Here is a 72,089-nt window from a genome sequence, read left to right on the forward strand (position 1 = left end):
TCCAGGAAACGGAGAGACACTGCTCCTTCAACTTATCATGCAGGCAGAAATGTGTGGCAAGAGGTAAAAAACATGGACTCAAAATCAATAGCAAAAAAAAGGGAAGGGGCCTCCAAATTCTCCCTAAAGCTAAGTCAATGTACACATGGAGGATCCTCTGTGGGCAAATGGTTTGATTTCACAGAAGCTAGCTTTCATTTACTTGGTTTCATTGGAGGGGGGCACATCTCTAAATAGCCACCAAATTCTGCCCAAATCAAAATTTTGGAAGTTACTACTCTGTCACAGAGGGAAGTAATAGCCATTGGTTTGCACAGTGAAGGTCCCAGGTTCAATCCCTGGTATCACACACGGACACACACACACACACACTGGATCTCGGTCAGGGGGAGATCTAGTTTTTGGAATTTCAGACTGGAACTTCCAGCATAATTTTAAACTTCAACGAACAGCCATGGAAGGCTCAATTTGGTTTGGGGCAATGCTTCAGAAGGAGGGGTCTGGCCCTTCCCCCTGAGCCATGCTCCTGACTCAGATCACTCTGCTGTGTAGTGAGGGGGAGGCGTGGCTCAGTGGTAGAGCTCATGTTTTGCATGCAGAATGTCCCAAGTCTGATCCCCGGCATCTCCAGGAAGGTCTGGCTGCCTCTTGTGTTGAGCAGTCAGCCAGCTTGCTGGTCCCAGTACACACACGGTCCCTACCACGCTGTGCCAGTTCCAGAAACAAGCATTTCTTCTCGTTTCTGGGCTTGTCCCCAGAAGCGCCACACTGTGGCCTCCAGCAGTGGGGGCTGCATGCATGCTGGGCCTGGCAGGCCTGGCTGCCCATGCAAGGGCATGGTTGGATCCAGCCACTTCCTGTCCATTTCAACAAAAATGGGCTAAATGGACCAATGGTCTGACTCAGTACAAGGCAACTTCCTATGTTCCTAACTCTTGTTAATCTCAGAAGCACCTACAATATGATTTCCCCTCTGTGACTAAACAGCTTTAGGGTGTGTGACTTGGATTGGACACCCTCCCTGAAAGGAAAAGTGTTGACCCTCCCCCCAATTCCTCCATGTTGTGACTTTGATCTAACCCCCAGCACATGATTGCTTTTTGAAGAACATTGTGTTGGAAGTACTTCCAGAACACTAATGTAAAATAGCATTTGGCTCTCAGGGATCAAGGATGGGAAACAACTCTGCATAAGAATGGGGGAAGTACTACCAGTCGGAAATGAGAATAATGAGTAAGTTGGATTGTTGGTCTGACTGAAGCAGGTGTGAGGGTACCTGTGGTCTTCCAGATGTTGTTGGAGTACAACCATCATCCCTGACCACTGGCCATGCTGGTTGGGGTTGGTGGGAGTTGCAGTCCAACAACATCTGGAGGGCCACAGGTTCCTCACCCCTGGATTAAAGTATAATGAAGGAAGCTAGTTGATTACTTTACATCAGGGGTGAGCAGATTCCAGGGCCTATGAAGAGCCTATGACCTACAGGAAAAGGCAGTCGGGGTCCGCAGCCAGTGGTGTGTGGAGCCAGAGCCAAATGTGGGCAGCAGAGTCTGCAGTGTTGCAGTACTGCACAGTTCTTTCTCTTCCTGTGTCACCCCTCCCATTCCTTCTCTACCTCTTCTCCCCCACCCTGTTTCTCACACACACATACATGCATAGGAACTGGAAGAGAAAGTGATTTCCAGACAGGCAGTCTGGAGAGCAAAAGTGGGTCCACAGCATCCAAAGAGTCAGATGATGCTGAGAGCCACAGGACCTTAGATGTTTGGCCCATGGCATGCAGGTTCCCCACTCCAGCCTTACATTACACTTACAGCCTTATGCCCTTATCTGGACAGAGATAGCCTAGCTACAGTGATCCATGCTCTGATAATTTCTCATCTGGATTACTGCCATGCGTTATGCGTGGGGCTGCCTTTGAAAATGGTCCGGAAACTTCAGCTGGTCCAAAATAGGGCAGCAAGATTGTTAACAGGGACTGGCCTGCGAGCTCATATTACGCCAGTACTTTTCCAGCTGCACTGGCTGCCAGTCCATTTCCGGGCCCGATTCAAAGTGCTGGTGTTAACATTCAAAGCCCTTAACGGCTTGGGGCCAGGTTACCTGAAGGATCGTCTCCTCCCATATGTGCCTGCCCGGACCTTAAGATCATCGTCAGCGGCCCTCCTCCATGAGCCCCTGCCAAAGGAAGTGAGGCGGGTGGCTACTAGGAGGAGGGCTTTTTCTGCTGTAGCACCCCGGCTCTGGAATGAGCTTCCTAGCGAGGTTCACCTGGCACCTACATTGTATTCCTTTCGGCACCAGGTGAAGACCTTTTTATTCTCCCAGGCATTTTAGCATTTTAGCTTTCTGAACTTTTATCTTTGCTGTTTTAAATCTGTATTTTAAACTCCTGCACTGCTGCTAGGTTTTACTGTGGCTGCATTGTTATATTGTGGTTTTAATGTTCTATATATTTTAAATAGTGATGTACGAAAGGGACTTACCTGGTCCCGCAGCTTGCTTCGTGGTGGGGGGGAGGTGCTTCAGTTCTCCTCCCGAAGTTCAGACTGGGGGGGGAGGCGCCCCGCCTCGCCCGGCTGAAATTCAGGCCGGGGAGAAGCGCCCCATCTCCCCGGCTGCAAAAGAAAAAGTGAAAAAAACAAAACACACCCGTGATAGGCTACGTAACGATTTACGCAGCCTATTACGGCTAGATTTCCAAAGTCAGCCGTGATAGGCTACGTTAATCGTTACGTAGCCTATCACGGGTGACTTTGAAAAAAAAAAAGCGCGTACACAAATGGCGGCGCCCATGGGCACCGCCATTTGGGTTCCTTCCGGCTGAACATCAGGAAAAGCTTCCTGACTGTTAGAGCAATGTGACAATGGAACCAATTACCTCGGGAGGTGGTGGGCTCTCCCACACTGGAGGCATTCAAGATGAGGCTGGACAGCCATCTGTCGGGGATGCTCTGACCTGGATTCCTGCACTGAGCAGGGGGTTGGACTCGATGGCCTTGTGGGCCCCTTCCAGCCCTACTGTTCTATGATTCTATGACTCATAGGATGTGTCGTGCTGGCATTTCCTCCTTTCCCGCCCTAGAACACACACACACACACACACAAAACGCCCTGCATTGGCTGCTCCATACTCTTCTTCTGAGCACGGCACACGGGGCCATGCTGTGCTGCCTGTGAGGCAGCATGGAAGGGGGGAAGGTCAGATCTCAGGGAATCGACCTTGGAGCGCGGGCTCTGAGGTCGGTTCCCAGAAACCCACATATCCTATGGCCATCTAGCTGCTGACTAGCAGCCATAGGATTTCTCCCTTAGATGGAGTTAGGGGTGCATGAAAGTCACTTACCTGGTCTCGCAGCTTTTTGCGGTGGGGGGGAGGTGCTTCGCTGCTCTCCACGTGAAGTTCAGGCTGGGGGGGTGAGGCTTCCCACCTCGCCCGGCTGAAATTCAGGCCGGGGGGGAGGCTTCCCGCCTCGCCCGGCCGAAATCCAGGCCGGGGAGGAGGCGCCTCGCCTCGCCTGGCCGCGAAATAAAAAGTTAAAAAAAAAACGCCCCCGTGATAGGCTACGTGACGATTAACGTAGCCTATCACAGCTAGATCTGCAAAGTCAGCCGTGATAGGCTACGTAAATCGTCACGTAGCCTATCACGGGTGACTTAAAAAAAAAAAGCGTGTACACAAATGTATAAATGTATAAGGAATTCACATTCCTTATTTGGTCGCTGTAGTCTATGTAAATCTTTACGTAGACTACAGCGAAAAATAAGGGCAACGCAAATAGCGTTGCCCTTATTTTCACCGTAGTCTACGTAATCTTAACGTAGACTACAGCGACCAAATAAGGAACGTGAATGGCGGCTCCCTATGGGGGCTGCCATTATCCGTACGTGCTTTTTTTTTTTTTAAAGTCACCCGTGATAGGCTATGTGACGATTTACGTAGCCTATCACAGCTGACTTTGCAAATCTAGCCATGATAGGCTACGTTAATCATCACGTAGCCTATCACGGGGACGTTTGTTTTTTTTTCTTTTATTGGAATGGCGGTGGCATTAGACCAGGGATTAGTGGAATTATCTTGTTAATAAATGTGTTGTTGATCAGCAACATAAAACACCAAAAAAAATCACGTTGCAAAAGAATGTTGGAATCCTGGAACATTACAATCAAAGTAACAGGACATATATTATTCCCTTTAATCTTCCTGGCATGAAAAGGTTCAAATTTGTTCCATTAAGTTGGATCAATATTGTATGAGAAGAATTTTTTAAATTATGCAAAATTAACTCCCAAATTCTCTTTTTTTTTTTCCCCTGCTTCCAAAAGTACATGCATATTTGTTTTCTAATTGGGAAAGTATATAAAACAGGGGGCTTAAGAGTGTTGTGTGCAGGCACAATGCGCACAGGCAGAGATGTTCTGCTGGACTCAGTCGCATCCTCCCTCTCAGGCATATGTGCAGATCCCCACCCAGCCCTCACTTCACCATACAAGTTTATTTATTTAAGGATTTGTATCCCATCTGTCACCGTTTCCGTGCTCAGGGAAGCTCACTATTTAGTGCTAGGTTGAAATTTTTGGCCCAGCGTTTTCTTTTTGGCGATCACAGAGGCAGAGGGTGGAGAGTGAAAAATGTTCCACAGACTGGGCTGGTAGGTATCCCCTGCACCCCACAAATTATGAAATTTGTGGGGTGCAGGGGTAGTTGTCTCCTTTCCTTAATTAATATCATGAGGCAGGTGAGCATTCCTCACCTTTTTTCTTCACATAAAGAAGTGTTGCAGCTCTCTGAAGCAGGGCTAGTGTCAAGGGTAGGCATGGTTGGGCACCTGCTGAGGGCCCTCAACTAAGCAGGGGCCTTGGATTTTCTCCTCCTCTTCACTATTGCAACCTGCTTGTATACCTGCCACATGATCTGGCCCAGATGATGGTGGTGGTGAAGGGAAGCAACAGATGCCACTGCCCACCGGCTCTTTACTTGTCAAGAAAGCATGTGGTTCCAATGCTGAGAACAAGGTTGAGGAGCACTAGCAGCTGATGTAAATGCTGGTGAGAAGCTAGACTCACTGAGGGATGGTGTCCACTGAGGATATCTTGCCCAAGGGCCCTCAAGAACCTGGAGCCACTCTGAAGCTTTCCAGCCCTGCCGCATTCCCTCTCTCCTTAACAATAATATTAATATTATTAACAATAATATTAAAGTACCAATAAGATAAACAGTAAGGCCAGCATTTCAATAACAACAAATAAATATATTTAAACAACAGAACGATGAGAGAGAGAGAGAGAGAGAGAGAGATTTTATTATTCAGGGCGCCATCCTATGCATGTTTAGACAGAAAAAAGAAAGGAAAAAAGCATGCTGGGAGTTGTAGGACTTGTTTCTCTCTAAGCATGCATAGGATGGCACCCTTAAAGTATTTTTATCCCACTCCTCTATCCAAAGGTTCGCAGAGCAGTTTACATGCACACAGTAAACATGACTGTCCCTGCTCACCAGTACAATCCTACAATGTAAAACGACACAAGGAAAGGGGAATGGGAAGAGAAGAAGGGAGAGCATTAAGCAGTCTTTGGGCTGGTGGAATAGAGAGATATGATATCTATATCCATATCTATATCTATATCTATATCTAAAGTGATAGATAGATGATAGATAGATAGAGCTGTGAGTGTTGAAAACCAAATTTGTGGAGGCCGGGGATTACACTATGTTGCAGTGGCAATCCATTTGTATATAGCTGTTCCCTAAATGATCTAGCAGTTTAAACATGTCACTGCTACTACTAACCACATTTTTGGTGATTTGCTGTGAGGTAGAGGACCCCATGTGGCAAATAATAGTTAAATTATCCATGTGACTAGGAATGGTTGTGGAATTCTGTCTTTCTGAATTCTGACATTAACTGATCTGCTTCATACTTCCTAGACTAATCTAGGGATCAGAACATAGTTATCCCCCTGGCTTTCAAACTTCCCATATGTTGTGATGAAATTTGTGGCTCAAAATACATTAAAAACATGAATTTTGAAACAAGATACATTTTAAAAATATGTAAAACAACAGCTTCTGTTATGGTATTTTAAATCCTTACAGTGCTGCTAGGTTTTATTTAGGTTTTTATTTTTATGTTACATTAACATAAAAAAAGTAGTTTTGCACTTTTATATTATATTTTAACATGCTGCATTTTATGGCTTGGAGAGAGCAATCTTGTGGCTGCTAGACAGTGTCTAGAAGGCCATAAGATTGTTTGGGTTCTGGGAATGGATCTCGGAGCCAGGGCTCCGAGCTCAGTTCACAGAAACCGCACTCCCTGCCCCTCCCTGCAGCGCAGTTCCTTCCAGTCTCCACACTCATAACCTCAGCATGGAGCAGGTAAAAAGGGGGAGTTCCTGCGGGTGGGGAGGGCGGAGACCACGGAAGCATCATTACAATGTTTCCTATGCGCTGTCTGACCTCTCCCCCGCCCCTGCTCCAAGATCCCCAGCCAAAATGGTCTGCCTAGCTGCAAAGGATCTGTGCTCCACCCACCCTCTGTGCTCCACCCACCCTGCATTTGTTAGTCATCCATCTCCATGTTTGGAGGTATCTGACTATCCCAATAGGATTTCACCCTAATTGTTGTAAACCACCAGGATAGCTTTGGCTATTGGGCAGTATAGAAATGTAATAATTAAATAAATAGAAGTGTTTGGAACAATACATTTAGGGTGAAGTCCTATGCATATTTGCGCAGAAATAAGTCCTACACCCCCCCCCCCGCATCCCCCAGCCAGGATTGCACCCTTAAAAATGTTTATTTACAGAGAGAGAGAGAGAAACTTTTAAATGTATTTAGATATGTTTTTTCATGCATTTTTTAAAACTGCAGATGAAAGTGAAAATGAGATGGAATCCATGTACGAGTGAACACAAGAAAAAGTGACACCAGGAGTGTTGTTATAAGCAGGCTCACCTGGGCATGGGCCCTGGATCTTTTTGAGCTGTGCTCCGGTTCTTTCGAGTTGTCCTAATTGCCATTTTTTTTTTTTTTTTTACATATTCCCCTTTGGCTTGCATTGGAAAACAAAAAAGGCCATAACATTTTTACTTTGTAAGATAAATTCATGAAATATGGAGGCTTGGAAGCCCCCATGGAGATGATTGAATTTGCCAAATTTCAGGCAGTTAAGTCCAGTGGCTTTTGTGCTAGTCACAGGTAAAATTTGCTATTTTCAAGAAAATCTGTCAATGCAAAGAGCTATAATTTTTTTGTGATTCCACATAAGTGTATGGAATTGGGAAAACTGGCAGCCCCCATGGAGCTAATGGAGCCTGCTAAATTTCAGACAGTTATGTCCAGTGACTTTTGTGCTAGTCACAAGTAAAATTTGCTTTTTCCAAGAAAATTTGTCAAAGTAAAGAGCTATATTTTTTTGTGTGCGTCCACATAAATTCATAGAATTTGGGGACCTAGCAGGCCCTGTGGAGCTGACTGAACCTACCAAATTTCAGACAGTTAAGTCCAGTGGTTTTTGCGCTAGCCATGCATAAAGTTTCCTTTTCTCAAAGTCTAAAACAAAAAGTAAAAACTGTCAAGTCACCCAGGGGATTAGAGATCCTAATCAGAAGGTGTTTAAGGTGACCATTAGGAGGTCACTATCCCTAATCTTGGGTATAGGGTTTTGTGTTTTTTTTTGAAGTGCAAAAAACCCTCTCTCCCCCTACTTTTCTTTTCTGTTCTTACATGTCCACTGTTAGGAGCTTGCCTGCAATGAAATTTTGAAGAGGAAGAAGGAAGGGAAGAAAGAGCTCCATTTGAAATACTGGTATTTCACACAGCATCTGATTTTACTGCCCCAAACGGGAACCTTTGGATTCTGCAGAAGTTTAGTACCTTCAGCAGAGCAAAGGATCCAATCAGCCTCTACAAATTTCTTTCTCCCCCTCCACTTCAATTTATCCTAAATAGCTGTAGGACTCAAATAATCCCATAGTTAGGACGATGTGGCATCATGATCAAGAAACTGCTGGGGCTTTTAAATAAGTTTTGAAAAAGCTAGAAAAAGCCCTCAGCCACCTCACCTCATAAAGCTCATTTAAGTACGTGCAATCATTGCAAACCCTGCACAGCCTCCTAAATTCCTCTGAAGTACCACCTATCTGAAAGGAGCCACTTGGCTTAGGGAATTCTCTCTACCTCCCACCCCCATGCACATTTCCAATCACCATTCTTCTTTTCTTCTTCCCTCCGGTCCTGGATCTGCATGGTCATTTTAAAAGGTTTTTGATTTCTTTAAAACAGCATTGCTTTAAACAAATCGTTTATCGCTCAGGCACACCTAAGACAGCCTTCTTTTGGGAAGCCCCTAGGAAGAGGAAGTGTTTTGGCTGAAAGTAATTGGAGATGGAGGATTTCAATTTTTTTTTTTAAAAAAAAAAACGTAAATATTTACAAAAAATAGTGATTCTTATAGAAGTTATGCAGACTCACAGAGACAAATTACAGTTGTCAGTACGGATTTATCTTGGTAATTTTCAGAGTGGAAAAAAAGAGGAGAATTCCAGGGGCTTGTGAACGGCGGAATGGAGCACTGGCCGCAAACTGCGGAAGTCAAGCGGCATGGAAGGTATATAATCCATACATCCCTAGGGTTCACATGGTTGCAGAGAAACAAATCTAGTGCTGTTTTGTTTGTCAGTTGCCATTATCCAGCAATAGGAAGGGCTGCAGCTCAGTGGTAGAGCACATGCTTGGCATGCAGAATGTCCCAGGTTCGATCCTCAGCATCTCCAGGTAGGGCTAGGAAGGAATCCTGCCTGAACCCCTGGAGAGCTGCTGCTGCTAGTAAGTGTCAACAATACTGGGCTAGATGGACCCAGGGTCTGACTCAGCATAAGGCAGCTTCCTATGTTCCTATGAACAGAAAGCTTTAATTAAAAAAAATAGGAGCTTTGGGTTTGTTTTTTAAGTGGAGGGGAGATAAATATTGCTAATTTATGCAATCCTATGTATGTCTACTGAGAAGTTCCATTATATTTAATGAGGCTTACCCTCAAGAAAGTGTGCATAGGATTCCAGCACAGGTTAATTTTGCAGGGAGGTTTGCACCTTGATGTTCTGCATGTTAACTCAGAAATAAGTCCTGAGCTGTGAGCATGGTACTGCAAGCTTAATACTTGCAGTATTATACAGTACTGCAATGCCTACCCAATTCTGTCTACTGAATTCCGCCTACTGAATTCCGTCTATCTTTTCAGCTCAATCCTAGGGATGTCAGAGAATTCCGTGACGGATCTGGGTGAGGCCGAATGCCAGTGCATTCGGCACCCCAAAATCCATCGCGGAACGAAGCTCCCACCACCCCCAACCCACAAAAGGCACACGAAACGGAGCACTTACCTGCTGCCGTTTGCGCTGCTTTGCAAATGGCGGCCGTCCTGCAGCCGCCATTTGCGTCCCTGTGGAGGCTGTGATAGGCTACGTAAGTATTTACATAGCCTATCATGACAGGGAAGGTCCGTGGTGGCTTAGTGGTTAAGACGCTGAACTGCAGACTGGAAGGTCAGCAGGTCAGCAGTTCGAGACCCGAGTGCTGCATGACGGAGTGAGCTCCCGTCTTCAGTCCCAGCTTCTGCCAACCTAGCAGTTCGAAAGCAAGAAATTGCAAGTAGATAAATAGGTACCGCTTCGGCGGGAAAGGTAACAGCATTCCGTGCACCTTGGTGTTCAGTCATGCCGGCCACATGACCACGGAAGCATCTTTGGACAGTGCTGGCTCTTCGGCTTAGAAACGGGGATGAGCACCGCACCCTAGAGTCGGACACGACTGGTTGGGGACACCTTTACCTTATCATGACAGGGGGGGGGCAAAAAACCAGCGTACGCAAATGGCGGTGGCTACTGCCATTTGTGTACGCTGGGTTTTTTTCCCCCTGCCATGATAGGCTACGTAAATATTTACATAGCCTATCATGGCTAAATACAGGGATGCAAATGGCGGCGGCTACGACAGCCGCCATTTGCATCCCTGCAGGGCTGCCCAGAGGCTGGATGTCTGGCTGCGGGTGGCCAGAGCCAGCTGGTGGCTCCACAGCTTGGCTGTGGAGCGGAGCCGGCCAGGCAGGATTCTGGGGGGGAGGACCGGATCGCCTCCCCCGCGTCAAGGATTCTGTGGGGAGGGACAGAGCACCTCCCCCCCCCAGCGGAAACAGAACGGAACGGAAGGTAAGTGTTCCATCCATCCATACTCAACCCTATGCATGCTTTGTCATTTGTGGGTTTGTTTGGGTTTGGGGTTTTTTTTTGCATGAACTCTAGCTTCAGTGGTGAGGGAAAGGCACTTAGTACATGCTCAGAGTTTCTCCATAACTTAGCCCTAGTTTTGAAAACTGACTCATTGGCTGAATCCTGGTGAAGTCTTGGCACAAATGAAGTTATGGGGAGGAAGATATAATGAGAGCTTGTGCATAACAAGGAGGAGGTAGAGAGGAATTGCACAAAACAAGGTATCTGTTTTTATGAAGGGTTGCTGGAGGTGGTAGGATGAGGAGGGATGGTTGCATGGAGGGGGATAGAATTGGTAGGGGGAGAATGTAAGTGCTCAGTGGTGAAAGAAAAACATTCTACACATACTCAGAGGCACTCTATATTTAAGAACATTCATATTTAAGTCCAGCATTCTGTTCACACAGTGGCCAATCAGATGCCCATTAGAAACCCACAAGCAGGACATGAGTGCAATAGCATCTTCCCACCCATGTTCTCCTGCTGCTAACACTGCTGAAATGTAAATAAACTCTACTAATTCTAAATTTGCATGCATGTATATCCTTCAGAAACTTTGCAGGTATCTTGCCTGGGAGACACCTCTAATGACCTTTGCATTTTCATACAAATTTAACCAAAAACTATTGGGGAAGGTGTGAATGGAAGGGAAGGCAAATCACTCCCTCCCCCAAATTGGAGAAGTCCCCTTCCACATTAACTGCTGCACCTATCCTTCTGAAACTTTGCTGGTTTCTTACTTAGGGACAACTCTAGGCTGTCTGTAATTTCCAGAACAATGGTCCACAAGGAACATAGGGAGATAAGTATGTCCTCTTTTGTAGACATCATAATGTCAAGGCCACCCTTGCACAAAACCCCTTGTGGCTAGCATTCTGAAATTTGGCAGACAAATCTTCTGATGGGGCAATGAATCCTGACATTTTAATCAAATTCTTCCAAGGAGTTAAATGTTATTGGCAGTTCCCTTTAAAAGAAGATCAAAATATAAACCCTGCACCTATTTTTCTGACATGTGGCAAGTGTAATCCCCTTAGAGGGGGCTACTATGCCTGAAATTATGATCCATTTCTGACCAAGAGAAAAAAGTTACAGGTTTTTTTTTCTAATTTCCTATCGTAGTCAACAAGAAGCATAAAGACTCATTTTTCCAAACATTGACTCAGGTTTGGTGCTGAGCTGAAGTGGTCCGACTACAAATTGTCCAGAGTTAGGGATGTCAGAGAATTCCGCCATGGATCTCAGTGAGGCCGAATGCCAGTGCATTCGGCCCCCCGAAATCTGTGGTGGAACAGCCTGCCACCCCCCCGCCCCCCCGCGGATCCCCCCAGGACAAGACTTACCTGGGGCGGATCTTCTGGGCGGCGGCGGATCCGGCGGCGGGTGGTCTTCCGACCAGTTGCCGCCGCCACCATTTTCAGGCTTGTGAAAAAAAAAAAGACATGATAGGCTACATAAAGATTTATGTAGCCTATCATGGCTAGGTTTTAAAAAAAAGACAAAAAAGACGTGATAGGCTACATAAATCTTTATGTAGCCTATCATGGTTGGGAGTGGGTTTAAAAAAAAGAAACCTGTACGCAAATGGCGGTGGCTACGGCTGCTGCCATTTGTGTTCCTTCTTTTTACCATCTTAATCTACATAAATATTTACGTAGACTATGACGGTGAAAATCAAGAGGAATGCAAATAGCATAGCGGGCACTATTTGCGTCCCCTTTTGATTTGCCGTTTTAGCCTATGTAAAGATTTACGTAGGCTAAAACGGTGAATGAAAAAGGGACGCAAATAGTGCCCACTATGCTATTTGCATTCCCCTTGATTTTCACCATCATAGTCTAAGTAAATATTTACGTAGATTAAGACGGCCAAAAAGAAGGAATGCAAATGGCGGCGGCCATAGCCACTGCCATTTGCATACGCGGTTGTTTGTTTTTGTTTTTTTGTGTGTGTTTTTTTACCCAGAGCCCTCTGCGGCTGGAAATCCGGCTGCGGACGGCTCTGGCCTGGCCGGACCGGGCCTGGCCGGTTGCTCCGCGGAGCTGCCGTGGAGCACAGCTGGCCTTTCGAGGATTCCAGGGGGAGGAACAGAGCACCTCCCCCCCCAGCCAGGATTCTGGGGGGAGGGACGGAACACCTCCCCCCCCACCATCAACATAATCTGTGAAAGGTAAGTCACTTTCGTACATCCCTAGCCAGAGCAGAAGCGGGATGTTTTCCAAAATGCTGAATTGGGGTATGAATTAAAGTGGGGTAGGGGGTCAATATGCACACTTCATATGTCTGTCTTTCTGTCTGTCTGTCTGTACACACACGCAAGCACACTGCATGTACACCATACACACACACACACACACACACACACACACACATATATATATATTAGACATGTGCTTAGATTTGTATATGCAAATTTGTGTTAAGGCCTGTGCCCCAGATCTTTTAAGAACCTAGCAACGCCCCTGAATGACACAGACCAGAAATAGAGTGATCATAGGATTGGGGCAAGTGTTCTGCTCAGCTGAACCTCGGAGGTTTGGGGGAAGGGGGGAATCAAATACCTCCTGTTCTTCAAGAGGGTAGGGCCGTGGGGGCGAACATTCTGGTGGAGTGAACCTTTGGGTGAGGGAGTGTTTGCTGATACCTACAAGTTATGAGGTGAGTAAGAGTTTATTCTTTCTCCATTCTTTGACCAAGCCAAGAAGCATGCCACTCCAAGTGGTGACAAAGAGTGTCTGGCAGCCCCACTGCTGCAGATGCATGCTATGAATCTGACTTTCAAATTTCAAAATTTCACTCTCCGACAATATCCAATATTCACCCTCATCTTCATCACAGATGAAAGTCTGATGAAAGTAGAATGGGAAGACTTTCATCCATCCTTAACTGATATGGTCATCCCTACATGGGACAGATAAATGTTTCATCAGGTGCCACAGTTCCCATTTCTACTGGCTATCTTTCAGCTAATTGTTTCCCTTACTAATTCTGGGCTGGCTCAAAGTATTCAGCCCAGGCTTCTTCTTTCTTTTGGAAGGGTGTGTGTGTGTGTGTTAGTGGTGGGCAAAAATGTCTCCCGAAGATTGGAGTAATCTTTGGGGATGAAATCTCAGAACTTTCTGTGGATTTATCTTTGGGGATGAAATCTAAGATCTTTTTGTGGATTGATCTTGGGGGATGAAATCTAAGAACTTTCTGGTGGGGGTGGGGTTACCGTTATAGACAAGGTGGCCAAAAGTTTCTTTTCTTATTCTTTTGTACATAAAAATGAAACACTTTGCTGCTGCTTCACCTCTTCAAGTGGCAGTTTGGCTGCCCTCAGCAGCCTGGTAGCAGTGCCTTTGTAGTTTAGGACAGAATGCCTCAAGGGAAGGCTAAAGTGTCATGCCCATGAGGGCAGTCATCTTCCCACCACCACCACCCCAAGAATGCCCCTGTCAGGGCCAAAATAGACAGTGCTTTAAATATGTGTCTAGTAGCTATGTCTATCCCTGTTGTTGTTGTTGTTGTTGTTGTTGATGATGATGACTCTAGAGTAGGTGCAGGGCCTCCAAATCAGTTTGGGGTCTTCCTACCCCCATGCTAGGGTCCTGATTGATATTGGAGGCCCATGTCTAGTCTAGAGGAAAAATGGGGCAGGGGGTGGGGGGACACATAGCTGCTAGACACCTATTCAAAGTAATGTCTGTTTTGGCCCTGAATTATGCTACATTGATTAAGGGAATGCCTCCAGGCTGCTGAGGGCAGCCAAACTGCTTCTTGAAGTGACAGCAAAATGAAACCAAACAAAACCACACAAAAAACGTTGGCTGCTGCCTAACTTGCACCTGAAACCTAATTCCCACCTGGAAGTTATTTAAATTTGCCTGCCTTTCAAAGTGGCCAATATTTTCCCCAACACATACTGTAATGGAAATGAGTAATCCCACAAAGGTATGTGGGGAGAGGAAGATTTATTTAACCCAGTCATATGCTTTACTCAGCCCTTTGACACTTCCGTTTAAGGTGCTAGCTATTCTCCATCAGTTACCAAGGAAATAAGCAAAATATACCAAAAGCACATCTATAAATGAATGAGATCCCCTGTTTAAAAGACAATGGTCCCTAAAAAGAAAGGAAGGCTAATTACAAGTAACCATACAAATTAGACAACAAAAAGAACTGAATTAAAAGCAAGTTTTACCACACAGAACTGAAGGCCATTAAAATAAATGGATAACTGGTAACACTGATCTTTTGAAGTCCATGCTATAAAGGGTTCTCTGCCTTTATGAAAACATTGAGGATCTTCTGTGTGGGCGAAACCTAATGCCACTCAAGCAGACTTCAGTTCATGCAACAGGACTTTTCATCCCACTCTTCCTCTCATGGCCCTGCTCGTCCCTCAACTTTCTAGAGCAGATTTTGGGATGCTCAAGTGGCTGCAGAGGAAATATGTTCCACTAATGCTGTCTGATCCATTGGTGGACAGATTCCATTGGATTTCACCTCTATTAATCATGTTCATGTTTTCCTCCCCCTCCCTTTTTCACCTGTTATTGGTTTGATGGTCTAGATATCTTCCCTACAAGTGAATAATGGGAGTAATAATAAAAAGGTTACAGCATGGACAAGTTGATGTGGGGGAACAAGCTGCTGTGGAAAGAGGTGACCCCAGATTCAGGGGGTGTGGGGGACCGTGCTCTCTTCATATCCTGTGAACTGCTCCCAATGCCTCCCTTCCAGCATGCCCCAGACACTAAGTTTACCTTTAGGGTAGCGGAAAGCGGTCAGCACTCCCCAGTCAAATGCTCGGAAAAGATCAACCTCTTTCAGGGTGAGAAGACTCATGCATCTGTCATCCTACAGCTACTTTTCCTGCATATGTCTATGTGTAAAATATTTGTTTTATTTGTCCTGTCCTATGTTTGTTCTACATACCAGTTCATTGCCATTGGCTGTTTTAAGAAAAGCATAACTGAGCATGAAGAAACAACATTCAGTATACAATTGCTAATGAACTATCCTTGGAAAATGGATGATAAACACTTGGCTAAAGTCTTGTGACAGCTTTAAATAAACCCAGACATTTATTATGAGCTGAAAATATAAGGCAAAGGATATATCAATGGTACTTTATGTTCATACTTACTGACCATATAAATAAGATGCAAATACTTCACGCTTAATTTTCTACAGTGTACTTCATTACAGCCATCACTTATAACAACAGGGTGCTCTACATTTTAATGTTTTGCTGATCTTATAATCTTTGTTTCACAGATTATAAGTTAAGACCTGTATCCAGATAAGACCTGTATCCGGCTTGCCTGGCCATGGGTGTGGGTGTGTTGTGGGCGGGAGTGGGGTGAGGAGACGTGGGTAGCCACCATTGGTGGATGCCAGTGGCACCACCAGGGGTGGGAGGGGACCAAGAGGCACTTTTAGCTCTCCGGTGCCCCTCCTCAATGCCTCTTTACAGCGCGGCTCCCTCCCTTCCTCCCTGTATGCAGTGTGGGTTCTGCTGGTTGCCATTTTGGGGGCCGAGTAGGAATTTTTGGCTCACAGTCTGGCCAGGGCTGTGGGTCTTTTTGCCTACTTCACACTGTAAGTGGGGAGGATGTGTCCACTAGGTTCAGTTTGGCCTTATTTGCTGGTCAGGTTATCCAGTCACATTTTCAGGTCGGCTGCCATGGATGGGCAATGGGAGGAGAACAGGGATGGTGAGCATTCAGGGGCACTGTTTTGTGACAGGTGATGCCTGAGGCCTCCCGCTCTGGGTTTTGTGGCCCATTGGCAGGATAAGGGTTACCTGTGAGGCCACCCTGCCTCACCCTCCCGGTGTTTTGTGGCCCAGGAGGGGGTGACGGGGGAAGGCCTACCTCCCCCAAAAGGGGTAGTCCTGGGGGTGGTGATCTTTTTGATGCCACTCAGCAGGCTTTGAATGTTTTGCCCGATATAGTGCCTAGCTAGTGGCTGGTACAGATTAGTTGCCCATCCTGGTCTCCCCCTTTGCAGATGGATCAATAAATGTGGCCCAGTTTGATGCCAATCACTTGTGTCTCATCTCTTCATTTCCACCTTTGTGCTCGCAATGGGATTAACCGAAATGAATCACAATCTTGGGGATTAGTAGGAAAATCGACGCAGAGGCTACCACCTTCTGCAAAGTATACCTATAACTTGGGAATTTTTACATTTAAATCAAAGATCCTGAGTTCAAGGCCAGCTGGGGTAATTTAAGGACTGTGGAATATGTCACTTGTTTTCAGTGGTGGATTTATGGATCTCAGAAATTCTGGACTTTGTACCTAGTAGAATCTGGTGCTGGTATACACTCATTATGCCAGAGTCTCTAACTCAGAAGAATAATTATGATCTGGTAATGTTCTTTTCTCTGCTACAGCATTACAACCTAGATCAGTACATGACGTACTAGATCAGTACTGCAGACTATCTAGATTCAAAACATTCATCAGCACTGATTTCACTCCAGTTCCCTGTGGTTATTATTGTTAGAAAAAAACCCAGTTTTAAATTCCCTTTCTTTTAATAAAACAGGGTGCAGTGAGGAAGAAGTTTAAATGTATGTGTGGCTTACCTTGCTCAATTAAGCCATTATTATTATTATTATTATTATTATTATTATTATTGCCAAGTATTATTAAACCAATTATAGCCTTAATCACAGTTAATCAGTTATTTAATCAGAACCATTTTTCCTCTATTTCATCTGAATGCTGAGCCCCCCACCCCCAAACAAACCTATTACTCATTCAGCAATGTGCTCCAAGATGAAAAACACCACACAGAGATGGAATTTCAGTGTTTTGTTTGTTTGTTTTTAAATATCTCTAATTTGATGAAACAGCATGAAAATGTTAAGGAGCAAAACAGTCAGGATCTTAGGTTGAATCTTGCCTGAATTGTAGAGCAAGTTCACTCAGCTGAATCATATTCATTAGTTCTTGCAGCAGGTGTTTTAGAGGTGACCAACCCACTGACTTCATACCACTTTGATTATGGTGGCTTGAAATTTGGCGTGGTTACAGCTCAAGATGGCAGGTTTGTAGATCACAAGAATTTGAAGCAGAGCTGTGTGAATGAATAAGCTGTGTGAACAATTTTTGCCCACATTTCCGTTTCACAAAGGGAAAGTGGCTTGTCCTCATGCTGAAGTCAATTAATTGGCTCTACACAGGGGAGCAGTTTAAAATGCCTTTGGGGGTCACTTGCACAGTCTTATGTATAAGGTCAGGTTGAGGCAGTTTAAATACCCATACAAGTACTATTTTCAAACACAGTTAACAGACTTTCCTCATGCACTTACATTCCTTGTGATATAATCCATTGCCACTGCCAGGACTTCCGAAGTTCATATGTTAGTAAAACAGAGATTATGAAGAGAGTTGCTTCATTTACAATGAGTTGGATCCAGATTTATGTGTATGCAACTGTGCTGGCTGGACTTCCTAGCCCCATAAACATGCTACACAGGGTACCCCACTAAGTAGGATGAGCTGTGGTGAAGGGGGAGGGAGGAATTTAGGGATGGGGGAGAATTTCTCCCCGAAACTTTGGGGGGCCGAGTGCCAACGCATTCGGCCCTCCAAAATCAGCGGTGAAATTCTCCACCACCCCCCCCCCCCGGGATGGGACTTACCTTTCATGAATGTCCCTCCCGGCAGCGGGTCCCAGCGGCGGTTTGTCGGGTCTTCGTCAGGGGCGGGGGCGGCAGCCAGTCTTTTGACCGGCTGCTGCCGCCGCCATTACAAGTGCAGTAAAAAAAAAAAAAACCACCCCCGTGATAGGCTACGTAACGATTAACGTAGCCTATCACGGCTAGATCTCCAAAGTCAGCCGTGATAGGCTACGTTAATCGTCACGTAGCCTATCACGGGTGACTTTGGAAATCTAGCCGTGATAGGCTACGTTAATCGTTACATAGCCTATCACGGGGGTGGTTTTGTTTTTTGTTTTTTTTCCACGGCCAGGTAGACGGGGCGCTTCTACCCAGCCTGAATTTCGCCAGCGAGGGATGGGGCACCTCCCGCCCGGCCTGAATTTCAGCCAGGCGAGGCGGGGCGCCTCCCCCCCTCACATGAACTTCAGGGGGAGAAGCGAAGCGCCTTCCCCCCACCGCGAAGCAAGCTTCGAGGACAGGTAAGGGACTTTCATCCATCCCTAGTCGTGAGTGCAGTTTGGGGTTCGGGACTTCGTCGAGCAACCCCCACCCATAACCCCCGAACTGTGCCCACCACGACAATGTCCTTGTTCGCCCCCCACTCGCACCCGCTCGTGCTCCAAACTACTCACGGCGAACCCATTCGGTGAGCTCCGCCATTTTTGCGCCTTTGCTTTCTAGGAAAAACAGGATGTTTAAAAAATGTGCATATTTAAATATGCGCAGTTTGGAGCTGGGAAAGCTAAATAAGCGCAATGTTAGAGGTATAATCCATGGAATGGATGGTGGGGAATCCATACATCCCTACCCTGCAATAGCTCCTGTGATGATTAAATGGCATAGTTCTTGGTCTGTTTCTTCATGACACTTCGCCCTTGCATGAAACTTTATGTTTTTCTTTTTAACATTTTTCTTTTTCTTTTTTACTTTCCACTTATTGGCGCAAGAGACTACACAGTGTTCTGATGTGTGCTTTCCATAAAATCAAAGGAAATAAGGAAATACTTGGGACTTAAGTTCTCATTTTGATTGTTGTTGTTGTTGTTCAGGCTGTCAAATGCTCGCAGTCTTCTATTTGCATGGAAGTCAAAATCCACCTACTAGTGAATCATCCTGGAAACTTAGTAGAGTTTTAATTAGGGATGTATGAAATCCCTTACGTCCAGTCCACCCTGGGTCCGCGGGGGGGGGGAGGCGATCTGTTCTTCCCCCCGGAATCCTCGATGGGGGGGAGGTGATCCATTCCCCCCCCCCCGGAATCTATCCAGGCCAGCTCCACTTCGAAGCCCTACAGAGCTGGCCGCTACGCCATTTGCGTCCCTGTTTTTGGCCGTGATAGGCTACGCAAATATTTTTGTGTCCAGTATGCCATTTGTGTCCCTGTTCACGCGATAGGCTACGCAAATAATATCGTGTGATAGGCTATCCCTAGTTTGAATGGAACACACATCCCTTACACATACTACTAGTTCTAGCCACCCACCCCCTCCAATTGTCCAATTAATATGAACTGGATCTCAAACAGGTTCAAAATGGGAGAACCTTTCCTCCCAATTCTATTTACATTAGGAAGATTTTTGTTGGGTTCACACTGTTGGGAGGGGGGATTAAATCGCCTTTCCCTGCCCACTATGGTTCCAAACCCCTTGTATCCTGCTTGTGAGCATCCAGACACACATCCGGCTGGTGACAGAAGCAGAATGCTGAACTAGATGGATTCGGTCTGTTCTTAGGTAGTGTGTAGCCCTTTTCACATATTCCTCCTTGTGTACAGTAAATGTGTATCCATTTGTAGAGCAGGGCAGAGATTACACCTTATAGCCCTACCCTTAACAACTGCAGCCACTGCCACTGTGTTGAGCAATACATCTGAAAAGCAGTGCCTGTGCATCTACAGTTTATTATCAAAATTCAGCTTTCTAAATTACCCAGGTACTGAAGAGAATATAATTCATTCATTCATATAGGTATTTAATACTACCCCCCATTCATGTTCCCAGGGCTGTTTACATAAGAAAAAATATAATAAAACAATTAAAATACTAAGACAAGATCTCAAGGCAGCAAGATCTCAAAATCTCCAGAACAGCAATCATCAAGATTAACAGTGCGTCTTAAAAGCTTGGCTAAAAATGGTGGTTGCCTGAAAAGACAAGGTAGACACCATGCAAACTTCTTTGCAGAGAGTATTCCACAGTTTGGGTGCCACCACTGAGAAGGCTGGTAGCCTGCCCACCCCTTTACCTTATGTTGTGGGTGTACCTGCAAAAGGCCCTGTGTCTAAGTGTTAATGTACGGGCAGGTGCATATGGAAGCAGTCAGTCTTTCAAGTATCCTGATGTATTGGTGTTGGCCACTAGGGTAGGAGCTGAACGAGCACAGTGCCCCCTTTTGGATGCCCTGCTCAATGAGTGGATATTAGGAGATGGGGCAGCAGGTCATTGCCAGGTCAGGGGCAGAGCCAACAGGGCACAGTCCTGCCCCCCTGCATTTGGAATACACATGGAAGAAAGTGAGAAAAAAGGCTCATGTCTGTTTGAAACCTTATATTGTGCTTTTGTGCAGGGCTTGGTACACTATTACTTGAGAGCTGATTGCCCAACGCAGAACTTCTTCTTGTTCTGGGTCCTATGTAAGTCCCCTTCATGCATCAGCCCAATTGTATCAGCCCTATACAAGCAGCTGCTCATGCATAGGGGCTCCTCTTCAGTTCCCTGTGCTCGAAGCACGGATGTCATAGGATAGAACTAGTCCAGCTACATGAGGCCCCACTCCCTGGTCATGACATGCCCCCCTCCTAGGACTGGCTTAAAGGGTCAGCATGGTCAGACACATTCTGAGGGCCCACACTCCAGCAGGGGGCCCACTGACAAAAGCCCCTCCTCTTCGCCATTGCACCCTACTTGTTCACCTGCCTGTCACTCTGGGCCAGACAACGGTGGTGGTGAGAAGGAGGAACAGTAATGTGTCACTGCCTGCTTGCTCAGGGGCTCTCTGTCTGGCAAGCAAGCAGATGATACCTTAGGGACTGGCTCACTCCTTATGTCCCTGCCCAATCTCTGTGATCATCGGAGGGAGCGCTTCTGAGGGTGCCATGTGCTCCGGGGGTTCGCCTTAGTAGCACTTGCAGTAGAGCATTTCGTTTTGCAGGCTCCACCCTCTGGCACACTTTGCCAATTGATATGAAACAGGCCCACACAGTTCTGATGTTCAGACGTCTTCTTCAAACTCATCTCTACAGAGGCTTTCCCTGAAGTGTGACCCAGCCCGCTGTGGTTTGTAGCACACAGTTGTGCATGCCATTTTATGGCTGATTAATTGTACTGTGTTGAATTTATTATTATATTTATGGCTGTTTTTATGCCATGGTATTTTATGTTTGCTATTTTGATACTTCTGCAGAAAGCAGTATATACATCTGAGAAATAAAATAAAAATAAACAATGCTGAGGAAAAGAAGAAGGAGAAGCAACATTTGGTGACAATGGCAGTGAAAGGGTGGACTCTCTAAGGGATGGGGCCATTAAATGTGTCTTGCCAAATGACCCCCAAAACCTGGATCCAGCACTGCCCCCTTCACTTGTGTAATGCATGAAAGGGGCAGTAGATATATCCTTATGTAATGGAGAAAAATGAGAAGAGTGGGGGGGAAGATGAGTTAAGTTTGGTAGCTATGCTATAGTCATTTTGTTACAGCACCATCTTTTAAAACTTCACATGCTACATTAAATCCCAGACTCCTGTATTTCATACAGTGTTACTGGAAAAGAATCAACCCTTGGCTTTAATGATATATTAGGGGTTTAATTATTGATAAAAGCATTGGGATAAAGGAAGCATTTTTCTTTGCCTTAAGTATCATTACAGGAAATACCAAGATATATTTTTAAAAGAAATTACAAGGAAAGGACTATTCCACCATGGATTTGGTACCTTTCAAGACATATTTGATAAATACGAACATAAAAACAACTGGCAGAGATTTGTGAATAAGGAAGCAGCATTGTACAGAAACTGAGACAGATGGTTCTCTCCACTCCACATCTTACCACTAGTCTTGTTTGATTTTCTCATTTTCCTAGCAACACTTTGGCAATGTTCACTCCATGCTGGAAAGAATTAAATATTAGAGGAGTTATGTCCTGTAATAAGAATATTCTTCTTTCTAAAGGTTCTTTGATCTGCCTTAGTTGTTGTTGTTGTTCAGTCGTTCAGTCGTGTCCGACTCTTCGTGACCCCATGGACCATAGCACGCCAGGCCTTCCTGTCCTGCGCTCTCTCCCGGAGTGTGCTCAAGTTCATATTCATTGCATCCGTGATGCTATCTAGCCATCTCATCCTCTGCCGTCCCCTTCTCCTTTTGCCTTCAGTCTTTCCCAGCATCAGGGTCTTTTCCAGGGAGTTTTCTCTTCGCATTAGGTGGCCAAAATATTGGAGCTTCAGCTTCATTATCTGTCCTTCCAATGAGCAGTCAGGGTTGATTTCCTTTAGGATGGACTGATTTGACCTCCTTGCAGTCCAGGGGACTCGTAAGAGTCTTCTCCAGCACCACAGTTCGAAAGCATCAATTCTTCGGCGCTCAGCCTTCCTTATAGTCCAGCTCTCACAGCCATACATTACTACTGGGAAAACCATAGCTTTGATTATACGAACCTTTGTCGGCAAGGTGATGTCTCTGCTTCTTACTATGCTGTCTAGGTTTGCCATAGCTTTCCTCCCAAGGAGCAAGCGTCTTTTAATTTCATGGCTACAGTCACCATCTGCCGTGATCTTGGAGCCCAAGAAAGTAAAATCTGTCACTGCTTCCATTTCTTCCCCTTCTATATGCCAGGAAGTGATAGGGCCAGATGACATGATCTTAGTTTTTTTAATGTTGAGTTTCAAACCAGCTTTTGCACTCTCCTCTTTCACCCTCAACAAGAGGCTCTTGAGATCCTCTTCGCTTTCTGCCATTAGGGTGGTATCGTCTGCATATCGGAGGTTGTTGATAATTCTCCCGGCAATCTTAATTCCGACCTCTGATTCATCCAATCCGGCATTTCTCATGATGTACTCTGCATATAAGTTAAATAAGCAGGGTGACAATATGCAGCCTTGTCGTACTCCTTTCCCAATTTTGAACCAATCGGTTGTTCCATGTCTGGTTCTTACTGTTGCTTCTTGACCCTCGTACAGGTTTCTCAGGAGACAGGTAAGGTGGTCTGGTACTCCCATCACTTTAAGAATTTGCCACAGTTTGTTGTGATCCACACAATCAAAGGCTTTAGCGTAGTCAATGAAGCAGAAATAGACGTTTTTCTGGAATTCTCTTGCTTTCTCCATGATGCAGCGAATGTTGGCGATTTGATCTCTAGTTCCTCTGCCTCTTCGAAACCCAGCTTGTACTTCCGGTAGTTCTCGGTTCGCATACTGCTGAAGCCTAGCTTGTAGGATTTTGAGCATCACCTTGCTGGCATGTGAAATGAGCGCAATTGTGCGGTAGTTTGAACACTCTTTGGCGTTGCCCTTCTTTGGAATTGGAATGTAAACTGACCTTTTCCAGTCTTGTGGCCACTGTTGAGTGTTCCAGATTTGTTGGCATATTGAATGCAGCACTTTAACAGCATCATCTTTTAGGATTTTAAATAGCTCAGCTGGGAGACTGTCATCTCCGCTAGCTTTGTTGTTACTAATGCTTCCTAAGGCCCACTTGACTTCACTCTCGAGGATGTCCGGCTCAAGTTCAGTGACCGCACTATCATGGCTATCAGGGACATTCAGATCTTTCCTGTATAGTTCTTCTGTGTATTCTTGCCACCTCTTCTTAATCTCATCTGCTTCTGTTAGGTCCCTGCCTTCTTTGTCCTTTATCATGCCCGTCTTTGCACAAAACGTTCCCTTGAGATCTCCAATTTTCTTGAAGAGATCTCTAGTCTTTCCCATTCTGTTGTTTTCCTCGATTTCTTTGCATTGTTCATTTAAGAAGGCCTTCTTGTCTCTCCTTGCTATTCTCTGGAACTCTGCATTCAGTTGGGTATATCTTCCCCTTTCTCCCTTGCTTTTCGCTTCCCTTCTTTCGTGAGCTACTTGTAAAGCCTCATCAGACAGCCACTTGGCTTTCTTGCATTTCTTTTTCTTTGGGACGGATTTTGTTGCTGCCTCCTGAACAATGTTACGGACCTCCGTCCATAGTTCCTCAGGCACTCTGTCTATCAGGTCTAATCCCTGAAATCTATTCCTCACCTCCACTGTATATTCATCAGGGATATGATTTAGGTCATACCTGAACGGTTTAGTGGTTTTCCCGACGTTCTTCAATTTAAGCCGAAATTTTGCAAGAAGCAGCTCATGATCTGAGCCACAGTCAGCTCCAGGTCTTGTTTTTACTGACTGTATGGAGCTTCTCCATCTTTGGCTGCAAAGGACATAATCAATCTGATTTCGATATTGACCATCTGGTGACGTCCATGTGTAGAGTCGCCTCTTGTGCTGTTGGAAAAGAGTGTTTGCTATGATCAGCGTGTTCTCTTGGCAAAACTCTATTAGCTTTTGTCCTGCTTCATTTTGTACACCAAGGCCATGCCTGCCTGTTATCCCAGTGATTTCTTGACTTCCTACTTTAGCATTCCAATCCCCTATGATGAAGAGGACATCTTTTTTTGGTGTTAGTTCTAGAAGGTGTTGTAGGTCTTCATAGAACCGATCAACCTCAGCTTCTTCGGCCTCAGTGGTTGGGGCATAGACTTGAATTACTGTGATGTTGAATGGTTTGCCTTGGATTCGTACTGAGATCATTCTATCATTTTTAAGATTGTACCCCAGTACTGCTTTTCCCACCCTTTTGTTGACTATGAGTGCTACTCCATTTCTTCTAAGGGATTCTTGCCCACAATAGTAGATATGATGGTCACCTGAATTAAATTCGCCCATGCCTGTCCATTTTAGTTCGCTGATTCCCAAGATGTCGATGTTCAATCTTGCCATCTCATGTTTGACCACCTCCAGCTTACCTTGATTCATTGATCTGACATTCCAGGTTCCTAAACAATATTGTTCTTTACAGCATCGGATTTTCTTTTCACCGCCAGACACATCCACAGCTGAGTGTCCTTTCGGGTTTGGCCCAGCCGCTTCACTCTTTCTGGCGCTACTTGGAAATACCCTCTGCTCTTCCCCAGTAGCATATTGGACACCTTCCGACCTGAGGGGCTCATCTTCCGGCGTCATCTCTTTTAGCCTTGTGATACGTTCCATGGGGTTTTCTTGGCAAGAATACTGGAGTGGGTTGCCATTTCCTTCTCCAGTGGACCACATTTTGTCAGAACTCTCTGCCATGACCTGTCCGTCTTGGGTGGCCCTGCACGGCATAGCTTATGGCTTCACTGAGTTATGCAAGCCCCTTCGCCACAACAAGGCAGTGATCCATGAAGGGGTAAGTAGCCTCTAGCTAATGCAGCATCTCAAGATAACTTTCCCCCAGCAATGATTTTCCTCATTGGAAAGCAAATGTATGATGTACTCCAGAGATAATGAAATAAATCAGGCCTCTATTGCTGTAGGGGTGTAGATTTTCCTTCGGGGAGGTGAGTTTGGAGGAGAAGCAGAGTTCTGAGCCTAGTTCTCTTCCTAGGGCCTGGAAACACAAAGTCTAATTTGCCTATGCATCATCAGAATTATCCAACACGTATATTGGATGTAACAAAGTTGCCCACCTAACTCTGTACCAATAACAATAACAGTTACTTACAGCCCAGTTCTATGCATGCTTACATGGAAGTAAGTTCCACTGAGCTCAATGAGACTTACTTTCAGGTAAGTGCACTGAAGATTACAAGAAACCATGCAGCCTGGTCCTATGCATACTTGGAATTGTCCCACTGATTTTAATGGGGCTTACTCCCAAGTAAATGTGCATGAGACTGCAGCTAGGTAGCCTAATCCTGTGTGTGTGAACTTGGAAGTAAATTCTAGTGTGCTTAATGAGGACAACCAGTGGAGAGCCAGTGTGACACAGAGTGCTGGACCAGGACTGGGGAGATCCAGATTCAAATCCCCACTCAGCCATGAAGCTCACTGGGTGACTTTGACCCAGTCACTGATTTGCTGCCTAACCTACCTCATAGGGTTGCTGTGAGGATAAAATGGGAAGGTGGAGGATCATATACACTGCCTTGGGTTCTTTGGAGGAAAGAGTGGGATATAAATGTAGCTAATACATAAATAATGGGGCTTGCTATTACTGAATGTTTCTATAAAAGCCCTGTTTAGTTGTTCCCCTTGTGCAAGTAACAACCACATGGAAGGAGACTGGGATACACCTATTGGTCCGACCTCCACCATTATGTTCCCAGTGGCCACACTCCAATCATCCATGTGTTTGGGAGCATGTGTGTAAAAGGGACTTGCTGAACACTCATAGGTTCGCTCTGTGATTGGAATCCATATTCCCCAGCTACCTCATATGCGCCTCCAGCAAGCCCCCCCTCCCCCAGACATGCCCCTCAACATGTGGATGGCAGATGTGGGAGCCAGTGGGGATGCAATGGGTGGGGCGGGGCCAGGGGGTGTGACTGAACTCTCCCCATCATTCTTAATTGTGTGAGGGGAACAGCTGAATAGGGCTAAAGAATACAAAGTAGTTGATTTTCTATCTAATACTTTTAGAATATATTGGTTTGAGTCACCATTTCTTTTTCCATGTCATCTATAAGATCTAAAGGTACCATTAATTACAATGCTAGCACAAACATGAAACTAATGTGAAAACTGCACTAAAAAAGCAATGTTACAATAATTACAATTCTCCAAAGGCTTGCTTTATGTAACATTTCTTGTGTAGCGATTTCTAAAAAGATAATAGTGTTGAGCTGATGTTTGGGAAAATAATAAGACTACTTCTCTCCATGATTTAGGGCACAATCCTATGCAAGTTTAGGCAGAAATAAGTCCTACAACTCTCAGCATTCCCAGCCAGCAAGGCTGGCTGGGGAATGCTGGGAATTGTAGGCCTTTTAAACGTCGGGTTAAACGCTCTTGCATTAAATGCTCTTGCATTATCACGTGTGGATAATCACACTCACCTTCACAGCTTCACAGCTTTGAATCTTCGAAGATCATGCCTGAATTAGAAAAAAAAAGAAATTGCAGAGAAGCCATGATTCTTCGAAGATAATGCTTAATTAAAAACAAAAATCTGGAGTGGGGGATAGGAGGGGGTAAAACCTAGTCTCATTTGAAGGCATAGAACAACCCCCTGCTCAATGCAGGAAGCCTGATTCCCAGGCGGACGCCCATCCAACTCTTGACCGGGGCTGACCCTGCTTAGCTTCCGAGATCAGACAAGCACGCACACATCCAGCCCTTTGCTTGTTGCTGAGGAAACATTGAGTGCTGAGGAAGCTATGTGTTCAGGAGCCAGAAGACGACATGGGCTGTCGAGAGCTGTGAGTGTGGTGGGCATGGAATCAGCAGAAACAGGAAGAGTTTCTGATCCTCCAGTGAGATCCTCCGTCTTTAATAGCAGGAAAACAGCACAGTGCTCAAGTGTGAACTCAGCTCGCGCATTCGATGAAGCATCACAACAGGGAAAATAGGTGAGTGTGGATAATCATCTTTTAATGTGAGAGCATTTAACCCAACAGGACACTGAATTCATTGTGATGGCGGGCACAATGTAGATCAGCCCTAGATAAGTGATGCAGGCCAGTATTGATCCTGCTGGTATTCAGTCTAGCAGCAACCTTAGGCCAGAGGTTGGGATATGGGCTAGCTTTAATTCACTGTGAATAGTTTAGGTATGGCGGAGAATTCCGCCATGGATTCCAGTGAGGCCGAATGCACTGACATTCAGCCCTCCGGAATCCATCCTGGAATGGCCTCCTGCCCCCCCACCCCATGGAACCCCCCAGGACAGCACTTACCTGGGGCAGATGCAACGGCTGCGGCTACGGCAGCTGCGATAGCAGCTGCAGTGGTGGCGGCTGCGGCAGCAGCTGTGGCGGTGGCAGAAGGTGCAGCAGTGGCGGGGGTGGCAGGAGGTGTGGCGGTGGCAGGTGAGGCAGGTGCGGTGGTGGCGGGGGCGGCGGTGGGTGGGGCGGCGGGGGTGGCAGTTGCGCCGGCAGCTGGGGTGGCGGAAGGTGCGGGGGCAGTGGAAAGTGCGGCAGCGGGGGCGGCGGAAGGTGCGGTGGCAGGGGCAGTGGGGGTGGCGGCGGAGGGGGCCGCAGTTGCGGCAGCGGGGGCGGCTGCTCTCCTGGCTGGCCACAGCTGGACGCAGCGTATGCAAATGGTGGCAGCTATGGCAGCCGCCATTTGCGTTCGCTATTTTTAGCCATTCTAGCCTACGTAAAGGCAAAATAGGGATGGCGGAGAATTTCTCCCCGAAACTTCGGGGGGCCGAGCGCCAACATGTTCGGCCCCCCGAACAAGTTTCGGGGAGAAATCCTCCGCACCCCCCCTGCCCCCTGCACCCCCCGGGACAGGACTTACCTTCGCCGAATGTCCCTCCCGGCGGCGGGTCCAGCTGGCGGTTCGGCGGGTGTTCGAGCAGGGCAGGAGCAGCAGCCGGTCTTTCAACCGGCTGCCGCCGCCGCCATTGCAATAAAAGAAAAAAAAAAAAGTCCCCTGATAGGCCCCTAGATTTGCAAAGTCAGCCGTGATAGGCTACGTCAATCGTCACGTAGCCTATCACGGGTGACTTAAAAAAAAAAAAAAGTGTGTACGGATAATGGCGGCCCCCATAGGGAGCCGCCATTCGCGTTCCTTATTTGATCGCTGTAGTCTACGTAAATGTTTACGTAGACTACGGCGAAAATAAGGGCAACGCTATGCGCCTCTTCCCCGGCCTGAATTTCAGCCGGGCGAGGCGGGAAGCCTCCCCCCCTGGCCTGAACTTCGCGGGGGGAGCAACGAAGCGCCTCCCCCCCACCGCGAACAAGCTTCGAGAAAAGGTAAGTGACTTTCGTCCACCCCTAAGGCAAAAAATAGCGAACGCAAATGGCGGCCGCCGTAGCCGCCACCATTTGCGTACACTTTTTTTTTACTTTGCCATGATAGGCTAAGTAAATATTTACATAGCCTATCACGTTTAAGTACAGGGATGCAAATGGCGGCGGCTATGGCCGCCGCCATTTACGTCCCTGCTGCTCAGTGGCTGGATGTTCAGCTGCTGGCGGAGCCAGCCGGCAGCTCCGCAGAATCCTCATGGAGCGGATCCGGCCGGGCAGGATTCTGGGGGGAGGGATGGAGCACCTCCCCTCCGTCGAGGATTCCGGGGGGAGGGATGGAGTGCCTCCCCCCCACTGCGAAGCAGATCCATGACACGGTAAGTGACCTTCATACATCCCTAGAATAGTTCCACAGGTTTTACACTGTCTGGCCTTGATTGTGTTGTTTGCATTGGAATCCAGAAACAAATTGAGGATTTGACCTAGGTGCCACCTGTCTGCTGCTTTGTAGACTCCCTGTCTAAGCTGGCAGAGATGAGTTGGGCATAATGTTGGAGATACCCCAGATTTATTTTCCTGGACAACTTCAGCAGTCAGACAGAGAGTTACCTTGTCTTGCACAACTTATGAGTGCCTGGTTTCTATTTAGCAATGAGGCTGAATATCGTTGTATTGACACATATTAAAAACACACCATCTAGATTTACTGTTCTGCACTGTGGTGGTTTAGAGTTAGTCTTCCTTGCATTCTACTAAGGGAAAACTGGGCTGTGCAAAGGCTCCTCCTACAGGTGTGTGTGTGTGTGTGTGTGTGTGTGTGTAATTGGCAAAATCCATGGGTGCGTGCGGAGCTGGAATGGCTTTTATGGGGAACAAGACAACTTACATTTAAAAAGCAGTCTACACATACATCATCTTCTTTTCACCATTTGTTTTATAGTTAAGAGCCACTCAAAGTGGCTAGAGGAAGCATAGTTACTACCACACATTCTCCAAATGTGGGCAGAAATGTTGCTGGGAATGATGCTACATGATGACCTGACATCATTTCCTGGAGCATTGGGGTGGGGGTGGGGAGGTTGAGTCCAGCAAAGTTTATTTCATTGGGACACGAGTCCAGCAGAGTACACAGTGGGAGCTGTTTTTCACAGCTATTTGGAGTTGCTCTTACTGGTAAAAAAATTGGGGAGGGGGGAGAAGAAGCAAAAAAAGATCATGAAACCACCATCTCATAAGCATAAACAGTGAATTGTATCCCCCTGAAACCTCTCCCTCTACTAGGGATGTCAGAGAATTTTGCCACGACTCTCAGGGAGGATGAATGCCAGCGCATTCGGCCCCCCAAATCGGTGGTGAAACGGTCTGCCACCCCCCCGCCCCCCCTGGGACAGGACTTACCTTGGGCAAATCTTCCTGGCGGCGGCGGCTCTTCCGACCGGCTGCCGCCACCGCCATTTCCAGTAAAAAACAAAACAAAACAACATGATATGCTACGTAAAGATTTACGTAGCCTATCACGGCTAGATTTTTAAAAAATACCGTGATAGGCTACGTAAATGTTTACGTAGCCTATCATGGATGAGTAAAACAAAAAACAAAAAAACGCGCATACGCAAATGGCGGCGCCCATGGGCGCTGCCATTTGTGTATGGGCGTTTTTTTGTTTTTTGTTTTACTCAGCCATGATAGGCTACGTAAACATTTACGTAACCTATCACGGCTGACTGCAGGGACGCAAACGGCAGTGGCTATAGCCGCCGCCATTTGCGGACCCAGCCGGCCAGGATTTGGGTGGGAGGGATGGAGCGCCTCCCCCCCCAGCCAGAATTTCGGGGGGAGGCACGGAGTGCCTCCCCCCCACCTCGAATCAAATTTCGTTAAAAGGTAAGTGACTTTCGTACATCCCTACGGCCTCTACCTGAATGTTTGCCCCCCTCAGCCCAACATTTACAACAGTTTTTACCATCTCCTAAGCCCTTCCAAATGTGATGGAAAAGGTTCTGAACAAAACTTTGGATCAGCCCTCGTGAAAAGCACCTGCTTGTTGTTATTGTTTGGATCAGTTCAGCCTGGTCTTCCTTGAGGGTGTTGTTTTGGCCTTGTGTACTGTAGTCATAAGGATTCTTGGCAGTTCCACATTAGAGCCCTTTAGCACTGCTGAAGCTTTGGTTTTCCATACTTTGGTTTGTTGTTTATTTGTTCAGTTGCTTCCGAGTCTTTTTGACTTCATGGACCAGCCCATGCCAGAGCTTCCTGTCAGCTGTCGCAACCCTCAGCTCCCCCAAGGTTGAGTCCGTCACCTCCAGAATATCATCCATCCATCTTGCCCTTGGTTGGCCCCTCTTCCTTTTGCCTTCCACTTTCTCTAGCATCAGCATCTTCTCCAGGGTATCCTGTCTTCTCATTATGTGGCCAAAACGTACTTCAGTTTTGCCTTTAATATCATCCCTTCAAGTGAACAGTTTGGTTATATTTCCTGGAGTATGGACTGGTTTCTCCATTATCCAGCAGATATTGGAAATTTGGTCTCTACTTCCTTTGCCTTTTCTAAACCCAGCTTGTACATCTGGCAATTCTCATTCCATGAATTGCTCAAGTCTACCTTGCAAGATCTTGAGCATTACCTTACTGGCATGTGAAATAAGTGCCACTGTTCTATAGTTTGAACATTCTTTAGTGTTTCCCTTATTTGGTATTGGGATATAAGTTGATTTTTTCCAGTCTGGTGGCCTTGTGTTTTCCAAATTTTCTGGCATATGGCATGCATCACCTTGACATCTTGCAAGATTTTAAATAGTTCAGCTGGGATACTGTCATCTCCTGCTGCCTTGTTATTAGCAATGCTTCTTAAGGCCCATTCAACCTCACTCTTCAGGATGTCAGGCTCTAACTCACTGAAGACACCATCAAATCTATCCCTGATATTATCCTTCCTATACAGATCTTCCGTATATTCTTGCCACCTTTTCTTGATCTCTTCTACGTCTGTTAGGTCCTTGCCATCTTTGTTTTTGATCATACCCGTTTTTGCCTGGAATTTACCTCCGAAGTTTCTAATTTTCTGGAAGAGGTCTCTCGTCCTTCCTGTTCTATTATCTACTTCCACTTCTGTGTATTGCTTGTTTAAAAATAATTCCTTATTTCTTCTGGCTAACCTCTGGAATTTTGCATTTAATTGGGCATATCTCCCCCTATCACTGTTGCCTTTTGCTTTCCTTCTTTCTTGGGCTGCTTCCAGTGTCTCAGCAGACAGCCATCTTGCCTTCTTGGTTTTCTTTTTCTCTAGGATGTTTTCTGTTGCCGCTTCCTGAACAATGTTGTGAACTTCTGTCCATAGTTCTTCTGGGACCATATCTACTAAATCTTGTCCCTTAAATCTATTCTTTACCTCCACTGTATATTCATTAGGAATATTAGTGAGCTCATATCTAGCTGAGCTGTGGGTCTTCCCTGTTCTCTTTAGTCTGATTCTAAATTGTGCAATAAGAAGTTCGTGATCTAAACTACAGTCAGCTCCAGGTCTTGTTTTTACCAAATGTATAGATGTCCACCACCTTTGACTACAAAGGATGTAGTCAATCTGATTTCGGTGTTGACCGTCTGGTGAAGTCCATGTATAAAGTCATCTCTTGTGTTGTTGGAAGAGAGTGTTTGTTATGCACAGTGAGTTGTCTTGACAAAATTCTATCAGCCTATGTCCCACTTCATTTTGTTCTCCCAGGCCATGCTTGCCTGTAATTCCAGGTGTCGTTTGACACCTTAGCATTCCAGTCTCCTGTAATGAAAATAGCATCTCTTTTTGACGTATTATCCAGTAGGTGCTGCAGACCCTCATAGAACTGATCTAGTTCTGCTTCTTCAGCATCTGTGGTTGGGGAGTATATTTGGAAACACTGTGATGTTAAATGGCTTACCCTGAATTCGAATTGGGTTCATTCTATCATTTTTTTGATTGTATCCAAGCACTGCTTTGGCCACTTTATTATTATGAAGGCTACTCCATTTCTTCTGTGGTCCTCTTGTCCACAGTAGTAGATCTGGTGGTCATTTGATGTGAAGTGGCCCATTCCAGTCCATTTCAGTTCACTGACACCCAAAATGTCTATATTTAATTAGTGATGTACGAAAGTCACTTACCTGGTCCCGCAGCTTGCTTCGCGGTGGGGGGGAGGCGCTTCGGTGCTCCCCCCGAAGTTCAGGCCGGGGGGGAGGCGCCTCACCTTGCCCGGCCGAAATTCAGGCCAGGGGGGAGGCGCCTCACCTTGCCCGGCCGAAATTCATGCCGGGGGGGAGGCGCCCCACCTCGCCCGGCCGAAATTCAGGCCGGGGAGAAGCGCCCCGTCTCCCCGGCCACGAAATAAAAAGTGAATGGGGGGAGGAAACACCCGTGATAGGCTATGTAACGATTAACGTAGCCTATCATGGCTAGATTTCCAAAGTCAGCCATGATAGGCTACGTTAATTGTTACGTAGCCTATCACGGGTGACTTTGGAAAAAAAAAAGCGCGTACGCAAATGGCGGCACCCATGGGCGCCGCCATTTGCGTTCCTTATTTGGTCCCAGGTAGTCTACGTAAAGATTTACATAGACTACAGCGAAAATAAGGGCAACGCTTCTGAGTTGCAACGCAGCCGGTCGGAAGACGAAACTTACCCCCTACCCCCGACGAAACGCCGATGAAACGCCGCCGGGACCCGCCGCCGAGAGGGACATTCGCATGAGGTAGGTCCCATCCCGGGGGGGGGGCGGGGGGGCAGAGAATTTCACCAACAATTTCGGGGGGCCGAATACGAATGAAATTTTTTTTCCCCCAAAGTCATCCGTGGTAGGCTACGTAAATCAGCCATGTAAATGTCAGCCATGTAAATGTTTATGTAGCCTATCATGGTGTTTTTTGAAAATCTAGCCGTGATAGGCTATGTAAATCTTTACGTAGCCTATCACGTTTGTTGTTTTGTTTTTTACTTGGAAATGGTGGTGGTGGCAGCCAGATGGAAGACCGGCCGCCGCCGCAGCACCATTGCCGAACCGCCGCTGGGAGCCTCCAGGAGCTGCCGCCGCCAGGGACATTCGACAAAGGTAAGTCCCATCCTGGGGGGGGTGGGGGGCGTACCATTTCTCCACCAATTTCAGGGGGCCGAATGCATTGGCATTCAGCCTCCCGGAGATTCGTGGAGAAATTCTCCGACATCCCTACAGCTTCCTTGTGGAGAAGAGAAGCTTACTAAGGGGCAATTCAGGGGTAATTCATCAATAATGCTTCCTCTGATGCACTGAACAGGAAGCAATAAAATGGGCAGAACCTGAAAACTGTACATTTTTAATTCAGAGCACAGTAACAAATTAGCCTTACCAACAGGCTGCTTCTTGCAATTGTGTTTGATAGGAAAAGAATTACCACAAATTATGTCTGAAAAAGTCAGGAGGACAACACATTACAACGACTGGCAATGTGGATTTTCTGTAAAATGTGAGTAAACAAAGGATGACAATTCCAGAGAAAACACCTATGGTGGAAGTAACCCCTTCTCCATATTTGCAGGATTCGGGATTATAGCCCTGCAGCCTGATCCAGAGAGGATCCACATGTAGAAGCAGGCTTCTTCTAACATGTCACTTGCTGAACCAGGAACTGTAATTATAAATTAGGGATGGCGGAGAATTTCTCCATGAATCTTCCAGAGGCCGAGTGCCGATGCACTCGGCCCCCCGAAAGTGTTGGGAAAATTCTCTGCTGGCCCCCCGCCCCCCCCAGGATGGGACTTACCTTCGGCGAATGTCCCTCTCGGCAGCGGGTCCCGGCGGCGTTTCGGCGGTGTTTCAGCGGGGGCGGATGTGGCGGCCGGTCTCCCGACCGGCTGCCGCTGCCGCCATTACAAAATAAAAAAGTACAGTAAAAAACACACACACACACCCGTGATAGGCTACGTGACAATTTACGTAGCCTATCACAGCTAGATTTCCAAAGTCAGCCGTGATAGGCTATGTAAATCGTCACGTAGCCTATCACGGGTGACTTTGGGAGAAAAAAAAAAGTGCATACGCAAATGGCGGCGCCCCATGGGCGCCGCCATTTGTGTTCCTTATTTGGACAGGGGTAGTCTACATAAAGATTTACGTAGACTACAGCGAAAATAAGGGAACGCTATTTGTGTTGCCCTTATTTTCGCCGTAGTCTACATAAATCTTTATGTAGACTAGACGTGCCAAAATAAGGAACACAAATGGCGGCGCCCATGGGGCACCGTCGTTTGTGTACGCACTTTTTTTTCCCCCCAAAGTCACCTGTGATAGGCTACGTGACGATTGACGTAGTCTATCATGGCTGACTTTGGAAATCTAGCCGTGATAGGCTACGCAAATCGTTACGTAGCCTATCATGGGTGTGTTTTTTGTTTTACTTTATTTTTTCGTGGCCAGAGAGACGGGGCGCTCCTCCCCGGCCTGAATTTCACCGGCAAGGGATGGGGCGCCTACCCCCCAGCTTGAATTTCGGCCGGGCGAGGCGGGGCGCCTCCCCCCCTCACCTGAACTTCGGGGGGAGAACCGAAGCACCTCCCCCCCACCGCGAAGCAAGCTGTGGGACAAGTTAAGTCCCTTTCGTCCATCCCTAGAATGGATATCAGAATGTTTGTCTGATGTTCTCTGTCCACACTGCTTTTTTTCAACAGGATGTGTGTTCATCCCTATTTCCATTGTCCTACAACTTACTGATCATAAATAAATACCTGGTTTACAAGCAACTGGGGCTAGATTGAGGTCCTGGTGTTTTTCAACCGAAATATCAGTTATTATGTATACTCAACCATTGCCCAAGCAGAAAACTCTTTTCTCTTAGGCAGGTTCTTTAAAGTCTTCCAATGCAGGTTTTCCAAGCAACTTTACCCGTAATTAAAGGCTCCTGGTTTAGCTGAATAAGTTTTACCAGTATCTTGGGAGGATGCTTAAGATGTCGGAATGCTAACCTTTTAAGAAAATGTATAGAGAACTTAAAATAAAACATCTCTTGTCTTCAGAGAGTGCTGCTGCTATAAACACCATTTTATCTTTCTCCCTTAAGGAAAACAACAACAACAACAACAACAACAACAAGAACTTCAATTGCTTCATTAATAGATATTCTCAGCTTTCACTATACTACCTCCTGGGCTTCTTAGAGAACTTCACTTTGTAGGTGTGTGAGTGTGTGTTTGTCTGCTGCTTTCTATGATCTTGTCTCTCAGGGTATTGCATAGCATAGTATATTCAAATTTTTGTTGTTGCTGTTGGATCTTTCTGCTTGTTTCATGCTAAAGGCTTTCATGCTACTTGAAATGATTTTGTCCCATTTAAACCTTAGAATCATAGGGTTGGATCCAGTCATGCTTAGTGCAGACCTATTGAAATCAATGGGACATAATCATGACTAAATTAATTCTCTTTGACTTTAGTGGGTCTACTCTAATCATGACAAAGTCTGCATCCAACCCATAGACTTCTAGAATCTGAAGAAATCTTGGAGGTAATTTAATCCAGCTCCCTGCTCAATTCAGGATCTACCATGTTCTTGTAAGCTTTTCAAGAACTCCCTTATATATTCTAGGGATGGTGGAGAAATCGCCATGGACTCCAGTGAGTCCATGGCAGAACAGACTACCCCCCCACACCCCGTGGAATCCCCCCCCCCGATCAGACCCTACCTGGTTGTTGGCCATCCGGTCCATCCTCAGTTGCCTCATCTGCAGATGCAAATGGCGGCCGGCGTAGCGGCCGTCATTTGTGTCCCTGCCTTAGGCCATGATAGGCTACGTAAGTATTTACGTAGCCTATCACAGCAAAGGGCAGGGATGCAAATGGTGCCTGCTATGCCATTTGCATCCCTTCTCTCTTCCTATCACAAAAACAGCAGGGATGCAAATGGCGTAGCAGGCGCCATTTGTGTTCCTGCTTTTTGCCATGATAGGCTATGTAAATACTTATGAAGCCTATCACAGCCTAAGGCAAGGATGCAAATGGTGGCCGCTACGCTAGCCACCATTTGCAGCCACAGCCCAGCAGCAGCCAGAAGTCCGGCTGCGGCCAGCCCCAGCCAGCAGCTCCGCGGCCTTGCCGCAGAGCAGAGCCAGCTGGGGAGGATTCTGGGGGGGGGTGACGGATCATCTCCCCCCCAAGCAGACGCCCCCAGTGGATTGGTGAGCAGGGTTCGTAAACCCTTAATATATTCTATCTTGAATTAATTTCTATCATCTTTGCAAAATGTGGGAGTAACTTAAGTTTTTCTGCTTTTATTTTCCAAAGTGGTGTGTGTTCAAATAATTATGAAATCCAGAGGTTTACGGCAAGTGTTTTAGAAAGCGCATTTGTGAAATATGGATTTCAATTTACCAAGGAACTCTCAATTGATTAGGCTGAGAGGTTTGGGATCTTATGAGGAGGAGGAGAACATGCACACAACCAATATAGATGAAAGAAAAAAGAGATTTATTGAAAATAAAGGAAATAAGCAAAAGTAGAACCTCCCCAGAGAGTTCCCCAGAGAGCTCTCTGAGGCTGAAGAGGTTACACACCTCTCAGGCACGAACTTGATTACAAATAAATCTCAGAGTTTCAGGTTCTCTGAAGCTCAAGACTGAAGAGGTTACATGCCTCTTAGGTACAAACTTAATTACAAAGAAACCTCAAAGAGTTTCAAGCCCTCTGAATCTCAAGAGGTTGCATGCCTCTTACATAAGAGCCCCAAACCAACAATCCTCAAGAAGCTGCATCCTTCTCTGAGGGTTTAAGAGGTTGCACGCCTCTTAAGGTAGAAACTTAGTTACCCAAATGTAGTGCATTAAATGACTAAATATACAGTTAGCTCCTGTTTGTTGCTCAACTCCAGATCAGTCCAACTGCCGCAAATGGCCCACTGAGGCAACGGTGATAACAGTGTCAGCCAGGCCCAAGCAAGCCTAAGCCTACTGTCTAATATCCAAACCAAAGAGTGAGTATGACAGAACAAAGATATCTGCGCCCATATGTAAGCCCAGAACAGTAAAATCCTTTCCCCGAGTTTTACCCAACACTTACTCACCATAACGCTATCAATTACTTGGCCAGAGCACTCAATGTGTGTCCCGTGGATCGAGGGTACTGTTGGTATGTGCACATACGAATGATCCAGATGCAACTACTCCCCTCTTGAACAATGGTAGATTCAGGGGTTTTATACCCTTTTCCCTCGTTGGGGCTCATGAGATCAAAGAGTGGTTCAGTATGTTCTCTGTTGATAATACATCATGTTCCCAATTCCCATGATTGACATTTGTTGTAGACAGCCAGGCACCTCCTTCTGACTCCCCAAGATCTCCATAATCATAAAGTGCCTTGTTATCAGAACATCTGCAGATACCCATCTTTTATTGGCCCATGTCCATCTTCTGTAACTGATACTTTTGCAATCTTCAGCACATACCAGAGCATCCTCATCTGGCCTTTGTGCAATAAAGCCATTCATTCTCCATTCACACCACCCCCTTCCTGATCTGAGCTATTCACATGACATGGACCAGTTTAGAATGTTGACATTTTCACATTTCATAGTGTTCTAATTCACACTCAGATATGATGGGCCACAGATTACATTTCAGGATGTTTACAATTCAGGCTTGTATCCTGGGTCAAACTTTGCATTCTGTCTCTTTTCGCACCACATTTTGGTGCCTGCAGTCTACAAGATTATCCATTATGAGTGGGGGGGGGGGCTTAAAGTGGGAAACAATTTTTTATTGACAAACTTCAAGTAAAGTTGAATTTGAGAAATGAGAGAAATTAATACAAGTGATAGAAGTAAATGTTTAAGGGAAATAGAAGTGTAAAAGGATAACTTGAATAAAAATAGGAAAAATAAAATCACACCGTGTCACATTCCTACGGGTTCCCCTCGGCCAAGATTCTGCGCATCCAGGGTGAAGAACCTCCAGCCCCCAGGCCTAATGTGGTCCATGGGGCATCACAATCCAGCCTGTGCAGCCTCTTGGGACTCCTCCAGGGATCAGGGCTTAGCTTCCAAGCCCCACCCCCTGGAGCAATCCCTTCAGAGGGCATCCCTCCATTGCTATCCCTGATCTGAAACAACAGTGGGGATGTCCCTGCTGATACGCACCAGCAGCAGAACCTCCGGTTTATCTCCGATCTCAGATTGGAGATAGCAGCAGGAGAGGGAGATGGTGAGTAGTGGGATTTGCCCAGGTCAGGTAGAGCAACTGCACTTTCCGGGTAGAGCAACAATAGTGGGGATGCGGTGTGGCCTGGCCCTGACTTGCCTGCATTGGGTAGAGCAGCCATTCTACCCTGTGCAAGCAAGTCACAGTGCCCCTCATTCCCCTCATGCAGGGTGGCCTTTAAGTCAGCATGGAGCTATTGCACTTGAAAGCAGCTGTAGCACAAGAGGTGAGAGTTGGAGCTCTGGAAGCTTCATCTGCCAAAGCCCAGATCTCCTCCACACCCACCAGCCTGACCTGGCTGCACTGCTCCCTTCCCAACCTCCTCCTCCTTGGATTCCTGTTCCAGTATTCCCTCAGAGTGCCACCCACCAGTGGTCTAAAGTAAAGTAAAGAATTTAGGGACCAATGCTATGCATGTTTAGACAGGGAAAAGTCCTACAACTCCCAGCATTCCCCAGCAAGCTATGTTGGCTGGGGAATGCTGGGATGTGTAGGACTTTTCTCCTTCTAAATGTGCATAGGATTACTCCTTTAGATGATTAATTATGCAGACTGTGCAGGCACTTGTAAATAATGTCAGTTAGGGATGGAAATACCCATCTCCATCTGGGTGGGGAGCTCAATAAGCTGCCCCCCCCCCCAGCTTGTGCAGACCGGATCTACAGGGCAAGATTCCCTGCTTGCCCCACCCGCCTTTCCTCTCTGTGCCAAAGACTCCATCAAGCACTTTTGCTTTATGTGCACAAGGGCTTGACTGCCGAGTCCTTGGCATGGCCAGCCCCCAGTGCCCTCACCCTGGCAACCTCAGGAGGATGACAGGGTGAGAGTGCTTGGGTGCCGCCGAGGCCCTTCTTCCCCATGCTGGCTGGTAAGGAAGCCCTTGACAGCAGGTAGAGACAGGATAGGTCCTTGACAGCAGGTAGAGACAGGATAGGTCCTGAAGCGGGCAGCCCCCAGCGCTCTCACCCTTGCCTTCTCCAGGGGAGGCCAGGGTGAGAGCACTGTGGTGCCGCCAAGGCCCTTCCTCTCTGCACTGGCTGTCAAGGGCTTCCATACCAGCCAGCATGGGGAGGTTGGGTCCTGGCACTGCCAGCCCCCAGCTGATGAGGAGTCAGGGCAGCACTCCCAGCCACCTGTCAAACTCCAGGACACTCAGAGGCCAGGTCCATCAGTGTCCAGGCCTCAGCAAGTGGGTCTGGGAGGCCAGATTGGTGGGGGGGGGTCTGTTTGACTCTACACCCTTTTCAGACTCCCGTGCCATTCCTAATCTCAGTATGAATAACAAAACTTCTTTAGTTCATTAGATAGCCAACCAAGACTGTTAGACATACAGCCATAACAAACATAATGTTGTTGTTCAGTCGTTCAGTTGTGTCTGACTCTTCATGACCCCATGGACCATAGCACGCCAGGCCTTCCTGTCCTGCACTCTATCTAGCCATCTCATCCTCTGCTGTCCCCTTCTCCTTTTGCCTTCAATCTTTCCCAGCATCAGGGTCTTTTCTAGGGAGTTTTCTCTTCGCATTTGGTGACCAAAATATTTGAGCTTCAGCTTAAGTATCTGACCTTCCAATGCGCACTTAGGCACTCAGGGTTGATTTCCTTTAGGATGGACTGATTTGACCTCCTTGCAGTCCAGGGGACTCGTATGAGTCTTCTCCAGCACCACAGTTTGAAGTCATCGATTCTTCAGCGCTCAGCCTTCCTTATAGTCCAGATCTCACAGCCATACATTGCTACTGGGAAAACCATAGCTTTGATTATACGAACCTATGTCGGCAAGGTGATGTCTCTGCTTCTTACTATGCTGTCTAGGTTTGCCATAGCTTTCCATCCAAGGAGCAAGCATCTTTTAATTTCATGGCTACAGTCACCGTCTGCGGTGATCTTGGAGCCTAAGAAAATAAAATCTGTCACTGCTTCCATTTCTTCCCCTTCTATATGCCAGGAAGTGATGGGGCCAGATGCCATGAACTTAGTTTTTTTCATGCTGAGTTTCAAACCAGCTTTTGCACTCTCCACTTTCACCCTCAACAAGAGGCTCTTTAGATCCTCTTCGCTTTCTGCCATTAGGGTGGTATCATCTGCGTATCTGAGGTTGTTCATAATTCTCCCGGCAATCTTAATTCCGACCTGTGATTCATCCAACCCGGCATTTCTCATGATGTACTCTGAATATAAATTAAATAAGCAGGGCGACAATATACAGCCTTGTTGTACCCTTTCCCAATTTGGAACCAATCACTTGTTCCATGTCCGGTTCATACTGTTGCTTCTTGACTCTCATATAGGTTTCTCAGGAGACAGGTAAGGTGGTCTGGTACCCCCATCACTTTCAGTTTGTTGTGATCCACCCAATCAAAGGCTTTAGCAAAAATAGCAATGAAGCAGAAATAGACGTTTTTCTGGAATTCCCTTCTTTCTCCATGATCCAGCGAATGTTGGCAATTTGATCTCTAGTTCCTCTGCCTCTTTGAAACCAAGCTTGTACTTCCGGTAGTTCTCCGTTCACATACTGCTGAAGCCTAGCTTGTAGGATTTTGAGCTTAACCTTGCTGGCATGTGAAATGAGCGCAATTGTACGGTAGTTTGAACACTCTTTTTGTTGCCCTTCTTTGGAATTGGAATGTAAACTGACCTTTTCCAGTCTTGTGGCCACTGTTGAGTGTTCCAAATTTGTTGGCATATTGAGTGCAGCACTTTAACAGCATAATATTTTAGGATCTTAAATAGCTCAGCTGGAATACTGTCATCTCTGCTAGCTTTGTTGTTAGTAGTGCTTCCTAAGGCCCACATGACTTCACTCTCTAGGATGTCTGGCTCAAGTTCAGTGACGACACTATCATGGCTATCAGGGACATTAAGATTTTCCTGTATAGTTCCTCTTAGGGGTGCACGAAAGTCCCTTACCTGTCCTTGAAGCTTTTCGCGGTGGGGGGGAGGCGCTTCGCTGCTCCCCCCGTGAAGTTCAGGCCGGGGGGGAGGCTTCCCGCCTCACCCGGCCGAAATTCAGGCCGGGGGGGAGGCTTCCCGCCTCGCCCGGCCGAAACTCAGGCTGGCGAGGAGGCACCTCGCCTCGCCTGGCCGCGAACTAAAAAGTTAAAAAAAAAAAAACGCCCCCGTGATAGGCTACGTGACGATTAATGTAGCCTGTCACGGCTAGATCTGCAAAGTCAGCCGTGATAGGCTACGTTAATCGTCACGTAGCCTATCACGGGTGACTTAAAAATAAAAAAAGCACGTACGCAAATGGCGGCCCCCATAGGGAGCCGCCATTCGCGTTCCTTATTTGGTTGCTGTAGTCTACCTAAACCTTTACGTAGACTACGGCGAAAATAAGGGCAATGCTATTTGCGTTGCCCTTATTTTTGCCGTAGTCTACGTAAAGATTTACGTAGACTACAGCGACCAAATAAGGAACGCGAATGGCGGCTCCCTATGGGGGCCGCCATTATCCATACACGCTTTTTTTTTTTTTTTTTTTTAAAGTCACCCATGATAGGCTATGTGACGATTTACGTAGCCTATCACGGCTGACTTTGCAAATCTAGCCGTGATAGGCTACGTTAATCATCACGTAGCCTATCACGGGGGCATTTTTTTTCTTTTATTGGAATGGCGGCGGCGGCAGCTGGTCAAAAGACCGGCTGCCGCTCCCGCCCCGGACGAAGACCCGCCGAACCGCCGGCCGGACCTGCTGCCGGGAGGGACATTCGCCAAAGGTAAGTCCCATCCTGGGGGGGGTGAGGGGGGCGGGAGGGTGGAGAATTTCTCCCCGAAATTTGTTCGGGGGGCCGAACACGTTGGCGCTCGGCCCCCCGAAGTTTCAGGGAGAAATTCTCCGCCAACCCTAGTTCTTCTGTGTATTCTTTCCACCTCTTCTTAATCTCATCTGCTTCTGTTAGGTCCCTGCCTTCTTTGTCCCTTATCATGCCTGTCTTTGCACAAAACATTCCCTTGAGATCTCCGATTTTCTTGAAGAGATCTCTAGTCTTTCCCATTCTATTGTTTTCCTTGATTTCTTTGCATTGTTCATTTAAGAAGGCCTTCTTGTCTCTCCTTGCTATTCTCTGGAAATCTGCATTCACTTGGGTATATCTTCCCCTTTCTCCCTTGCTTTTCACTTCCCTTCTTTCCTCAGCTACTTGTAAAGCCTCATCAGACAGCCACTTTGCTTTCTTGTATTTCATTTTCTTTGGGATGGATTGAGTTGCTGCCTCCTGAACAATGCTATGGACCGCCGTCCATAGCTCCTCAGGCACTCTGTCTATCAGGTCTACTGCCTTAAATCTATTCATCACCTCCACTCTATATTCATAAGGGATATGATTTAGTCATACCTGAATGGTTTATTGGTTTTCCCTACTTTCTTCAATTTAAGCTGAAATTTTGCAATAAGAAGCCCATGATCTGAGCCACAGTCAGCTCCAGGTCTTGTTTTTTACTGACTGTATGGAGCTTCTCCATCTTTGGCTGCAAAGTACATAATCAATCTGATTTTGATATTGGCCATCTGGTGATGTCCATGTGTAGAGTCACCTCTCGCGCTGTTGGAAAAGAGTGTTGCTATGATCAGTGTTTTCTCTTGGCCAAACTCAATTAGCCTTTGTCCTGCTTCATTTTGTACACCAAGGCCATGCTTGTCTGTTATCCCAGTTATTTCTTGACTTCCTACTTTAGTATTGCAATCCCCTATGATGAAGAGGACATCTTTTTTTGGTGTTAGTTCTAGAAGGTGTTGTAGGTCTTCATAGAACCGATCAACCTCAGCTTCTTCAGGATCAGTGGTTGGGGCATAGACTTGAATTACTGTGGTGTTGAATGGTTTGCCTTGGATTCGTACTGAGATCATTCTATCATTTTTGAGACTGTATCCCAGTACTGCTTTTCCCACCCTTTTGTTGACTATGAGTGCTGCTCCATTTCTTCTAAGGGATTCTTGCCCACAGTAGTAGATATAATGGTCACCTGAATTAAATTCACCCATGCTTGTCCATTTTAGTTCACTGATTCCCAAGATGTCGATGTTCAATCTTGCCATCTCATGTTTGACCACCTCCAGCTTACCTTGATTCATTGATCCTACATTCCAGGTTCCTAAACATAGGGATGTACGAAAGTCACTTACCTTTTACGAAAGTTGATTCGTGGTGGCGGGGAGGCGTCCCATCCCTCCCTCCCAAAATTCTGGGCTGGGGGGAGGTGCCCCCCCTCCCCCCTGAAATTCTGGCTAGGGGGGAGGCACCCCGTCCTTCCCGCCGCGAATCCTGGCCAGCCGGGACTGCAAATGGCGGCGACCACAGCCGCCGCCGTTTGCATCCCTGCAGTCACCCGTGATAGGCTACGTGATGATTGACGTAGCCTATCACGGCTGACTTTGCAGATCTAGCCGTAATAGGCTACGTGAATCGTCACGTAGCCTATCAGGGGGCGTGTTTTTTTTGTTTTGTTTTTTAACTTTCGCGTTCGCGACCGGGCGAGGCGGGAAGCCTCCTCCCCGGCCTGAATTTCGGCTGGGGTGAGGCGCGAAGCCTCCCCCCCCCGGCCTGAACTTCGCGGGGGGAGCAGCGAAGCGCCTCCCCCCCACCGCGAACGTCCTTCGAGGACAGGTAAGGGACTTTCGTCCACCCCTAACGTTCCATGGGGTTTTCTTGGCAAGAATACTGGAGTGGGTTGCCATTTCCTTCTCCAGTGGACCACATTTTGTCAGAACTCTCCACCATGACCTGTCCATCTTGGGTGGCCCTGCACGGCATAGCTTATGGCTTCACTGAGTTATGCAAGCCCCTTCGCCACAACAAGGCAGTGTTCCATGAAAGGGAACAAACATAATAGAACTTCCTAATTTCAAATTTGGATGATATCCCTAATTTTCCCTAATACCAGAGTGACCAATCTTTTTTCAGTAAAGGGCTGCATTCCCTCATGGGTAATGTGTTGGGGGCTGAATTTTGGTAGCGAGCAGGAACTCAAGTCAGTGATATGTGGGGTCAGAGACAAAAGTGGATGGGCTATCCCTTTTCTCTTGCTTTCTCCCTTTCCCTTTTCTCTCTCTCCCTCTTCCTTTGCACAAAACAGGCTGCCAGTGAAGGGACAGATCTTTCTTGCCACAGGTCTGAACAGACTACATGCAGAGGGCTTTTGAAATTAGGCTAAGGGATTAGGGATGCTGGAGAAATTCGAGATGGACTAAAATGAGCTTGGATTTCTAATAATCCAACCTATGGAATCTGCTGCAGAGCGACCACCTCAGGCGACGCGGAGTCTGTGGATTTCCGGATTATTATTTTTCTTTCCCAAAATTTATGCATATACATTCGTAGGAAAATATGTAAGTTTCTGCTGAGGAAACATTGAATGGAATGAGGGACAATACGCTAAATATTTCGTACTAAGGTAAATAATGTAAATACGTAAATACTTATTTACGTATTTACTTACGTAAATTACTTATGTAATTATTTGCATATTTTTCCGCACAATGAAAAAATACATATTTGCATCTGAGCCTGGTTGGTCCTGTGGCTCCTGAACCACTGGAGCATTCTAAGGCCTCCTGTGAGGCCTTGGCAAGGCACTTTGCAGATAAAATTGATCAGATTAGGTGTGTTACTCTGCACGCTGTGGATACAGTTAGTGAGCAAGAGGCGGCCTGTGGCAAACCGGTTTTGTGGGATCGGTTCCAGGTCTTCCTCCTGATGAAGTGGACAAGGTGCTTTCATCTGTAAGGCCGACCACCTGCTTACTTGATCCTTGCCCATTTTGGCTCATTATGGGCTGCAGAGAGAGACTGGGTGAGGGGATCAGGGTGGTGGTGAACGCCTCCCTTGAGGAGAGAGTGATACCATCAGCCCTCAAGGAGGCAGTGATAGGACCGCTCTTAAAGAAGCCTTCCTTGGATCCTCAAGTTCTGAACAACTTTTGCCCAGTCTCAAATCTGCCATTTTGGGGCAAGGTGATTGAGCGGGTGGTGGCAATGCAGTTGAAGGCACACTTGGAAGAAACTGATTATTTAGACCCATTTCAGTCGGGCTTCAGGCTTGTGAAAGGGACAGAAATGGCCTTGGTCTAGGGATGTCAGAGAATTTCTCCACGAATCTCCGGGAGGCCGAATGCCAACGCATTCGGCCCCCCGAAATTGGTGGGGAAATTCTCCGCCCCCCCCCGGGATGGGACTTACCTCTGTCAAATGTCCCTCTCGGCGGTGGGTCCCGGCCGCGTTTCGGCAGCGTTTCGGCGGGGGCAGGGGCGGCGGCCGGTCTTCCTACCGGCTGCCGCTGCCGCCATTTCCCCGTAAAGTAAAAACAAAACAAAACACGTGATAGGCTATGTAATGATTTACGTACCCTATCACGGCTAGATTTTCAAAGTCAGCCATGATAGGCTACGTAAATCTTTACGTAGCCTATCACGGCTGACTTTGAAAAAAAAAAAAAGCATGTACGCAAATGGCGGCGTCCATGGGAGCCGCCATTCGCGTTCCTTATTTGGTCGCTGAAGTCTACATAAAGATTACGTAGACTACAGCGAAAATAAGGGCAACGCTATATTTTGCAATATATATATTGCCCGTGATAGGCTATGTTGATTAACATAGCCTATCACGGCTGACTTTGCAGATCTAGCCGTGATAGGCTACGTAAATCGTCACGTAGCCTATCACGGGGGCGTTTTTTTTTTTACTTTTTATTTTGCGGCCGGGTGAGGCGAGGCGCCTCCTCCCCGGCCTGAATTTTGGCTGGGCGAGGCGAGAAGCCTCCCCCCAGCCTGAATTTCGGCCGGGCGAGGAGGGAAGCCTCCCCCCCTTGCCTGAACTTCGGGGGGAGCAGTGAAGTGCCTCCCCCCCACCGCGAAGCATGCTGCGAGACCAGGTAAGTGACTTTCGTGCACCCCTAATGCGGATGACACGCAGCTCTACCTCTCATTCAAATCTTCACCAAGGTTGGCCATAGAATCCCTGTCCAAATGTCTGGAGATGGTGAGTGGCTGGATAGGGAGGAATAAGCTGAAGCTGAACCCTGACAAGACCGAGGTACTTTTGGTGGGAGACAAGAGGAGGCTGGGGGATGTTGACCTGGTGTTGAAGGGGGACATCTACCTTTGAAAGACCAGGTCCACAGCCTGAGGGTCATTTTGGACTCCCAGCTGTCCATGGAGGCTCAGGTGTCAGCTGTGAGCCAGACAGCGCTGTATCAACTCCATCTGATACAGCGGCTGCGCCCCTTCCTTCCCGACCATCTGCTCCCATCGGTAGTACATGCCCTGGTCTCCTCTTGTTTAGACTACTGTAATGCGCTGTATGTGGGGTTACCCTTGAAGATGGTTCGGAAGCTGCAGCTGGTACAGAATGCGGCGGCTCACCTGATTAAAGGCAGCTGCCGGTGAGATCATATCACTCCAGTGCTGAAGGAGTTGTACTGGTTACCAGTTGTTTTCTGGGCCAAATTCAAGGTGTTGGTTTTGACCTTTAAAACCCTATATGGTTCCGGCCCAGCCTATCTTAAGGAGCACCTCCAGCAACACCAGACAGGCTGCTTAACAAGATCAGCCTTGGATGGCCTTCTCTCTGTCCCATCAGCCAGGGCAGCTAGACTGGTGGGGATGAGGGAGAGGGCCTTTTCTGTGGTGGCCCCCACTCTGTGGAACTCCCTCCCTAGGGAACTCCATCATGCCCCCTCTTTAATGAGTTTCCGTCATGCATTAAAAACGTGGTTGTTCAGGCAGGTATTTGGGGTGGGTTAGGATATTTTAGAAAATGTTTTTACTGTAGAATTTTATTGTTTTAAACTGTTTTATTGTACGCTGTACATTGCCCAGAGTGGCTGGGTGACCCGCCAGATGGGCGATCAATAAATTTAATAATAATAATAAAGGCACCTGACAATCTGCGAAACACAGATGGAGCAGATTTTACACAGTCCGTACATCCCTATAAGGGATGCATGAAATTCGGTCTTGAGTTGTAGGTTGCCCACCCCTGCCCTAATAAATGCATTTTTGTATGCAGCTTTTCCTAATATACACATTCTAAAGAATAACTGTGTTCTGACTCACATATTATTCGAAGAAGTGCAGATTTGGTTGTTTAACTTAAAAAATTGCAAGCCAAACACAATTCTCACCTGTCCTTACTGGCAAGGGGTCTTTCCCTGCCTTACCAGAAGTTGTCAGGGATTGAACCTGAAACTTTATGCATGCAAAGCATGTTCTCTATCGCTAAGCTATAACCCTCCCCCAATCAATGCTAAATATTTGCTTTGATGAATCAGTTCAATTGATTTCTATTGACTGAAAAGCTACCTGTGAAGAAATGCCCTGTATATAACTCTTGTCATTATGTAATGTTTACTTTGTTTGGTCATTGGGAGGCAATTAAGTATCTGGCAATAAAAGCCTGAGGCCTTGTTTTGTTACTGTCAAAGGACTGTGTAGTACCTGCTTTGATGTTCTGAAGGGGAAGAGAGAGAGAGAATTGCTTTGACTATTGCCAGGTGGAGCCTGGATCAGGTGAACTGAATAATGATTGGCTGGGGATTCTAGCTAGGTGGAAAAAGAGTGGTTGGGAAATGACAGTTAAGGTCCAACAGGTAGAGTTAGTCAGTCGGTGGTGAATGAAGGAGAAGGTCTGCTGTTTGGTGTTCTGCTTAAAAGGACTAGGAGAAAACTGAGGAGAAAGTGAATAGCTAAGGCCTGGATATTAAGCTATTCCTTCTCTGTGGGATAACCGTATGTGGCTACTGAAGATCCTGATCTAGGGACCAGGTGGCTATGTTATGCCAGGAGGCTGCCCTAAGATCTTGTCAGGGTAAGGTTATACAAGCAGGCAGTAAAAACCCAGATAAACTGTCCAAGCAGCCAGAAATACAACAGGGGGAGCTTTGGTGTCGGAGGAAGACTGCACACAGAAGCATGATGTCGTTTTAAGTGTATTTGGCTGGGGTGGAGGTTTAGGGAATTTGGCCTGAGGTAAAAGAAATCATTGGGGTGCAGACCTATGGGTATAGTTGGCCACCTCTGAACTAGCCAATGCAGGGTGAGTGGAGCACAGAGGGGATCCTCTCCTCTGTGCTCTGGCCACCCTGCATTTGCAGCTAGACAGCCAGTTTCGGAGGCTAGACAGCTGGGGCGAGCCAGAGCGATGGGGGAGAGGCTGGAACATGCATAGGAAGCATTGCAATGACACTTCCACAGTCTCCTCCCCTCTCTACCCCTGGGAATACCCCCTTTTCACCTGCTTCATGCTGCGCTTATGATCATGGGATGAACTGTGTAGCCTACAAGGCAGTGGGGGGGGAGTGCAGTTTCTGAGAACTGAGCTTGGAGCCCTGGCTCTGAGCTGTGTTCCCAGAAACCGAAAAATCCTATGGCTATCTAGACATTGTCCAGCAGCCATAGGATTGCTCCCTAGGAGGCTTGTAACAGCAACAGTATCTCTTGACGCCTTAAAAAATGTCACTAAACTATCTTCTGAAAACCCCAAAGCTTTTCCCTAACATACAAAACATCACTTTAATAAACTACTTGTTTAATAATCTTGTCTCTAGTGTTGGTGTACATCTCATGCCTAAGCCCCTCTTATACCAACTACTAGGAGGCTTTAAGGTATTCTAACAGAACTGGTGGCAGTGGAAAAGGGTCAGCTTCTGGAATCTTTAGAAGCAGAGAGTTCCTTAAGCCCTGATACAAGCATTTGTTGGAAATAAGAAATCCCATAGGTGGGATTGCCCAGTGAAGGAGGAGTTCCCCCAATAGGGGGTGGCAGTGCTGGGGAGAAGAAATTCCCAATAATAGCCCTAATTAATGAATCTGCGAATCCTAAACATTTTAAACATTTTTTTTTATATAAACACTTATAAAAACTGCAGATGGAAAACACAATGTGTAAATAGGCATTCCTTCCTTTCCTCCTATTAGAATTATGCTCCCATAATAAATGAGTAGAGTTTGCAAATGCAATTTAAAGTCCAGTGTGTGCAACAGGATAAAGCATACAAACAAAATACATTTAGATTTTAGACAAATGTGTTGCATATGATCTGATTGTGGTCCAAATCACAGCAGGTGAGTTGTCTAATCATAGAATGTCAGGTTTATTCATCAGTGCAAATGTCTGAACTGTTTGCCTACAAGCTACATAGCACTCCCAGTAGAAGTGGAAAGAGGACTCTTCAGTTTGCCCTACTTTTCTGTAAGGTCACACAATCGTTTGTTATAATCTAGGCTTTCAAGTGGCTTAAGTGAGATTATTCAAGACAAAGACTAATGTATACATAATGACAAATGGGACTACATTCATTTAGTCATAGGGACATTTCCAAGCTTTTGAAGCTTTTGAGAGGGATTTGTTTGCTTGAGTGTTTTTGGGGGGTCGGTGGGGGGGTTATACCCACTGAATCCAAACCTGTCTGTACCTAAGTGGTATGCTTTGGCACTGACCTAAAACAAACAAACAGGGGGTGCAGCCAAGATGACAGACACCTAGGGATGTCAGAGAATTCCATGACAGATCTCGGTGAGGCCGAATGCCAGTGCATTTGGCCCCCCGAAATCCATCGCGTAACGGCCTGCCACCCCCCCGCCCCCCGCGGATCCCCCCCCAGGATGAGACTTACCTGGGGCAGATGTTTCAGATGGTGATGGCTCCAGCAGAGGCTCCGGCGGTGGCTGGTCTTCTGACCGGCTGCCGCCGCCGCCATTTGCAGTCTGTGTTCCCCCCCCCCGCTATAGACGTGATAGGCTATGTAAAGACTTATGTAGCCTATCACGTCTGGGTAAAAACAACAACAACGCGTACGCAAATGACGGTGGCTACGGCCGCCGCCATTTGCGTTCCTTATTTTTCGCCGTCTTAGTCTACATAAATATTTATGTAGACTAAGATGAAGAAAAAAAAGGGGAACGCAAATAGCGCCCAGTACGCTATTTGCGTTCCCCTTTCTTTTCTTCTTCTTAGTCTGCGTAAATATTTACGTAGACTAAGACAGCTAAAAATAAGGAACGCAAATGGCGGCAGCTGTAGCCGCTGCCATTTGCTTACGCGGTTTTGTTTTTTTTTACCCAGAGCCCTCTTCAGAAGGAAATCCAGCTGCGGACGGCCCTGGCTTGGGCCTGGCCAGCTGTTCCGCGGAGCCGCAACGGAGCACAGCTGGCTGTCGAGGATTCCGGGGGGGAGGACCGGATCGCCTCCCCACCCATTGAGGATTCCGGGGGTAGGGACAGAACGCCTCCCCCCCACCATGGACAGAATCTGCAAAAAGGTAAGTGACTTTTGAACATCCCTACAGCCAGACACCAGCTGCTGAACAGCATAAACTCAGCCTTAGGGCCATTCTGTTTAAACAAGTGTAAGGAAATTTGGAGGGCAAACTAATATTAGGTTCAACATTTATACCAAACATTTTAGAAGCCTAAGTTGGACATTTCAAAATGGTGGCTAATTGGGGTGTATCAAATGCTAGTCTTACTTACTTGAAATGAATGGGATTTAAGTTTTCTCACATTGGATACAACAACCTATTGAAATGTGTTCGGGGCAATTACTCCCAAACTCCACAAAATATATTATGAAACCAATAAAGTCATATAGAGCATTAAATTGCCTAGTTGACAGCCTTCCCCTCTATATATCAAATTGACCCCTGAGATCTTCTGAGGAGGCCAGTTATAGAGTATTGCCAGGTAACAGCATGCAAGTGAGCCTTCTTGGTAGTGGCACCCACTGTCTGGAACACTCTCCCACATGTGGTTTAAAGGCAGAAACTGTGGCGAGCATCAAAACTCTTGAAAATGCATGTGTTCACTCAGGCTTTCCCTGACTTGTAATTGATTAAGACATTGCTCAGTTCTACTGCTTTTTGTTAGGTTTTTAAGGTATTTGTTGTTTTATAATGGTTGTTATATTGTTTCTGTAAATGGCTTGAAACCTTGCGATGTCAAGCAGTATAGAAGTAGCTTAAATAAACAGAAAAAATGACACCCCGTTTGGTGCATAGACTAGCCTCTGGTGACACTGTGATGCTAAGAAAAAGAAAATTTAAAATCCAAAATGGCTGCCACAAACACCAAGTTAAAACTGAAATTCAGGATTGTAAGCACGTTCAGCTGGATATGCTTACAACCTCCTGAGGACCTTAGCACTAAATGCGTGAAGTTCTTTAAATGTACCTACATTTGCTGGTTGGGGCTTGCCTGCATACTCATACTCCACTCCCTTTTGGCCCTCATATGTGCAGGAAGAATGCCTGCATAGGACTTATGTGTCATCCCCCTCCCCCCAATTTCATAACAAATATTACTTGAACTCTTAAAAATGTGCATTTCTTGATTTCTATATTCATTCTATCTTACCCATCCCAATTATTTTTGGTACTTCATGATGAATCCATTTAATCCATGATTTTTGCACAATTAAAGGATTTTATATATATAGCACATGTATACACAGTGTATAATGATGTCCTGTGCGACAGCAAATGCAGCCTACTTTGGGATAAACAGCTTTTAAGAACACGTGATGGTTCTCACACAATTGGCATGAAATACCATGCCCCTCAGGTATGCCTTACAATTAAAATTTCTGCTCTGAAGATAAATGCATAAAGCAACCTACACAATTTGCATCTGAAATAGAAGGGTTTGGGGAAAGTTCATCTACAATCAAAAGAAAGATGTGTCAAAATGTTCACTTAAAAATGTTTATACAAAATAGTTTCTATTTAGATGTGGTTAGATTTCTATGGATTTTTTCCTCATCAACTGCCCTACTTAGCTAGCTCATTTCCTAACAACCAGTTTTGTCCTGCTGTGATTTAAAAACAATGTATAGATTCTATTCCCCACCCCCCAATGCAACAGATTTATCAAGTAAGTTTTAATGCAGATGTACGAAAATAATGGGATATAGAAGCTCTTTGAAACCAGACACTGCCATCATTAATTACTCTTGCATATATTAAAAATGAAGGGAAAAAAAGAATATTTTAGCACTCTAAGGATTTGATCTGTAAACACACTAGATGCAATGGCTCTTGATCTCACAAAACAGCTTTTGGGCAGATATTGACATAATAATGTTGTATGAAGCTGAACGAGGGCTCACCGGGTTTGGGTTTCAAAATATGTTGCCAATGCCCAGATCCAGAGCATGAGAAGTGATGTTTTATTCCATTTGCATTGTTTCTTTCTGCTGCAGCAGCAAATAAGTCTTCTGACTATGGATATCTTAGCAATATAGGAGAAAGGGTTCTTACAACTGGAGTGCATTCCCACTTGAAGGAGCGCCAAACTTCCCCAAAGAGATTTGAAATATGATGGTGGGTGGGTGCGAAACTGGTAATTTGCTATGAACAATGATGGAGGTTGTGGCTCAAAGCAAAACACTCAAAAGGATCTGAGGCAAGTGCTCAGAGTTAGAGTAGTGCTGCCAGAAATGGTCACATCTGACATTTAGGTGCACCGACCCAAAGATTCAGTTTGGGCCTCAATTCAGCAATTCAGAAAATAGCCCAATTCAGCTCAGACTGATTCAGAGGCTGCCTGCTCCAACTTGGCTCCAAATCTCGATTCGAAAATCCAAATCTTCATGTCTCCCATTGCCTATCATATCATTGGAAACAAACAGATATAACCCTTTTTTTCTGTTTCGCATAACCATACAACATCTCTTGGAATGCCAGACAAATAGGTGAAGTGGTTGTTATGCTACATGCCTATATATATATATATATATATATATATATATATATATATGAAACCACTGATAACTTTTTTTTATTTCTTGGCAGAATTGGATGACATTTGCAGATATAGTTGCCCCCTCTGAGAAGATCAAGCCTGACAAGTTTCAGAAGAATGGAGGTGTTTTTTTTTTTTTTAAGAGCAGCTGAATTGACTCTGGGGTCAGTAGGGATGTATGAGAAATTAGTTTCAGTTTGGGTTTTGTTTTGGTATTTTTTTGTAAATCAGGATTTACTCACTTCACACCTTCCATATCAAACACAGCTCAGATACAATCTGTGGTCAAAGTCCGTACAATTTTTGTTGTTGTTGTTTTTTGAGCTTGCAATGAGTTTTGTGGACCCCCCCCCCCAAAAAAAAGACATTCAACAGCATGCACACATTTGAAAAATGTGCATGAAAAAAATGTGATTTAACTTCCTAGGTTCCTAACCCCTGCATCATCTCTGATTTTCCTCTGTCAAATGTTGGAGACTAGACTGGATCATGAGAGATACCTGTATAGCATAGTATGTTTATTCCTTCCGAAAAAATAGAATTTGTTGCTTTCCCTGGTCTTTTGATCTCTTCCCCCAGAAAGCACATGTTTCCACAGTAGCAAACTAAGTTGCACATCTTCTCTGATTCCTCTGTGCTGAGTCATCACCAGTGGCGTAGGCTGAATGATGAAAATAATTGTTCAGTGAATGGATGCCAAATATCAGTTTTTTGTTATTCACATTGTTTTACTATCATGTTCTGTGGAGCTGAAAAATTAAGAGCATCCATGAATAAGTGTAATATGAAATGATGCCAGCATTCTCAATTAATGCTATTCACAACTTTTGGGAGAGCATTTAAAGACAAATGCAAGTGGAATCATAAGATATGAAACCTTTGTCTAACTGAGAGCAGTGCTTACCCCAATATTCAAAATGTGTTTTGACTTTTAAGAAGTTGTTATATTTAAAACGTCAGACTTGAAACTGATTTATAGCTGAGTGATATAATGTTTAATCTTTTATTAGCACTCCAAACCTGCTAAGGGATCCATGTACATAATCAGGTTTCTGTGTGGTTATTGTCTGCAGGATCAGAAGCAAATCACAGGCGCAAATCAGATTTATATTGGAATCGTGCTGCTTGACATCCACACATCTATCCGTATGGCACTGAATCAATGGGATGCATATTTGAATGCAATTGCAGTGCAATCCTAAATATGTTTACTCAGAAGAAAGTCATGCTGTGCTCAGTGTGACTTACGCCCAGTTAAGTGTACATAGAATTGTTGCCTCAGCTCTATGTAAATATCTTTTTTAAAGTGCAACTACAGCTTATCTTTTTTGTCACTCATTTACTTGGTAGCTGAGTGGTTTGACAACTCTGAGTTCTGTAATTCAGGATCAGGGAATCTGAAACTGAGCCCAAACCTGAATAAAATCCTTATTTTTTAATGAACTGGATAGAATATGAACCACCTGTTGTGGTGGTCTTTTCACTGGTTCTATCCATATTGAATTATTAGCATATAATAGTAGTGTAGTGGTGAGAGTGACGGACTGGGAGCCGGGAGATCCGGGTTCTAGTCCCCACTTGGCCATGGAAGCTCACTGGGTGACTTTGGGCCAGTCACAGACTCTCAGCCCAACCTACCTCACAGGGTTGTTGTTGTGAGGATACAACGGTGAGGAGGAGGATAATGTAAGCCGCCTTGAGTTCCTTGCGAGAGGGAGAAAGGCGGGGTATAAATGCAATAAATAAATAAATAAATATAAAGCTAACCCCTGGGAAGATTTTTTATTAGTGATGGAAGAAGACTCACCTAGGGATGTTGGAAAAATCTGCAATGGAATCAAATTAATTTGGATTTCTATGAATCCAACCCACAGATTTCACAGTGGACCAGCTTTTCCTGAGTCGCATGATTCCGCAGACTTGTGGGCCTTTTTTTTTTTTTTTACTTTGCAGAATGTTATGCAAATTTAGTTGTAGAAAAGTTTGTGAAATAAAAAAGAACACTGGCTGAAAATGTGCATTTCCTTCATAGGCTAAAGAATGAAAAAGCACATTTGGGGAAGATTTGTGCATTTGTGGGTTGATTTGTGCATTTTTTCAAGTGCAAATTTGCGCAAGCATGAATTTGGGCACGTTCAGGAAACTGGAAAAAAATCCGATTCTGCCAATGAGCAGATGAAATGAAAGGCACCTAACAACCTGCAAAACACAGATGGAACAAATTTCACAAAATCTGTACATCTCTAGACTCACCTCATAATTAACTGAGGCTTTTCAGCTTTCTCATGGCTAAACTCCACAGTATATTAAATGCACAGCATGTTGCTGATCCTGACTTTTTTTCTTTCTTCTTTTACTTTGGGACACTTCATGCTTACACTAATCTACATCAGGACCACTGTGCATGGATAGGGTAGTGAAACATTCACACCCAGTCTCCTAAATTTGCCTGCCTCACATGGGGGCTAAAGAAAGGGAGAGAAACCTCCATTCAGGGAGGCATGCTCTTCTGGAAACTCAACTGTCTTTTAATCTCAAGGCATGCATTCCCCCAGCCCTAATCCTCTACTCCAGGATACTTTCAGGGCTTAAGCTCTCTTCCATATTCTCCATGTTCATTTAGTGTGTGTGTGTGTGGGGAGGGGGACTTGTTACGTTTCATCTGTCTGTCTGTCTGTCTGTTGGCTCAACTGCCATTAGCAGTGCTACCATATGCAGAAGCTAGCATAACTTAAGGAATACACAGAATGCAAAATGCTGTGGTTAAAATGCCCAGAGAAGAAGGAGGATGCATCATCATCAAAGTGCATGGTGCTTTACAGAGCATAAGAGGGCAGGTCTCTGACCTAAGAAGCTTACAATCTAAAATTTGACACAGGAGAGAGAGGGAAAGCAAGTGGAGGTTGAGGAAAACATGGAAAGAATATTTCAGTTACACTCAGTGTCAAATGACATGTTACTTTAAAAGCTGTCACTTATTTCCCTTACCCGAAAGTGCATCTCCAAGGATAAACACACTGGCTTGTGCTGCATGAAAATACACTTAGTCCATGAGTCCATAAGCAGTTATGGTATTATAAACCAAAACCGAAGCTGTCTGGTGAAAGAAGTTGTCTGGAGAAACCAATGGGGCAGAAATGCTAGGGCCACTCAGGGCTCTTGGTATTGTCAATTATGAGTAGCAGGATGTGGCCCAGATTCCATAGGTTGCAGGGGAGATTGGCTTAGCATGCCTGAGAGCTCTATAACATTTTCAGAGTTAGGATGCTCTGTTTTCTGTTTCAATGGAGGTGGCAGCTTGTTCACTGAGTTTAGCTTCCTTGGTCTTCATTGACAGCCCATATCAATGTGGCAGCTATAAATGAACAAGATGGAAGTTGGAAGATAAAACAAAGGTATTGTGGCAACAATCGTGTGATAATAGTGACAACAAAAGGCTTTCCCCCCCCTAAATTAAGTTGTCAGAATGCCTGATCTGTAATAACTCAGATGTAGATTTGGTTATGAAAGTCATCCCTGTGTATGGCTCATAGGGTACAGTAGATCATTGGCTAGATTTCCTGAGCCACCATTCTGCATCTGAATTCCCTTTCAGCATCATTATTTTGTACCTGGGTCCAGTTAGAGCACTTTGAGTGGGGTTCTAGTAAAAGGGTCCTTTGGGTCCTTTGAGGTTCTGCATCATGTCTCATGTAGGTTCCATACCCAAGGATGCATCAAACTCAGAGAATTTTTTTGAAAATGCTATCAAATTTCTAAGCTTTCATAAATATCTGAGCCTCTTAGCTTTTTTTCTGTAAGTGATCATGGGATGGATGCCAAATATGTTTCAATAAAGCTAGTGAAGTCACAAAATGTGGCTAGTAATTTAGTCGGTTAGCTTATTTTATTTAATTAGAAATGGAAGACTGAGACAAGAATGAGCAGTCCTGTGAACAGACTTACTTTGTTATGCACAATAGTTGAGAACGGGAATTAGCAACATCAACAATTCAAAATGCTTTATGTAGCAATTACAGTTGCTCCAAAGTCCAAACACATTAAAATTTGTAATGAACAATCAAGCACTGTTCTTACCAGGGTTCATGCTCATGGTCCCTAAGGTGACAAAGCCACATGATTCTTAACCCTGGTAAGAACAGTGCATGTCAGATGGGTTCTGTAGCTGGCCACAGTAATTCCTAGAGAATTAAGAATTTCCTTAATTGCCTTCTCATGTAGAACATTTGTCTTATTCCAACACATGGCGTTAGTGTTGGAATAAGACAAACGTTAGATCCAGCTTTAGTCATGCTTAGCATAGACGCCTTGAAAAATATGGGACCTAAGTTAGTTGTGACCAACTTAAGCCCCATTAATTTCAACGGGTCTAAATATGACTAAATCTGGATCAAAGCCACACTTTCTTCTCACCCTTAGGATCTGTTGCATTTATAACAAAAAACATTTGCTTGCTGTTGAAGCAAGTTTATACTAACTAATTAGATCATATTGGATTGGATCCAGACTTGGCCATACTTCCCATTGATTTCAATGGGGTCTACTCTAATAGTCAGTTAATTTGTGCTAGAGGCTATATGTTTTAACATTTAAAGCACTGGCACCTGTTTATCCCAGGCAGCTTCTTCTTCCGTAAGAGCCTTCCTGACATTTCAGATACATAAATGAGGCCCTACAGTGTGTTTCATTTTACAGGGTGTGTGTGTGTGTGTGTGTGTGTGTGTGTGAGAGAGAGAGAGAGAGAGAGAGAGAGAGAGAGACATTGGCCTCCATGAGAAGCAGCTGTTAAAGCTGTAAGAGCTGTAAATTTTGAACTCTGGAGTACTCTCACATGGTAGCTTCATCAAATGGCATCCTTTTTAACTATGAAGCAAGTTAAGACCTTCCTATTTTTAATGACTTCTCTAGTTGATAGATTAAGGGCACAATCCTATGCATGTTTAGACAGAGAAAAGGCCTACAACTCCCAGCATGCCCCAGCCAGCGTTGCTGGGTCATGCTGGGAGTTGTAGGCCTTTTCTCTGTCTAAACATGCATAGGATTGTGCCCTGAGATGCTTCTGCTCTCATCTAAAATGTGTAGTGACAATATCAACAACAACGTTTCCTAATACTTTATTCTGATGAGCTTGCTTACACCTGGATATGAGTGTTTCCACCACTATTACTACACCGGGGAAATACTAGTATCTTGTTCACAAAGGGCAGGCCTGCTCAACTTGTGACTCACCAATGAAATGCAGACACCAATTATGTATGGCAGTCCACCACTACATAAATCTGCAAAACCATAGTGGTTGTTAAGCACCTGAAAGACCACAATGCATGGTTGATGGACTTGGTAGGTCAAACCACACACACCTGACATAGGGATATCATTATTTGTGATGTTATACAGTTATTTGTGTGTGTGTGTGTGTGCCTACTCAGTCTACTTTATAAGAATATAAGAAGATCCCTGCTGGATCTGATCAAAGGCCCATCTAGTCCAACATCCCATTTCCTACAATAGCCAACCTGTTGCCTACAGGAAGCTCACTTGCAGGACATGAAGGCAAATAACCCTCTCCTGGTGTTGTTGCTTGCAACTAAGGATGGATGAAACCACCCCCATCCAGTATCGGCAGGTGCCCACTGAAACGCTGCCCCCATACTCAAGCCTCCACAAGCTCACTGAGCCACCCTCACTCACCCTGGATCCTATCCACAAGCACCCACCATTTTGCTGAGCTTATTTTTACAGGAAAAAAAAGGAGGTAATTAAAAATGTGAATATTTAAATATGAGCAAATTTGTGCTGGGAAAGGTTGATATATGCAATATTAGAGGCATAAATGGGCCATTTATGCCTCTAATATTGTGTAGATCAGCCTTTCCCAGTCCAAATTTGTACAGATTTAAATATGCACATTTTTCGTTACCTCCTTTTCTCATAAAGCTCAGAAAATTGGTGAGTGCTTGAGGATGGATCCAGGTGAGTGTGGGGAACATCAAGGAGGTTGTAAGTTGGGGCAAGAGAGGCCAAAGGCTCAACGGGTGTGGTCCAGGGTGCAGGTGGGTGGACAGGAGCCCGACAGACTCCCAGACTCAATAGGGCATCTGCGCCATCCCTACTTGCAATTGATATTCAGTTGCATACTGCCTCATATAGCTAGGGGTGTATGAAACCCCACTTACCTGGCTCCGCCGGGTTCCTCAGGTGGGGGGAGGTGATCTGTTCCTCCCCCTGGAATTCTCGACAGGGGGGGAGGTGATCTATTCCTTTCCCCCGGAATCCTGCCCAGCTGGCTCCGCTCTGCGGCCAGACCACGGAGCCACCAGCCGAGCCAACCCACAGCGGGGCCTCCAGCTGCTGCCGGGCTGCTGCAGACGCAAATGGCGTCCTGTGTAGGGGATGCCATTTGCGTCCCTATGCTGGCCTGTGATAGGCTACGTAAATATTTATGTAGCCTATCACGGCAAAAAAAAAGGGAACGCAAATGGTGGCAGCTATGGTGGCCGCCATTTGCGTTCCCTTTTTTAGCTGTGATAGGCTACGTAAATATTTATGTAGCCTATCATGGTGAAAAAGGGAATGCAAATGGCAGCCGCCATAGCTGCTGCCATTTGCGTTCCCTTTTTTTGCCGTGATAGGCTACGTAAATATTTACGTAGCCTATCACAGCCATTCAAAAGATTCGAATGGCGGCTGCAGATGCGGCAGCCATTCGAGGAGCACCAGAATGGCCAACAAAGGTAGGCTCCGTTCCAGGCTCATTTTGCGTGGTAGGGGGGCAGGGGGCTTCATTCCGCCATGGATTTCGGGGGGCTGGCATTCAGCCTCACCAAGATCCGTAGTGGAATTCTCCGCCATGCCTACATATAGCCATCATGGCTAGTAGCCAAACTGGTAATTCATGGAGGACAAGTAGTCCTGTCCTCAATGAACATGTATAATCCCCTTTTAAAGCCAGAGAACCTGGTTTCCATCAGCACATCTTGTGGTAGCAAATTCCATAGTTTAACTAAACACTAAGTGAAGAAATACTTCATTGTATCTGTCCTGAACTGCTTTACCATTTAGCTTCCTTTGAGGACCCCACATTCTAGTATTATGGAAAATGGAGAAAAAATATTTCCCTCTACAATTTTTCCACACCATGCATACAATCATAAATAGTGGTGTGCTGAATCCTGACCCCTGTTTGGGGGAATTTTTGCTTTTTCTGCAAAACAGCATTGTTTTTTCTGCCTCTTTCGCAGGAAAGGGGGAGAATTTTGGAGAATTTTCTCCTTGGGGAAGGGGACAGCTTTCCACATACCTTTTTAATTTGGGGAGGTAGCTGAAGGATCTTCTTTCTATATATTTTTTAAAAAACTTTAAATATGCCCCCAGCACAAGACTCTTTACAGAGAGGCTTCTCCAGTTCGGCAGCACTTCTTGAACTCTCAGGAGACCAGATGTCTTCACCCTCTCCTGAAGGCATTCAGGAAGAACTCCCAAGTTACAGAAGCTTTTTTGCAAACTGGGACTTTTGGAGCTTTCAAAAAATGCTTATCATGTTTTCTCTGTGTTGCTGCAAGGAAGAGGAGAATTTTTCTAAAGCTCTAAAATTCCCAATTGCTCATGCTTTGCAAAGAAGCTTCTGTAGCTTTCTTGAATGCCTATTGGTGAGGGAGAGGGCATGTGGTCTCCTGGGAGTTCAGAAAGAGCTACTAAGGTGGAGAAGAGTCCTGGGCTCCTGCAAGTGCAAGGGGTGTTGTTGTTTTTTTTAAAGAAAAAAACAGAAGACCCCTCAGCCGCCGCCTTCAGCTTAAAATGGCAAGCTGAAATCCTGTCCTCGTCTCCAAGGAGAAAGTTATTCACAATTCTCACCTCCCCTGGTCTCTTTCACCAGAGTTTTTGTTCCCCTTCCCAATGCCAAAAATGGAAGAATCGAATTTTTCAGCACAGTGCTTGTAATAAGCACTTACCATGCTCCTCTTACTTGCCTTAAAACTGAAAAGCCCAGATCTTGTAACTTTTCCTTGTAGGGAGTTACTCCAGACCGCTGAACATCTTGATTGTCTTTTCTATTGAGATGCAGCTACCAGAACTGTACAGTTTTCTAAGTGTGGTCCCACCAGGAATGTGTATACATAGATTTGTTTGGAGGCGTTAAACAAAGATATTATAGTCTGAAAAGCTCAAGGTAAAGTGCATGAATATTCTTATGAGTACAAGGCCTCACCAGAACCTGCAAATAACGATAAAAAAATAATGAAGTAGCAAGAATCTCACAATTCCACCATGAAGGAAGAGAGCAAAATCTAGCTCACAAAAATCTGGTTATGATGAAACATACCATCAGGCATATCATACCGTATCATGCAAGCATATTCTTAAGGGAAGGGAGATTGACTGCAGCTCACTTTATGAGGGAAACCTGACTTTGCTTTTGCAAAATGTGTGAAATTGCCCTTATTAACAACCTGATCTTAAACATTTGCACTGGACTATCATAGTATACCTCAGCAATAATGTTATTGTTTTTGGTATTGCATTGTATTCATATATAGCAGTTAGTGTGGAAGACATAGTATTTTGCTTGGAGGATTTGAGGATTGGCTAATAGTGGTAGTAAATACTAAAAGTTAGATAAGATTTGAAAATATGGATTCATAAACAAGAAGAGTCTTCGAGAAATGGAATATGAATGATCAGTTGATTCTTTAAGGAACATACAATACTGTCTTATTAGATTTAAATGAGATGCACAGTTAAGATGTTTAATCTGAAGTATTATTGTTACTGTATCCTGAATTTTTATCAGGTAGATGTCTTAAGTACCACTGGAGCATGAAAAGCTTTTCAGCTATAGCATTACATCAGTAAAAGCAGTCTGACCCACACAGATCTCTTCATTACTACAGAATTATTTATTCATAAATTCCCTATTGCTATTCTACTGCAGTTCTACTCAGGAAATCTCAAACTGACAGATCATTAAACCTCAGAATATGAAAACAGAATTTTATGTGCAATTTCTGCAAGTACCACAATCAGTTTATAGAGCAAGTAGCCCATCATCAGCACTGCACTGAGACATGAATATATTAAAGAACAATTTCTCATTAAAAATGCATATAGATTACTGTCTAAAAGCTAGAATCTAGGATGTTATATATTCTGATTACATTTAGTGGTGATATTTTATATAGTGTTGGAATAATCACTATCTCATTTCACGTTAATAGTTAGCAGTATTAATTACATATACCTGTTCGTAGATCTTCATTTATGATTTTGCCAAAAAAAGAAAAGAAAACCCAAACCCAACCACTCTTAAAGCAATAGAATCATATTTTCTGTCTAAGGAGCTATCATGTCACTGTCAAGTACGAAAGTAGGAAAGGAATGCTAGTTTCAGATACTACAGAACACTTGTCTTTCTTGAAAGTTTTCTTTCTTTTTAATTTTTTTCAATAAAGCTTTAAATTATAGCACACTTTATTTACAGAAAAGTAAACAGATTAGAAAAAGATCAGAATTTAGGACTATGTTTTAAATACCTCAAACATGACTGTTGAATAAAAGCAGTACAATGACAAGAATGGATTCTATTGTTAATTTTCACCAGTTGATCCAGCTGATAAACATAATAACAAAAATAACGCAATCTGTTTTCTTTCACTTAATTATCAATACTTGTGTTACAAATAGATTCACACCACACAAACGATAATGCTCAATCCTAGCCTGTATTCTATTATTACAAAAACAACAAAGGGGTGTGTGAAACCTTAAAGTCTTACACATTTATTGTGGCATAAACTTTCATGTCTATAATCCACTAATAAAAATGTTGGTAAAAGTCCTTTATAAAGAATTTAGAGAAGCAAGAAATAGTTTTTTGGGATAACGTTGAATGCTTACTAAAATAGCAGTAAGTTAAGAAACTAGCAATAGGGTGGGTTACTTGTGAAAACTTTGTTTTACTAAATCAACAAAGGTCTTGTGGCACCTTGTAAACAAACTTATTATGGCATAAGCTTTCATGGACTGGAGCCCGAAGGACCTCACCTTTATTTTTCATATGTTTCTTCTACCCTATAGAAAACATAGATAATTTTCTATATTAAAAGAGTTCTAGAATGGAAAGGTTATGTGATGTTTTTTTAAAAATTATTTGTATTGAATTTTAATCACATGTTTTCAATGTAATCAATGAGCACATAAAAATATTCTAACAAAACACAGGAAATCCAATTACTGTGAACAGGGATCACAGGAGTTTCAATGTATTAATAATCATATATTTATCCACAGAAGGTCTTCAGGAGTTCAAGATTCGTTTGTAATTATCAGAGGGAGCAATCCTATGGCCGCTAGTCAGCAGCTAGACAGCCATATTAGGGATGGACGAAAGTCCCTTACCTGGTCCCGCAGCTTTTTTCAGGGAGGGGATGCACTCCGTTTCTCCCTCCGAAATTCTTCGCAGGTGGGGAGGCGCCCTGTCCCTCCCCACCAAAATTCTGGCCGGGGGGGAGGCGCCCCATCCCTCCCCGCCAAAATTCTGGCCGGGGGGGAGCGCCCCGCCTCTCCGGCCACGAAAGAAAAAAGTAAACAAAAAACAAAAAATGTGATAGGCTACGTAAAGATTTACGTAGCCTATCAGGGCTAGATTTTCCAAGAACACCATGATAGGCTATGTAAATCTTTACGTAGCCTATCACGGCTGACTTTGGGGGGGGGGAAATGCGTACGCAAATGGCGGCACCCATGGGCGCCGCCATTTGCGTTCCTTATTTTGGCGCGGGTAGTCGACGTAAAGATTTACGTAGACTACAGCGAAAATAAGGGCAAAGCTAATTGCGTTGCCCTTATTTTCGCCGTAGTCTACGTAAATCTTTACGTTGACTACCCGTGCCAAAATAAGGAACGCAAATGGAGGCGCCCATGGGCGCCGCCATTTGCATACGTGCTTTTTTTTCCCCCAAAGTCAGCCTTGATAGGCTACGTAAAGATTTACGTAGCCTATCACAGTGTTTTTGGAAAATCTAGCCGTGATAGGCTACGTAAATCTTTATGTAGCCTATCATGTTTTTTGTTTTGTTTTTTAACTTTACTTGGAAATGGCGGCAGTGGCAGCCGGTCGGAAGACCGGCCACCGCCGCACCGCCGCCGCACTGCCGCCGGGACCCGCCGCCACGAGGGACATTCGCATGAGTCAAGTCCCATCCCGGGGGGGACGGGGGGGCAGACCGTTTCTCCACCAATTTCGGGGGGCCGAATGCATTGGCATTCAGCCTCCCGGAGATTCGTGGAGAAATTCTCCAACATCCCTACATAGGATACATTGGTTTCCAGGAACCAACACTGGAGACTGCACTCCGAGGTCTGTTCCTGGAGAAATGATCTTCCCCCCTCCCGCGCTGCCTCACAAGGCAGCTCGGAACAGCCCCGTGCTCTACACTTGGAAGAGGAGCATGAAGTGGCAAAAACAGGGCATTCCAGGGGGCGTTTGGAGTCAGAGAATATGGAAATGCCAGTATGACACATCCTATGTGTCGTCCAGCAGCCGCTTCACTTTCCCGTGTCTAGACAGCTGAAATCAGCTGTCTACCTGCAAATACAGGGCAGCTGAAGTGCGGAGGGGACGATCCCCTCCACGCTTTCCTGCCTCGCATTGGATAGGTGGTAACTTCAAAGTTTGGAGGCAGCCGCCTATCCCCATAAGATTGCACCCAAAATGTATCTTTCCATATCTGTCCATGACATGGTGGTGGTTTTCTCTGGGAACCTTGTTTGTTAATAAAATCAATGAATTTATACCAGATTATATGGAAGGTGTCAGATTATTTTTGTTGTCTTTGTGCCCTTATCTGTTTGGTTAGGTGTGTTTTTTTCAGCCACCACAATATTCCAAAGGTAGTATACCACACATTTATTGATAGATCTGTAAATTCTTTCCAATTCTTTGCTATTAATTGATGAGACACTATCATGTAATGTTGACCCTGGATTTCTCATGCTCAACTTTAGAATATTAAAATAGAATTTGGATTGAATGTTGTGATTCTGCCACTCAGATCAGATCTCTGCATCCTAATGTGCTCTCCATTTTTAAAATGAAATTGCTCCATTTTCCTTTGTTTTAAAATTGTTGTGGAAAATAAGACTAGAAGATAAGACTAGAAAACTATGCAGGTGTTTTCTTGATCCCATCCTGTTTTCCTGCAACACCTCAAAATTTCTCTGATCTTAGGAAAACAAATATTATATACCTCAAACCACAGCAAATAACTGCCTAATTAACAGGGAATTAGCCTTTGTTCAGTCTATAAATAAATATATAAAATACTTGATTGAAATCAAAACTACACAGAACAGGCTATTCAATGTTTCATCAAAACCAGCTAGGTCTCTACTGGTTTATTTTGGGGTGTCCATGGTCATGGTTCCACATGGAGTATAGAGTGGGGGATCAGCACACTTGCAGCTCTTAAGCGGGGAAATACAGTAAGAGAGACCTCTCCCTCTGTATAGCTATGGTTTTTTGGTGCATGGCCACTCACCACTCCAGGCACTCAATCAGTTGCAGTCTTCTCTTGTGGTAGCAGCACCAGTTTAGTGGCTTCTCATCCATGGCTGACAACCCTTTGGCTCTCACCCTTTGGCTCATGCCTCCAGCAAGTTAGAGGTTGTATCTACACTTACTGCCTTTTTTCGCTTCCAATGAGGTTTCACTGCCCGCCTTTCGCACTATGCAGTAGCCGCCTCGATTTGGAACTGGAATTTCCCACTTCCGTGCTCCCACTTTCAATATCCTAAAATCCCGGTATTTCCCTTTAATGTGCTCTGATTTTCCTAGGGATGTACGAAAGTAACTTATCTTTTCGTGGATGTGATTCGTGGGGGGGGGAGGCACTACGTCCCTCCCCCCCGGAATCCTCGATGGGGGGAGGCTATCCGGTCCTCCCTCCTGGAATCCTGCCCGGAAGGCTCTGCTTCAGGGCGGCTCCGCGGAGCAGCCGACCAGGGCCATCTGCAGCAGGAGTTCCGACCGCAGACGGGCTGCTGTGATAGGCTATGTAAGTATTTATGTAGCCTATCATGGCAAGCAAAAAAACCACACACACACAAAAAACCAGCGTACGCAAATGGTGGCAGCTACGGCAGCCGCCATTTGCGTTCCCTATTTTTCGCCGTTTTATCCTACATAAATATTTATGTAGGCTATTATGGCAAAAAAAAAACCAACAACAACGGGAACACAAATAGTGTAGTGGGTGCCATTTGCGTTCCTTTCCCCCCCCCACCATTTTAGCCTATGTAAATATTTATGTAAGCTATTACAGCGAAAAAAGGGAATGCAGATAGCGCCCACTACGCTATTTGCGTTCCATTTTTTTTCCCATAATAGCCTACGTAAATATTTACGTAGGATAAAACGGCGAAAAATAGGGAACGCAAATGGCGGCCGCCATAGCCGCCGCCATTTGCAGACGCTGGTGGTTTGTTTTGTTTTGTTTTTGCTTGCCGTGATAGGCTACGTAAATACTTACATAGCCTATCACGGCAAACACCAGACGCAAATGGCGGCCTCAGCAGCCGGTCGAAAGACCAGCTGCCAGAGCCGCTGCAGCCGCCACCAGAACCACCGCCGGAGCCGCCGCCAGAGCCACCGCCACTGGAACATCTGCCCCAGATAAGCTTCGTCCTGGGGGGGAATCTCTGGGGGGTGGGGGGGCAGGCCATTCCACCACAGGTTTCGGGGGGTCGAATGCCAGTGCATTCAGCCTCACTGAAATCCGTGGCGGAATTCTCCGCCATACCTAGATTTTCCGCCTTCGCTACCATATCCAGTCATAGTCCCCTCCCCCGCCTGTCCATATGCAGCAGTGTTTGTATTCCCCTCCTGTCCAATCACAGCTCTCGACGGCCCCATGTCTTCTTCCGACTACTGATCGCATAGCTTCCTCAGCAGCTCCTGTTTCCTTAGCAACAAGCAAAAGGCTGGATGTGCGCATGCTTGCCTGATCTTGGAAGCTAAGCAGGGTTGGTCCCCGTCAGTGCTTGGACAGGAGACCGCCTGGGAATCAGGCTTCCTGCACTGAGCAGGAGGTTGTTGTTTCCCTTCAAATGAGATTAGGTTTTACCCCCTCCTATCCCCCACTCTGGATGTTTTTTTAAAAAAAATATTCAGGCGTTATCCTTGCAGAATTGGGGCTTCTCCGGGATGTGTTTGGTTTTTTTTTTCTAATTCAGGCATGATCTTTGAAGCTTCAAAGTTGTGGAGCTCCACAACTTCAAAGCTTCGAAGATCATGACTCAATTAGAAAAAAAAACATTGCGGAGAAGCCCCGATTCTGCGAGGATAACGCCTGAATTTTTTAAAAAACATCCAGAGTGGGGGATAGGAGAGGGTAAAACCTAGTCTTATTTGAGGGGATACAACAACCCCCTGCTCAGTGCAGGAAGCCTGATTACCAGGCGGTCTCCCGTCCAAATACTGACGGGGACCACCCCTGCTTAGCTTCCGAGATCAGGCAAGCGCACGCAGGAAAACAGCACAGCGCTCGAGTGTGAACCAAGCTCGTGCATTCGATGAAGCACTGCAACAGGGAAAATGGGTGAGTGTGAATAATCATGTTTTAATGCGAGAGCGTTTAACCCGACGGGACACCGAATTCACTGTGATGGCGGGCGCAGTGTAGATCGGCCCAGAGTCTCAAATACCTGTGGGGCAGACAAACACATACAGAGCTCAGCCAGTAATACTGATCCTGCCTGCAATAGCCCTCCCCACTACTCAAACACTTTGGTATAGCTGTTAAAATTCATTGCACTTCTGACAAAAATCTGCTTACAAATCATGCTTACACAACCATTATGGATTCTCACAATATCTGCATTATTTCTATATTTCAACATGTTTGTGCCAAACTGTGGGCAAACTTCCAGTGTGTTCATCTTTTGTACAAAACCATCTGTATTCTCGTTGTGTTTGCTATCACAGCAAAACAAGTTCATTCTTTGAAACACATGTATAAGAGCCAAACTTCTAATCATTTATTGCAAAACGTAAGTTCTTTTTTTGCCAGCAGATCACATAAGCCTTAGAACAATGAGCAGTACTAGCCAGTTTAGAAGTTTAAAACCTAGGATGCAGTGTGATAGTGAGCAGAAAATAATACATACATTGAACATCCATGCCTTTAGTTAAAACACATGATTCCCAAAGCATGTGCCAGAGTTCAGTAGTGTGTCAAGTGAAGTTATGCCTTGGAAAATTCAGCCACCATGTTGGATGCGTCCACCACTCTAACCCCATCAGAATAGGGACACCTTGTATCAAAACATGTATTTGTCGGGGAAGTGTCACTGTTAGGCAGCTCCTTTCTTTGCTGCTGAATAATATCAAAAGCCCATAGTCACATGGGAGGAATCCATACTGTGACTTCTTCCCATCCTAGCGTTGCCTATCCCAGATGGTAAAGTCAGGGATGGGTGAGAATTTGCTACAACAAGGGTTTTTGTTATAGATTTAGCCAATCTGCTCCCCCAGTACCCAACACAGACATGTCATGAACCCAATTTATGTTTGGAAATCTATACATTTCTAGGGTTGCAAGCAATGCATTCTGAAAAGAAAACAAAATGCATTCGACAACACCTACATTTGAAAAATTAGCACAAAAAAGTGTCCACTCGGAAAATGCACACAAAAATATGTATGGATATGTGTGCAGGGGGGAAAAGAACCCCTGCACAGAACTGCAACAGGACAAATTTGGCAGTGGAAAACCAAGAACCTTGGCAAGATTGAGAGTCACAGATCTTTGCATCTTGACCCAAAGTGATGTTGGTGCGGAACTGAGACACAACAGGGACACCTTCCATGAGCATAGACAATGTGGAAGGTAGCCATGATCCAGTGGCTGTAATACTGTAAAACAGAGGTGGCAGCTTGTGGCTTTATTATGATTTGGCCTTTAAAACTTTAATCGTTCATCACCACTGGCTATGCTAGCTAGGGCTGATGGGAGTTGTAGGTGAAAACATATGGAGGGCCACAGGTTGCCTGCCCCTGCTGTAAAAGGAACATGAAGGGGGGGGGGTAAAACAAATATTCTGCCCAATAGGATAATGGACAAGGTCAGAGCAGTTGTCAAAGCTTTGGCAGGTAGACAGAGCCAGGCTAATCCCCTCACCCCCACCCTGCACACACACGTTATGTGGATATAGCACCCTGACAGTATAGATAAAACTTCTGCTGGTTATAAAAGGGCACAAAGTGAGCAGTTGATCAAGCTCTGGGAGATGGGGAGAGCCAGACCAATTGTTTACTTTCCTACAAATTAGTCTTCTTTGTTGTTGTATCTTCCTTACATATTCTAACTTAAGACTGACTCCATGATTCTCGTTGCTTTGCTGTTGTGCCACTTTACAGCTAGCTAACTCTCTCTCTCTCTCTCTTGCAACAAAGTTGGCTTTAGTAATGTAAGTGTTACATTTTATAGCTACTGTATTTTCTGAGTTGTAGTTGAAATTCCCTGAAGAGAGGATATGATTATGATTCGCTGATTTAATTAAAATATGAATCGGAACAAATTTGAGAAATGTAGCAATTGGGAGTTTAAATTTCTGCTGTTTACCTCATATGCTAGATATTTACCTGATGTATTTGCTTACTGATGCTAGCTGTTTGTTTTCTTCGTTGACAGTGTCTTCATACTTTATTTATTTTGCATCTACTGATGGCCCTTAATGGATTTTGCCATATAGTGCATTCCCCCTTTTACTTTAATACTTTAATCATCTTTTATTTCTTCCAACATGTTATGGTTTAATCAGTATGATGTATTTCATTACTGGCACCAGCAGGAGTTGGCTATTAAATTATCCATTACGGAAAACAAAAAAAAAACAAGATTTATCAACCTTATATGAAAATGCACCACAGAAATGTTAATAATCACATAAATACTAATTAGTAACAAGACCATTTGGTCAAAATTTAAGAAACAACAGAAACTCAGGTACTTAATTTGTCTATACACAGACATGGCCCAACATGGCTTTAGCCCTACAGATCTAACAGATTGCATCCATCCTAAGGTCCCCATTGCAATCTTTTTCATTGGCTGTTAACAACCTCTTTATAATTCCATCAGTGCACCAAGTTTAGACACAACTATATGTGGAGAGGCATTTTTAGTGGTTGCCCATCAAGTATGTAAGGACCAGTTCTTATGGTTCATTCAGATTTGAACCAGCTGCTGATAAAAAGCACTAATCCACCTCCTTATTGCATGTTCCTTCATGAGCACCTGTTCAAATGGTTCCATTTTGTCTGGAGAGGATGACTGGAAGGATCTATCAAGCTAGGACAAAGTACACTTCAAGGTTCCTGCTGAAACCCTTCATTGAAATGGACCAGGGAGTGACTCAACTCTCTATATACTGGTGCAGGAGCTCCTGAAATCAATAATGCTCAATCTTCTTCTGGTTCCTAATCTAACCAAAGCTATACTGAATCACCCATCAGCTATGGAGAGTCCTGAGTTTTCAGTCACATACATGAAGTACTTTGCTGTACTTCATCTTTGTTATGCAGAAAAACACAATGGCCTTTTTTTTTTTTGTGCACTTGAAAATTATCATTTCGGTTCCACCCAACTCATTTGTAACCACTGTTTCTAAGGCTATAACTTCTTCTAGACTCCATAGAATGAGGAAACAGTTTCCACCAAGTTTTTCAAGGAGAGCAGCCTTGCTGGGATATGCTCAGTCTCTGGCTTGCTCCAGAGCACCTTGATGGGAGCCAATGCTTGTACTTCTGAACTCCACATGATTCTAGAGAAGTCTTGCTGGGATAAACTCAGCCTGACTGACCCTAGAGTCCTGACTTTGAATGCCCCCTCTTTTTTCTTTTTTTCTGTACTCACACTTCCAGTGGTCTCCACCCAGTAAAGCCTCACCACAGCTGAGAAAAGTGTCTTCTTTGTTCCTTCTTTTTGGATTTACCCTGATACTAAGGACCTCTGTTCTTCCTCCCTGTGTTTTGCACAGAGCATAAGGAACATCCATAAGTTATAACTCTCCCCCTGCCAACCTGCCCATCAGCTTTTCAATTCCCACTGCAATTGCCCCCTCCTTTTCTCCTGGAAGTCAAACTAAACACCATGCACCTCCCTGGGCAGCATCACTTCTCTCCCTCCTCCCATCTCTGGGGTAGCCTTCACAGCTTACCTATTACATCGACATACTTTCTTGGGCTCCAAGATCACCGCAGATGGTGACTGTAGCCATGAAATTAAAAGACGCTTGCTCCTTGGGAGGAAAGCTATG

This window comes from Heloderma suspectum, chromosome 3, assembly GCF_057233095.1.
Source record: "Heloderma suspectum isolate Gila_16-S chromosome 3, 16-S_ref, whole genome shotgun sequence".
NCBI lineage: Eukaryota > Metazoa > Chordata > Lepidosauria > Squamata > Helodermatidae > Heloderma > Heloderma suspectum.